The sequence below is a fragment of the Ascaphus truei genome, chromosome 4, assembly GCF_040206685.1.
Source record: "Ascaphus truei isolate aAscTru1 chromosome 4, aAscTru1.hap1, whole genome shotgun sequence".
NCBI classification, from domain to species: Eukaryota; Metazoa; Chordata; class Amphibia; order Anura; family Ascaphidae; genus Ascaphus; species Ascaphus truei.
Window position 1 is genome coordinate 128496427 of NC_134486.1, and position 72089 is coordinate 128568515.

Sequence of the window (72089 nt, forward strand, 5' to 3'; positions counted from 1 at the left end):
TAACTGCCCCATATGTATCAAAGAAAAAAGTCCCATTGGAATAAATAGGATTTTTTTCTATTTGATACAACTTCTGCTGTTTCTTTGCCCCAAAAGCGCTCCACTTTTGCCTTGATACATACGGCCCTTGGTTAGCTCTCCATGTCCTCTGGGGACGAACAGGCCCCAAAATAATGTTGTCACTGTTTATTGAGAGGAGCAAAGATTTATTTGCACATATAAACAATGTTGGTGAAAGAGGACAACCCCTTAGTGTATTTTCAGCCCTTCACTGGTGTGACCTTCAATCAAAATTCTACTCAGACAAGTCTTGCAGAATGTGGTGACTTGTTGCCTGAAAACAGAAGCAAACTTCCTCCTGGCCCAGTCCGACTGTGCTCTGACTATAGTCTGCTGAACCCAATGTAAGGCCAGGTCCCCGCTGGCTACTGCAGCGCCTGCTGTGGCGGGCGCTGCAGGGACAAGAGCCGCCCCACCATGGGGCCGGGGCCGCTGCGAGGGGGGGCCGCCGCGCTGCGCCGACAGAAACTACTGCTCTCAAGAGAATTGAGATCAGGACTCGCGACAGAGCGCTAGGCCACGCCCCCGGCGGTCCAGCCAATGAGGGCGAACCTGCCGAGTGATGTCTCGACCGTGCCCCCGTCACGCCCCCCGTCTTTCCCCCTGCAGCTCTCTGCAGACCCGGGAACTCGGCTGCACACGCCGCCAGCCTCGCAGGCACGCGTGCAGCACAGGCACTGGGTCCGTAGCCTAATAGTTGCTGTAATGATTATAAGCTCTTTTAAAATCCCATGTTGGCACGGAAATGCTTGGCCAGAGATCTCACCTTCCCCATGTGTCGGAATAGGAGAGACTCAAAGATCCCATAAAAATACTCAAGAACCCTTTTCTCTCTCTCATCACGTCAAGTGAGATTCCTGTGCTAATCTGAACGACCTTTAGTACATATGCAATAATAACCATACATTATTCAAGGAGTAGCACTAGGTTATTTGCTTTAGTACATAGGCATTAGGATTAACCCAACGTTAATTTAGGCTAACGGAGTTTAGTGCATCTGGCCCATTGGGAGTTTTCAGGCATAATTCGCCAGATTGGCACTATTGCAGTTTAATTAATGTTCTCCATTGTGTGAAGAGAATATTTTCTCTGAAGTTGGTATGTTACAGACAGACCTCATGCAATGCATTTCCTGTATTTTATATTTTAATTATAAGGCACCAACATATACCACAGCGCTGTACAATGGGTAAATAGGATAACAACACAACATACAAAAATATTAGATTGTCACAGTGGCTTTTCTGGTCATTTCAAGCCGCCAGAAAACACAATCATGTTGCCTGGCACAGAGATTTCCAGTAGCAGCATTATTGGGAAACAAATGATAATTATTTTGGTTTAAACATCTTATTTTGGGACCAACATGGAAATGTAACATGCAGGTATTATTATAATACATCATATTGGTCAACATCTGAAAACTCTTTAAGGGAGATTTGGTCAAAAAATGTCGCACATTGTCATTTACAGTACTTGCATTAGGCAGAGGGGATGTTTTTCAGGAAGAAAATAAAATACATCAGTTTTTTAGTAAATTATGAGGGAGTCTCCCTCATAAGTTTGTGTATATATATCTATATCTACAGTATAACTAATGTGTGGTGGATACCTAACCAAGCTTCAAATTGCAAAGCCAGTATAACCAGCCTCACACTGATGAGACCCAAAAAGTCTAAACAGCTGTCTGTGGGTAGGTTTACTGGCTATGCATCTTAACCCAGTCTGTGTAATGCAGCAAGCATAAGCTTATAGGGGTCCATGTCAAAATGGATTTGAAGCAAAAGGTGGCACTGTGTGCTCATTTGCATATCATTTCCCAGAATCCCTTGCTGCAGTGGAAGAACTGTATGCTGGGCGATAATGGTGAAAGGCAGGGTTGTAGACCTGTCTAGCACACAGTAATATTTCCATTATATTATATGTAGGTCAAATCTGCAGAAGTGTCCTATGTAATTTTGAATGATCAAGTAGAATGTATATTTTTAAAGCTCCTGTTGCCCCAATACACAAGATATCAAAACCCTATGGAGAGTCCATTTCTTTGAAGTGACATATATACAGTACTTCTAATAAGTCCTGGCTCCTAGTAAGTGACCTGCACCTGCTTACAACAAGCAGCCTTGTGCCACTGACTCAGGATACGAGTCCTGCCTCGTGGGAGTTTCCATCCACAACATAAGTTTCCCATTTCTACTGAAGCTGTGCTGTCAAAGCAGCAGCACGTGGGAGGGGGGCGGGACAGACCGTAAATGAATCACTTGTCAGGGGTTCGGCTGCTACTTGTTCTGCAGAAGTCTCACATAGCTGAGGCGGTGGAAGAATGAAAAGTTACCCGGTGCTTTCAGTAGACCACAATGCCAACACAGGTCATTTACTTTAAAACCATGGGGAATATCCAAAAGAGCAAAGCGGGCATTTTATCTCACCAGAGCAGCCGTCTTTGCTGCTGAATAATTATGCAGATTTTTTCAAACCAAAAAATAACTGCAAATACTGCTTTTTATTTTTGTCCCATTTTCTGTTGCTGGGATACCAAGCTTTGGCAATCAGGATTGACTGGATAGAAAAACAGCAGTGACATTTATTACTGCTGATATACGTGAAGCCAAATGTAAAAATTACTTCATCTTAAATTAACTTGTGAAAAAAACGTGGTATTATTTTCTAGGGCAGCGTTTCCCAAATGGTGGGTCGCAGCGAGGCTGGCTGCGCGGTGTCTCCCGTCACCCCCCCCCCCCCCCCCCACGCTCAAGTTAAAAAAATGGCGGCGATTCCCCCCGCGGTCCCGCGCGCATGCGCAGGGCCCGCTCCCTTCCTCCCCCCCGCTCCCACCGTGGGACGGAGGAGGAAGTACAGGCTCCTCTGCGGCCCGCACGTTATGTGGGACGGAGGGGGAAGTATAAGCTCCTACTGCGGCCTGCTTCCCCCCGCGGCCAGCTTCCCGAGCTCACCTCCCATGGCACCCCCTCCGAGCCCATCTCCCGTGCCCCCAAGCCCACCTTCCGTCCCGGGCAGCAGGGGATATCGGGGGCAGCAGGGGAAAGCGTCAGGCGGCAAGGTAAGTCACCCCACCCAGTCACTGTCACCCAGTGACTCTCTCCCACCCAGTCACTGTCTCCCACCCACCCAGTCACTGTCAACCACCCAGTCACTGCCTCCCACCCAAGTGTCCCTGGCCCCCTCCTTCCACCCACCCACCCAAGTGTCCCTGGCCCCCTCCTCCCACCCACCCACATCCGTCATTGCCTGTAATTCACTGTTTGTGTCTGTGTGCGTATAGGGGAGAGCGAGTGTGTGTGTATCTGTGTGTGTGTGTGTGTGTGTGTGTGTGTGTGTGTGTGTGTATCAGTATCAGTGTGTGTGTATCAGTATCAGTGTGTGTGTATCAGTATCAGTGTGTGTGTGTATCAGTATCAGTGTGTGTATCAGTGGCTGTGTGTGTGTGTGTATCAGTGGCTGTGTGTGTGTGTGTGTGTATCAGTGGCTGTGTGTGTGTGTGTGTGTGTATCAGTGTGTGTGTGTGTATCAGTGTGTGTGTGTGTGTGTGTGTGTGTGTGTGTGTGTGTGTGTGTGTGTGTGTGTGTGTGTGTGTGTGTAGCAGTGTCTGTGTGTAGCAGTGTCTGTGTGTAGCAGTGTCTGTGTGTAGCAGTGTGTGTGTGTGTGTGTAGCAGTGTCTCTGTGTGGCTGCGTGTGTGTCACTGGCTGAGTGTATCAGTGCGTGTCTGTCAGTGGCTGTGTGTCTGTCAGTGGCTGCGTGCGTGTGTGTGTGTATCAGTGGCTGTGTGTGTGTCTGTGCAGGCCCTATAGGCCAGTATAGGCGATAACATTTTTAGTGGGTCACGAAGGAGAAGTTAAAAAATAACCGGGTCACGGAAAAAAAAGTTTGGGAAACCCTGTTCTAGGGGAACAAAAGCTGCATCTTAACATGAATTTTATTCTAAAATAAATTCAGTGATGTTGCTGCCTTTCCCTGACACACTGAATTATCTTCCATTGAATGCCAAGTGCTAAATTCTTATCACCTAATCATAACTTGTTTGAATTATTTCCTTTTTATTTCTACCCTATTTTTATGTTTAGAAATAAGTCCTCAAAGACTTAGAGGAGGCTTATGATGCACAAAGTCTTTTTTTTTGTTTGTTTGCTGATTCATTAGATATTTCCTTAATTCTCAGACCTGTCAGATAAATGTTACCCTGGATGCAGAATCTGATACATACATAGTGTGTCTGCACAATTCCTTCCCATCTCGGCAAATTGCTCCATATGATCATTGTACTGTAGGCGTAGCTCATGTACAGGCATAACATGTGCACATTGTACATAATAATGAATACATTGTAAACCTATAATCATAGATATCTCTAAACCCTTCACAGCCAGAGGAGACTGCAATGCTTTGCAGAATAATACATTACAGGCCTGTCTCGTAGCATAGAGGTAAATCTACCTTCTGTTACATTAATTTCAGAACATATACAGTATAACAGTGTCTGAGAATACAATGCAGAATAGAAACTAACTACTTTTTTTGCAGGTATTCATTATTTTATTTGCGTGTCGCCAACAATGCCCTCGGCGCTTTACAAAATGAAAATTCATGGAGAATAAACTACAAAACAGTGGAGAGCAACAAGAGACAACATAAGAAGGAGATAATGTCCCAAGGAGTTTACAATCTGAGTGATATAATGGGAGAGACAGGATTTGCACCTCTAGAGAGGCACTAAATGTTGAACTGAGTATAGGGTCAAATCAATGAAACCTCTGATGTCATAAAAGTCCCACGCAGCCCTAGATAGAAGCACCTCCTGCTTTCTCACATGCATTTCAACTCATGCGGCTGCTTCCTCCTCTGACACTATATCACCTCCCACCTGGCTGGGGGAACAAGAGCCTTCCTATCTTTCACTGTGTTCGAAAAGGGGAAGCGAAACATTTCTTATGCTATTTGTGTCTTATGCTATTTGTGGAAGATGTGCGGTGTCCAGAAGATGGGTAGGAGTTTGACCCTATGAGCTGATTGTGCTGTCACCTCCTGAGAAGGGGGAAGAGACTGTCAGTTCTGTTTGGTATTTCTTCACAGGATTAATTAAGCGCACAGATGCAGAGCAAGAGATCACAGAGACTAACCACCCCGCTTGCAAAGTAAGTGCGTGCTCTTGTTTACTGTTTAACTCTCTTGCTGCCGGGGGAACTGCAACACATTGCAGTGTGTCAGCGAAGGGGTTACGCCACATTATGAATATGTTTATTATTTGGTGGACGTTTTGCTATTTACAAGTGATAAGTGGTCAACTCAATCTGGACTACCAGAGACGAGCTCAGGCAAAACTATTGTTGTAGCTTTTATTACTTATATGAGCCATTAGTGCCTCCTAGATAAATACTAGGAGGTCGGTAATATAAATCAGACGGGCAAAGGGGACGGGAGGTTCCTAAAACGTTACAGCTCTCTGTTTATGTCTCTGCTACAATAAGTTGATACCTAAATTCAAATGCATGTTCAAGAAGTCTCAACGACGTGTGTACGACACACTTGGCTGCGTCTCCGCTGGTGCTGAGTGTGCTGTGCGCTCGGCGCTTGACGCTTTTTCTACTTGTAATGTAGACATCCCCGCTCACGCGGTGCGCAGGCACACACGCTCTCCCAAGTTGGGTGCTTGAGGAGACAAAAAAAAGAGACTTTCAAGCGCACTCAACATACCCCCTCCACCCCCCCCCCCCCCCCTCCCGCTTGAGAAATTGACAGGACACCCGGCGCTGATGCATAGAGTTGATGAGGTCACCGCTCTCAAGCATGAGCGCGGTCAGCGCCAGCGGGGACGCCGCCTTATTTGTCTCGTGAAATATATGACCTTGGTGCAATATAGCAGCCTTAAGTGTACATTGGATATACCAAGTACCCCACTGAGTTGATTTGGAAGCTAGAGTTGAGGCAATAAGGTGTACAGTGAGTGTACTGCATTCCTATTCCATCCCAAGTCTTGAGGAATGCTAGGTTTTCGGAGTAACACTGGAATGCACATACCTAGTATAGGTGTCGGGTATGACTAGTTCTCTAAAAACACCAGAAACTCTTGGGGATTCTGCAAATGTGACAAATTGTAACATGTCGTCACCTGATTCTCATTCCCAGGGCTTAGATTTCCCTTACGCAAACCTCAAATGAGTTGGTCCCTGTAAATCTTGAACTGACGTGCAGAAGCGTATAAGTAATGTTAAATGGTTATGCGCTGTTTCAGTCTTTTGCTGTGTATTTTCATGAACAAGGCAGAAATTTAAAAAATCTGTCTGTACGCCCTATTGCGAAACTGGCGTCTACTAAATAAATTACCTTCCTGGATTATGTTCATTTTGTAGATTTAAAGCGGCAGTCCATGTGGATTTAGTTTCTAAGAGATATCTTCTTGCCTTTTCCAAAACTGTTTTTTATTTAATTTTTTTTAATCTGATGCTCCGTTCAGGATATAAGTGTTTAGGGGGTTAAAATGGAGCTCTCCCCAGAGCCCACTGCAGTCTAAAGGTTACCATGGTAACCTCAGAAGCTATAGGTGAAAGGGATTTCTAATAGGCCATGCTTGGGGCAAAACACTAATATTATACAAGTTAAACTCATACAGACATGGGGGAGGGATTGCTGATTTTAAAGACCAGAATAGCTACTTTTAAATATTGTGACTTTACTTTTCCGGGAAAGTACTTTGTTAAAGTGCTTATTTCACACTGTGTGGTAGATGTGTCATCTCGGTTAAAAGGGCTGTCCCATGTAGCAAGCAACACAAGTAGGTATGTAACAACTTTTAAATGGAATTTGCTTGCATAGAAATATTTAATTGTGCTTAAAAACATGTTAGCGGTAAACAATGAATGCATTTTTATATTCTCATTAAGTCCTCCAGAATGTGTGGGAGATCTTGTGTCTAGTGTCAAATTGATCATGAAAGAATTTAGCTAAAGATTTGAAAACCCCTTAAAAAAAAAAAAAAAAAAAAACTGGTTACCACGGAGATGAGGACATTTAAAAAAATGTAAATAAAGTTGTTTTTTTTAAAATACAGCAATCACCTTCGTTTAATCCACTAAACCAGGGGTTCTCAACTTCAGTCCTCAAGACTGACCCGCCCGCTGGTTTTCAGGATATCCCTGCTTCAGCACAGCTGGCTTAGGGCTATTATATAGTGTGTGTGTGTGTGTGTGTGTGTGTGTGTGTGTGTGTGTGTGCGTGCGTGCGTGCGTGCGTGCGTGCGTGTGTGTGTGTATTTAAAAAAAACATTAGTAAAAAGAAAAAATGTATTAACTTGTGCAGACACACAAATACATACACACACACACACACACACATATATACATACACATGCATAATATATACACACACACACATACTGTATACATACATCGAACACAGGCAGCGGCGCGAAAAGATGAATTTCCTCATCTTCGCCGCTGTCTGTCGGCTCCCCTTTCCCTGCCGTGCGCACGCGCAGCCCTAAAATTCCGCGCGCACGGCGTAGCACGCGCACGGCACTATAGAACGTGCCTAAGGCTGCGGCTCCGCTACCGCTGACCGCGCTCATGCTTAAGAGCGGTGACGTAACCAGCTCTCCGTGTATGAGCGCCGGGTGTCCTTGCTATTTCGGAGCCTGCTTCAGCACAGGTGGTGCAGTCGAAGGCTGTGCCACTGATTGAGCCACCTGTGCAGAAGCAGGGATATCCTGTGCAAACCTGACCTGTTGGGGGGGGAGCTTGAGGACTGGATTTGGGAATTAAACAAATCACTGTAATTAGTTTGTTTTACTGCTTTGTGCGACTGAACCCGTGAATGTTTGTAAGGGTGTTTCAGCAAAAAACTGAAGATAATATCTATTTATTTACTTAAGACCGCCCTATTCTTCTGTATGTTGCAGGCTACTCAATTCTTATTTAAGACCAATAAAAGTGACCTACCACTTGTAAAGGTTACACATGCAGTGTTAAAAAAAAGATATATATTTTTTTTTAGCAGGTTTGATTTTAAATGGTTGAGACTAAACGCAGGTAAAGTGACAATAGTGCATATTTTGCTCAAGAGATCTACTTCCCTCTTTAACCCCATTGCGTAGTGCAGGTGCACCTTGCCTTTCTGAAATAAAAATGTTTTCTTTTTCTTTTGGAAACAATAGCCACTGACTAGTTTGAGCTCACCAGGAATACGCCCATTCTGTCCTCATTGTGTATACCATTCTTTATAGAGAATAGTCTTAAGGAAAGTATAATGGGATTTATGATCTAATCTTGTAACTGGCTGTTTTTGCCCATTTATGGCATTTTTTTTTTAAATTTATTTTATTTTTTTAATACCTTTTATTGGTTTTAGAACAGATTCTGTAATCATATAACAATGAGTTCACACAAAGAAGAGAGGGGGAGGGAGCTACAGAAAGGAGAAAATAAAAGGGAGGGAGGGATCCAGGAGTTCTCAACTCAGATCATTGGTACGTTGTACACTGGTTTGACATGACAAAGATATATATATATATATATATATATATATATATATATATATATATATATATATATATATATATATATATATATATATATATATATGCGCATTACGACTACGAGATAGCAATATCAGGACTGGCTGATTTTTCCCTTCCGTGGAGCCATCGGGCCTATTCACCACAGCAAATTAATCAAAAAGCAAACGAGTAGGTAGCAAAGGTGAAAGCAGATTAGTTTTGCCGTTATAAATCTGTCTTCTTTCCAAACTCGGGGTACTTCACCAGATTAACAAGAACACCTTCAGATTTAGCAAAGGCCCTGGTTTGTTCTTTTACATTTTCCAATGAGCCCTAACCATATTAACAATAACAGTATTTTATCAAGATGGCTTAGGAGAGACTTGGGCTTGGTTGGTACCTTTGTCATCATTGTGAATGTTCCTGGAAGTATTAGCGATACCAGGAATTACCAAGTCACAAGTTGAAGACAAATAAGGGTATTACACCCTGATCCGACATTAACCCAGACATAAACACACCTGCTCTCACCCACGCCTCCCTGCCATCTCCTCCTATGCAAATGGTGTAAACCTTCTGATTTAATCCTGACCAACCTTAAAACTTGCTCCACAAATTAAGCATCCCAATACCCTACACTCATGGTTATTGTCCCACAGCCACAGTCACTCCTACCACCCTTTGTGGCTAAGCACTGCCATCTACAGCACTTATTCCCTCACCTGCTGTCTCTGTAAATCTCCCATCATACCACTTAGATTGTAAGCTCTTCGGGTCATGGATTTCCTTTCCTATTGTCTGATCTTGCTGCACTCCATCTATTATTATAATTTCCTGTACTGTATTCTTTGTGAAGCGCTGAGTACACTTTTGGCGCTACCTCTGATGCGGGAGGCGAACGCGGAGGTCGGGGGGCCCACCCCCTTGACTCCGGTGGGGGTGGCGAGATTGCGGGCAGGAGGAGAGGCGACCGGGTCGCCGGAGGTCCGTGGCGGCTCCCTACACAGGGCGCCGCCATCTTGAATGTGTGCAGTGATGTCAGAGTGCGGCAGCCATTAGAGAGCCTTGCGCATGCCCACTAGTGAGGGTGCCTGGCGGCCATTACATGAGGACCGACGTGGGGGAACTACAGCCCCCAGAAGGCTATGGGATAAGGCCCCACATGATGCCACACAGCCAATAGGGCTGCAGCAATCCCCTGCGCCCTGATATTTATACATTTGGCGTGCTGAGGAAGAGAAGTCAGTCGGTGCTGGGACAAGGACAGGGTAGGAGGTAGGTGCAGGGGTCTGTGACCCTCTGCACTAGGCCAGATTCCCCCCTAGGCCCCAGCTAGGCCCGGACTCATGCACTACGATTGTGGCTGCTACAGGGACAGGCCCTTAGGTAGGGACCCTGCCCCATTAGCTATTTGATAAGCCAGGGACACAGCTGCAAGCTGCGCGGCCCTGACTAGGGTGGTCTGGGACCAGATCACCAGGACGAGAGAGAGAGACTATCTGCGTGTGGGATCACTCTGCAGGACACCACCCCATGCGGAGGTTGGCTTGTCGCAGAGCACATCGCTGGCTCGGCGGATCCTTCCCGTTATCTATTTGGCGCGCCCGTGTGCTGGAGCACCCGGCAGGTACCTTTTATCCTACAAGTGCACCAACAGTATACACACATCATAGTGGCAGCGCTGACCACATATAAGGGTGGGGCAGTTATCCTTGTGGACACCAGGGTGGTTGGGTACCCGAGGGCCCCTTAGGTACGGTGGACACGGTGTGGGTTACACGGTGGTGGGATAAGGCCCTGCATGGTGAAGGTATAGCTGTAACCAGTAGTGCTACTATTTTTATTGTCTGCCGTTTATCTGTTTATCTACATATTCCTAGTAAAAGGTTATCATTATATGCCTTGTGTTATTATTTTATGTTCCTGTGCGGGGTTATTCCATCTAGTTAGGATCCTGCGCAGGTGGAGGCGCTGTTACCTATCGAATCAGGTACACACCAGGCTCCCAGCGGCGGAGGTTCAGGTCTCCGGTGAGCCACATGTAAAGCACCACATACACCGTAGACGCCTTATCTCTCAAAGGGTGAGGGAAAGTGCGCTACATATAAATAAAGATATACAGGCATACCCCGCATTAACGTACGCAATGGGACCGGAGCATGTATGTAAAGCGAAAATGTACTTAAAGTGAAGCACTCCCTTTTTCCCACTTATCGATGCATGTACGGTACTGCAATCGTCATATACGTGCATAACTGATGTAAATAACGCATTTGTAACAGGCTCGATAGTCTCCCCGCTTGCGCACAGCTTCGGTACAGGTAGGGAGCCGGTATTGATGTTCAGGACGTGCTGACAGGCGCATGCGCGAGCTGCCGTTTGCCTATTGAGCAATATGTCCTTACTCGCGAGTGTACTTAAAGTGAGTGTCCTTAAACCGGGGTATGCCTGTACAATACAATGAACTGCCTTTGACTTGAATGGGGTGTGATACTCTGCATCAAGGCTTGTTAAATTCCAAGAATTGAATTAAAGAGGCATGTTGAAATGTGTGGCTTGTTCAACATTGCACCCACAAACATGTTTTCAAATGTTGTTGTGCTTGTACAAATATTACTGTCTTTTAACACTCACTTAATATCACGTACGGGCTAATTTTAGATTAGCCGAAGTGGCAAGATCGGCAATTTTTGTCCTAAACTCCACATTGAAGGCCTGACCGACTACTTCAGCTTATCTACAATTAGCCTCTTTGGCCTATATTACTAAATTGTGCTATTGTATATGAAGCTTACTGTCACCGGAAGTGGCCCATTTAATGGAATAAGCTATAAAATGTTTTCTGGCAACAGAATGGTGTTTTCCAGAATAGCACCACCTAGTAAGTGTGCAGACATATCCACTTTTACTGATTTATTTTATTTATAAAATGTGTTACTATGAAATAATGCATTGAGAGTGACCTCTCGTTTTTCAGTATGTCCTGAGTCCAGAGTTATGATGACAATATATACTATCCTAAACTCAGTGAGACAGGAGAGACATAATTATATGTTGTTATGGGAAAGAGACGTGGGTTACAAAATCTCGGTGGAAGACTGGAAAGATATCTGGGTGGTGGCTGCTCACTCATCGATATGCACGACAATTAAGGAAAACAGATACAAAATCCTTATGAACAATAACAGCCACTCGTAGCTCAAGGAACCACACAAAGGTACTTGAATTATCAAAAGTCATGTAATATGTTAAATTTGTTATATGTTCTGTGAGTGCTATCAGTAGCAATGAAGATGCAGGTATGTACAAATGATAAGGATATCCCCAGCGGTTGATATTAGGAGATAAAGACTTGGACTGTAGAAAGGAATGAGCCTAAGGGCTCGTTGGAACAACTGGTAGGGCTATGCACTACAGAGGAAAAGTGAATTACCTCTGAAGCCCCGGTCCACGTGGAAGTTTGTCCTCCGTCTCAGAAGTCACGGTGAGGAGTATGGCGGCTCCGTGTGTAGCACCGTCTCTGTGCAACCTGGCTGTATGAATATGGTATTGCGAAGCCTGCAAAGCTACTGCGCGTCGCTCCAATCAAAAGGCAGGAAACAATGAAACAGTGGAGGATTGGTGCCGAAGCCATTGCCATTGGCGAAACGCATAGGAGGAGGAGTTTCCAGTGGGTCATGTTTGATTTGGGAGAGTGTGCACTAATCCCGTGTGCCCCCTGAAACTTAGCAGCTAGACGACCAGCTTGAACTACTTGGACGTAAGCCGCACTTCAGTTCCAGTATCAATGTGCGGTATAGAGCTTGAGCGTCATACCGGTTGAGACGCTAGAGACTGGTAGCCTGACGTCATATCCTGTGAGCAATGAGAGGAGTCAGCCAGCATCAGCCAGCCGCATGAGTAAGAAGCATGGAAGCAAGGGAGCAAGCCGACTGAGGAAAACTCCTGAGGAGACGCACCCCAGCTGAGCAGCAGAAAAAACGCAGTATTCATTCAGCAAGCTGAGATCCACTTAATATCCTTTTAAGATCACAGGCTCACTTGGAAGAGACGCTACAGACTACATCACTATACCTGGCACATCGGCAACAGTCACAAGCAGGCAAAACTTTCGACTTTCATTTTAATTGTGTGAATTCTATTGTCGTTGTTTTTGCAGTACTTTATAAACAAAATTTCCATTGCCAAATTTTTGCGCTTTTTTTTCCTTATTGAAATACCCACTAATCCTCCGCTGTTTCATAAAATTCTTATGAGTTGGTATTTGACCCCGGGTACTCTAGCCCAGGTTTATAGGGAACAAGCGCTCAGTGCTGGAGAGGATGTGGCCATAAAGAAACCCTTTCCCATATATTCTGGTCATGTCCACTGATTGTATCCTTTTGGGATAAAATAAGACATCTGATTAAACAAGCAGTTGAAATTGATATCCCAAGAGATCCACTGAATAATACTTGGTAAGCCTATCCCAGATGTACCTTGTAGGATCAATAAGCTGATTGATCATTTGCTGACCGCAGCACGCTGTACTATTGCCCGGCAATGGAAGCAAATTCCGCCTCCCCCACTCCACGTTTTTAAAGACTTAAGTGAGGCATGTAATGAAAATGGAAAAGTTGGCAGCAATCTTAGACAATTCCTTGCACAGATGTTTAAAAATATGGCTCCCCTGGAAATCAATAATCCCAGATGAATAGTCCTCAGAGCAGCAGTTGGGTATCTATAAGAGGGGAGGAATAAAAAGGCTTCTCAATTTAATAAGGAGCCTAATGGTGGATGTTGCCTTGATATTTACAAATCCATATCAGACTAATTTAGACTTTTATTTTTCAGAAATAATTGTAAGATTACTTATTCCACTGTTTACCCTCCCCCCCTCCCCACCTCGCCTTCTTTTTATATTTTTGTACCCTTACCCATACCCCTCTTTCAAAAAATAAAAACAGTTTTGAGGGGGAAAAAATGTAATTCAGAGTTGTAGCATACAGAACTGATTTTTTTTTTTTTTAAAGCACACGTAGGATGTTGCTTGGTCTGCAGCTTTAAGCAACTGGTATGGAATTACCATCTTGGCATATTGTAGGTGCTGTGGGTTTAAATTAATTTTTTTTAGATGGGGTTTTTTTTGGAGGGGGGGTGTCAACTTTTTTTTTTGTCCAGTTGGATTGGGATACTTAACATCCTGAATTTGCTGAATCAATCCTGTCAACCTCTTAAGATATTTCAGGAGAAGCCTCAGCAGTACAGCTTTTAACAGTGGTTAAAGCTGTACTTTTTATGTGGCGCCCAGTGGAACCTTCTCTTATCTGCAACTTGAAATGTTTGTTCTCAGTGGGCGAATGGCCCTCCCTACATATTGGAGTCCACATATTGTGGTCACCAAAAAACTGACACATTTATTTCTAACATTACCGGAAATTCGTTTGAAATTATTACTTTTCATCAATTGCAGAAGTACGAATGTCGTCCACGTTCTCATGTGCCCATGTGGGCTCCAATATGTAGGAAGGACCATTCACCCACTGAGAATAAGAATTCTGGAGCATATCAGAAACATTTCTTTGAGCATTGAAAACCATAGTGTGCCCCTCCATTTCAAGAAGTACCACAATTCAGATCCAAAGGGCCTAACCTATTTAGGTATCGAGCAAGTTTTGCCCTATTGGAGGGGCGGTAACAGACTTCTCCTATTATCCCAAAGAGAATCATACTGGATCTACAAACTAAGAACACTACAACCTAGAGGATTGAATGTGGATTTTGATATTAATGCTTTTTAACATAAATTGTCTTTACTGTTGGGTCATCATTGTTATATTGTTCTTACACTATTCTAAATGCATCCCTATGACAGATATTGCCATACAATATCCCTTTGCTACTAGAACAAAGAGTATCCATTATATTGGATTTAGTACTATAAACATTTCTTGTAGACCCTTTCATCCATCGATCTATTGAATGTACTACAGCTCAAACCCCTTATAACGCTGTGCTTGGGGTCCAAAGAATCACATCGCATTATAAGCGGATCGCGTTAGAAATAATGTACAATTGTATGCATTGTACAAGAAAGTATTTAAGATACCAATAACCGTGTTGTACAGTATTCATAAATCCGAAAATTGGGAGCCAAGCTTGCATCGCGTTATAAGCGGATTCGCGTTGTAACTGATCGCATTATAACGGGGTTGAGCTGCACTACTATTATTATTACTACCATTATTATCAACATGTGCAATTAAGTCATTGATGTGATTAGGGATTCTATTACATATTTATGCTTTTTAAGTGATTTCTTACTGGTTTCGATTTGAATGGGTTATTATATATTATATAATTATTTATTTACCATGAGTTTCGTAGGCAGTATATTTTGCTGCCTTTATCTGTTTCTTTGTTAATGTGTGCTATTGGTTTTTTTGTGACGAGTTCTGGCATTCAGATAAGAATTTTATAGCCACATGCCCGTTCGGAGTCTGGTACCTATTCTCTACACACCTGTTACAAAGTAGTAGGTAGGAGACACTGCTCTCTCTATTCATGCCCATGCCTTGCGCTCGTGTTTAACGAGGCAAGCTGTCGATATTAGGACATTCTATCTGATGCTGATTGGCTGGACCCGGGTTGAAGGACGTGATGACGTCATGCGTTCCTAAAATGCAGACGCCAGCGAAGCTATCAGTTGAAAATGCATAACACAGTGACATCACTTTGCGCCCAAAAAACGGCTCGAATTTGGACTATTTTAAAGAGAGGACATTAGGGTTCAGGACTACTATGCCTCTTGAGGAAGTCCTATGTTGGACAAAACACGTAGGGCAACTCTAAAGGCAATAACAAGTTGAACAAGCAGAGGTGCTGTGGACGGCCACTGAGGACTTTTGAACCCCCAAATCCAGTGAATTTTTGTGGACGCCCACCACGGGGGTCTGCTGTAAGAAGGGTTTCTCCTGGACTTTAATCCGCCACTCCTTGACCCAAGGGGTCCCACTGCCTGCACTTGTTTATATACCTATAAGTGTTCATTGTTTTTACTATAATTTGTTATCAAGTTATCTGTGTTATCCCTGTGTCCTCTCCTTTGTCTCCATGGGAGAATCCTGCCCCACCAGTTGATGATCCACAACCTGAGTTGGTTACTCTGAACAACCGAAAGGCTTATGTTGCTCGCATAAAATGTGAGTAATATAATTTTTTACTGCTGCTGCTTCTTTCATGTGCTACTGTGCTACACTAATTTTTTTGGTATTATGTTTTCTTCTTTTTGCATACATACCTGGATGAGAGTGCTCTTCTGACTATAAGCATATGTAAAAACAAAAATGGGAAATTGAGCATAATGGACATGTAAATTGTGTTGTGCTGTTTTATTGTTCTGCTTAATTATGGATAAATATTTTCAAAGTGCCAATGTGAACAAACCAGCCAAGTTTCCAGCCAAAGCAGGAAAAAGCCAATTGCACAAATTAGTTCACCCTCATGTAACCCACCTGAAGACTTGCTACAGCAAGAAGAAACGGATATGGCCAGAAAAATTGCAGACAAAGTCTTGGGCTCGCTATTTTCTAAACTAGATTGCAGATTCTCAGATTTTAAAAGATGATCTTATAGAAATCAAACAGTACCAACTCCAGCAACAATCCAACATTACCGAGATTCAGCAAAAAGTCTCAAACACAAAAGATTCTCTGGACATTCAGATTCACAGACTTAAGAGCCTAACTGAAGAGAACATTGATCTCAAATCCAAACTGGATGATTTGGAAAATACGTGGATCGAGAAGAAGAAAAAATATTAGGATTTTAGGAATCCCTGAATCAACACAAGTCACAGATTTTGATCACGTTTGTCTCAACTGATTCCCCAAATCTGCTGGAAAATCGACATCCCTCATACACCTTTTCAGATCGAAATAGCCCATCATTTGGGGCCATAATGAACAGATGGAGATCCTCAAAGGACGAGACCGGTAATAGTGGCGTTTTTGGCTTTCAAAGATAAAATGTTCCACAGATCTGGCACACAAATTAAGAGAAGGATTCCAACAAGTCTGCTCAGAGTTAGACTAAAGCAATTTTTATTTGCTTCTACGCTACCTAGCACAACTTAAGCTATTCAGCAGACGGCCTAAAACTTCTTCTTTTTTTTTTTTATACCCAAAACAGCACACGAATACTTCACAGAACTCGCTAAAGACTACACTGCTCTACAAGATTATCTGGACCTAGATAAATGCACATGTAGCAGTGTTTCCCCCACCCTCTGGCTTACAGGATACTGAGGGGTCCGCCGATCGTAGTGGGGATATCAGGACAGGCTTCTGGGGCATTAGCTGGTTCAGACATGCGTAGTAGACGTCTCCAGCACCACAATTCAAATGCATCGATCTTTCGCCTATCTGCCTTTCCCAGAGTCCAGGTTTCGCAGCCGTACATTGCTATTGGGAAAACGATCGCACTGACCAATCTGCATTTAGTTGCCAAGCTGATGTCTTTACTCTTCCAGATGTTCTTCAGAATGAGCATTTCTTCGAAGTGCCAACCGTCTCTTAATCTCAGGGGTGCAGTCGCCATCGCGATCAATTTTGGAGCCAAGGAAGAGGAAATCTTTAACCACTTCAATTTCCCTATTACTGATCTTGATATTAACATTCACATTGTTTGCTGTTGTCATGATCTTTGTCTTCTTAATGTTCAGGTGCAATCCAACCTTCTCACTTTCTTCTTTGACTTTCATGATCAGATGTTCGAGATCCTTCTTGTTTTCAGCCAGCAGGGTGGTATCGTCAGCATATCGAAGGTTGTTGATGTTTCTGCCGCCTATTTTCACGCCAATCTGGGACTCGTCCAGGCTTCTGCGTACATGTTGAAAGCTGGTGGTGTCAAAATGCATCCTTGGCATGTGCCATTTCCGTCCAAAAATTACAGGAGACAAAATTGGAAAACATTTGTTAATTTAACCATGCCCATATCTGGTTCACTCTCCTTTGGCATCCCTGCCCACTAGTATAAAAAAAATATTTTATTTAAGAATTCCCTAAAAGCCTGGAAGATAATTAGAAGTTAAAATTGCACTCTAAGTACTTGTTGTGTGTGCATTCAGAAGGAACCGTTATTTTCTGGCAGGAAACATGCATGAGGCATACAAGGTTTGAGATAATGCTGGCCTAGTTTATATCTATAACATAGATAAATGTCAGGATATTTAAATTAAGTTCATCACCCTCAGAGTGCTTTCGGTCTTTTTCTAACAAAGGTGTGTGCATGTATTTGAAATATAAAACACTTCATTATTAACATATATCTGCTAGTTTTAAATTAATGTAATCTAAATTGGGTAGAATACTGAGGGGGGTGGTTCAGAATGGATTTTCTTTACCTCTTGTTACCAAACTATTCAAGGAGGCCAGAGAGGATGTTATTTGGAAAGATCTGCTAAATATGTAGATGGGGCATAGATTTTCCTGACCTGATAATGAGTCCCTGTATGGAGGTTATAATATTGTTGGAAGAAATGCACCCTCAGCGAATCTTTGAGAAGTGCAATTTAAATTCTTACAAAGGACTCTTGTCTCATTGTATATTTTCAGTAAAGTCAACCCAGATTCAAGTAGTACTTTTCCAAAATATAGGCACTTAAGGCTGCATTCATAGATGGGGAAGACGCGCTCCTCTGCGCTGATGCTGAGGCTCGTCTGCACAATCAGGAGCGATTGCATGAACTAGCAGACGAGCCAGCGTGCGCGATCGGGAGGCGGAGGGAGGCGGGGCACTGACTTCACTGTGCCAATAGCCCGACGTCATGTTGACGCTGCTTCGCTCTGAATGGAGGTTTTCAGCCGACAGCGCGCTCAGAAACAGGTTCTGCTGTCGGCTAAAAATCCCTGTGCCACAGCACGCCTGCGGACGCTCGCGGGAGCCCCCTCTCAAAACATCCTCATTGATGATGACGGGGCTCATCGCGTCTGCACGGCTCAGCGCTGACTGTCCTTCTATGGACTCAGCCTAAAGCAGACTTTCTGCATTGTACATAGCACTGTAGAAAAAAATTGGAGGGTAAAACAAAAAGCTATATCAATAGACTTTTGGGGAACAGTCCTAATTTGCCACATATGTCGATCCAATTGGGCAACACTTCTGTATGGTCAAATAACTCTCAAACTTCTAATAGATATCATTCTCTTTGTGGCAAGGAAAGTTTTGCTGACAAATTGGCTAACACCTAAACCACCCACTTGGTCAAGGTAATCAAATTATGTTTTGGACTATGTCTGTAGAAAGAATTAATGCTTCCTTGCAGAAATGGGAGCCTCTCATTCTGAAATTAACAGAAACTAGAGATTTGTTTTGTTTTTAAACCCTTTTGAATATACAAAGGAATTTTTAAAGGCATGGCTGAGACATGAATGGTAACATTCTTTCTCTTCTACTCTATATTATATTATGTATCTCAAAATTGGCCTCTCCTTCACTTTCAGTTGCTTTTTCATGACATGAGAGGTTGTAATAGGTTAATTTAAAAAAGTGTGTGTGTGCCGAGCACGCACGTTGTAAGTGTAACTTCTTAGCGTTTTGTCACTGAAATTGTCATTTGTTTTTTATGACTTTTTAGACTTTTGAGATTTTTTTTTCCAGCAGAAATGTCAAAATCTTTCATTTAATGAAAATCATATAAATCATATTACAATTTCAGTGACAAAATGCAAATAAGTTTGCGTTACAACGTGTCATTTATTAAATTTTTGCTATTTTGCACTTCTATGTTTGTATTCCGGGGGGCCGGGGGGCAGTGTGTGTGTGTCTGTGTCTGTGTTCACCCCCCACCACCTTTGCCTGTGCGTATGCGCTGATGGGACTAGCCTTATCTGCGCATGATCTGGGTGTGCTGGCCTTGACTGGCGATTCTGTGCATGCGCTTTGTGCCTCTGTACATGTGCTGGAGGGCCCTGTTGCATCTGCGCATGAGCTGGAGATGATGGCTGCCGACGGCTGCTTTTACTCCTGATATCCACAGCAATGCGCATGCGCAGACATTAATGATCACTTGTGCGCATGCGCTGGCATCGCTTGTCACTTCTGTAAGCCGATTCTGCACTTCCATTACAATTTGCGTCCCCATGTAGACTTTTTTTCCCTATGAGATTTTTGTAGGTGCCAGTGCCAGCTCGGAAGTTTCACTTCAAAAAGAATTTGAAAAACACTCAGTGCTACATGTTGTACTACATGTTGTACTGCTTTGTCATGTTTTCTCTTGTAAAGAACTTAGCGTAACAATAACAACTATTAGTAATAATTATATGAAAATGACGCATTACCATAACATCACATATCTACTAAAGTCTGTTGAGATTAAGAGGGGGACTTCACGTTGTGTTAAGTCATACCTAAATTTGAGGTTAATCATATCAGACCTGGAAATAGGGCTTTCCCAGGGTTTCTGAGGTCAGTTAGGTATATTTTAACCTAACACTGTTACTTCCCTCTCCTCTCTCTTTCAACTTGGACTAAAACCCTATTTCGAAGTCTGGATTGGAGTAACGATAAGACGTTCTTAATGTCACGTTAGAAGACAATGCATTTTTATGCTACAAAAACGTGACGTTAAGTCTATACTAATCTAACCCTCCCTTCCGGCTTCTAAGGGGATTATAATGGTGTGTTTTATGTATGGCTACTCCACATGGGTTACCTTGATTCGTGCTGATTCAGGCGGCTGGTCGATGAGGTAGCAAAGTTGTAGAATAATGGGCGCCAGGAACTTTTATTATATAACAGTCTTTTATTCAGGTCCCCAGGCATACCACACTTTATACAATATTGTACTATCTCTTTATTTCTTAATGGTTATCGACGCTTTATGTACTTCCATGAATTCCCACTCTTAACACTCTGAGGGAGGTATATCTCTTAGTTGCTTAACTGTTCTGAGACCCGTGCCCCCCTTTTTCTCCTGTTCAGAGTATTCCCTCTGTATCATCCCTGAAATGGTAGTCCCATTAGGGTACAAATGACCCTAATATCTTTTTGCAGTGTAACTGCAACTTCCCTGCAGCCGGAGAGGACTGTTAATGCAGATCCACTGCTAGAGAGGTTACGCCGACAGCCAGGAGTCTTCGTTACTGAGGCCCTCTGTGGCATGCCGTTTGGATACTTCAAAGCTTATATTGGACTCCCTTAATCTTCTTATGGGATCCTGACTTAAAGAGTACTGTCCCCAACTACAACATAATAAACAGGGGGGCCTGGTCTGTGCTTCTACTTTATAAACATTACTTTCCCCGCCTCTTATATACTCTCCGTGATTTCATGGTCCCATGACAACACAGGGTGGGGCCCATTACATGCTAATCATACTAGTAACCCTTTTGAAGGGGGTTATGCTAATGAGCTGTAGTACGGTTGATGTTTTTGCATCTAATTAGCTTTGAGGATACCATGTTAACAGGGAACATAACGTCTGTTGGCAGCGGTGGATTTGAAAAACCCCTACATTTTTACGCCCTAGGCCCGGGCCTAATGGTAAATCCACCACTGTCCCTGTTTTAGGTAGTGTTGTGTTATCATCCTTGATTTAATATCGCTTTGTTGATGTGGAACTTGTGTCTTATAGAGGTGTCGGGTAAAAAGATAACTACCTTGATGCAAAAGGAGCTGCAGAGGTAATAATTGTCAGTGAGGGGGGCCGGGGGGGGGGGGGTGAGAGCAGCGTGTCTGGGTGCCAAATACAAAAGGGATAGAGAGAAGACATCCTTGAGCAGAATGCAAGAGTCAGGGTGGTGCATAGCGAGAAATTAGGGCTGGGATGCAATGAGGAGACGAAGAGTTCATCGTTGTTTTGTATTTGTGCATTCCTGCATGAGCAACACCAACGGTGGGTTATTCATTAAGCGGCGATAGTGAAGATCAGTGCACTATCGCACGGAATCTCCCATTAAAACCAAAGTGCATTTCCGATCGGCTCTGTGGCAGTTTAATTAATAATCCTCAATGTGTCTTGGGCCACTGGAGCACTTCCGCCCACAGTGTGTCAAGGGAACTTTTTAACAATATCAAGCCAAGTTTCACATGTTTTAAAGCAGCAGTGGCATGTTTTGGTCTGTGGGTGAAGCTGCATCCCCTTGTTAACACTTTTCTGGCTTTCTTTCTTTCATTGCTTCATTTGCTGCCGTTACAAGTCTTCTGACAGCTTCCTCTAACATTTCACTGCCTCTGTGCAGCCACTGAAAAAACAGCTTTCTCTCTCTCTCTCTCTCTCTCTCTCTCTCTGTATGATAGGTCAAAAAGGGGTAGGGCGCCACCAATCTCCTTATTTTGTTTTTTCAGTGTATACAACAGATGATGGATAAGTGTCCTGAAAACGCTACTGAAGACTTCTAGGTCAAGTTCTGTTGAGTGGGAGTGTTGGCGAGGTACTAACGAGGACTGCAGTCATTTCCTAAAGGATTACCACCCTGCATCATACAAAGTAAGTTCAGACACTTGCTGCTTTAGTTTTGGCACATGTGGCTTTCTAAAAAAGGAAGTGAAGCTGAGAATAATCTTGGTTTGTTTTAATTACGATAGAGTGAACTGCATGAACAATAGTGACATTTGAAATGCTGCTAGTAGCCTAGTTTGTAGTAGTCCGAATAAAAAAAAATGCATTATTTGTAGCTCGCGAATTTATTTTTAATTGGAAATTCGGATCGTATTGTGTATATATAATGTAGGGTTTGAGCTTTAAAATACACAAATGCAGCATTCTGTCTGGATAGGACAGTTATTTGATCTTGAAAGCTCATGATTAATGATATCAAGGTTACATGTATGGTTTATGTTGGTGCAGTAAATGGTGTTACCAGCAGTACCACTGCTTTAGAAGAAGTGATGTTTCTGTACCTAATTTTAAGAAATTAGGAATGTAATAAACATTTCGGCCAAGCTCTTTGCACCTTAATTTGGAACGTTTTACTTATGTTCATAAATTAAAATGGAGAAAGTGTTACTTAAATTAATCTATTTGACTTTATAAAGGAAGTGTGACTATACGTTTTTAAGTAAAGATGAAGTGATACTGTGGAATTGTGAATAAAAACGTAGCGGTTCTTCATATCTCTTAGTACGACCACAATTTAACCACTGGGCATTTAGTCTAAATAATGAAGACTGCAGCTATAGTTCATGTTCGTGTTATAATTTCCCTAAGGCCCCTATAGTGGAGCTGCTCACTGATGCTAAGTAGTGAGCAGCTTGTCCGCTTACTCAAAATACATGTATATACAGAAATATAAAGGAAGTACTGTATATGGTAGATGTTGATCAATTATAGGTATGATATAATAAGTCATAGGATTAAGTATGTTTTCTTCCTCCGTAGTAAAGAAATATGTTCTCTAGAATATAAAAGTGAAATTAATATAGATAATAATTTAAAAAATTATATTAAAAGTTAATTATTCGACTGCACTCTTATTCAACCCTTTTGGGAACAAGTCTTAAAACTATTGAATTGATCTGTCAAATCAAAATTCCCAGGATCCCTGCATTGTTCTGCTAAACAGAGACCTTATTTCTGGATACAAATTAAAGAAATTCTTGGTGTTACACTGTCTCAGTGCTGCTAGAAGCACAATACTGTTACTATGGAAAATTAAAATTAAATCCCCAACACCAGGCTCACAAAGATGTGGGAAATATACTGCATGGAAAGACTAACAAACATCATACAACATCAAATGGACAGATTGGAAGGCACCGTGGCTTCCTTGGCAGAATTATACCTCCAATAACACAAAACCGTGACCCAATAGGAAAATGACATAAAGGGATAGCGTACTCGGTAATATGTAAGAATATTGAGACTAAGGCTTGTTATATAGTGCGCGCTGGTGCTCGTGTCGGCGCACGCCTGGCACGGCATGTGTGTTTAGTTAATATAGCGCGCTTGGCTAGGGGCGTGGCTCTGATGTCACAGAGTCAGGCCACTCTGTGATTGGCTTGCAGCGCGAAAACACTAATTTCTTGTAGTTTCCCAGATCTGCCACGCCAACGCTCATGGCCGTGCACGCGCGTCTGAAGTATAGCAACTGCAGGGTCATACCCTGCAATTATCAGTGCGTGCACTATATTACGGCCATAACACATATGCCAATGCCTCAAGCGCAACACTTACAATGCTCGAACATGCTGAAATAAAAATAGAATACCCAGGTATATTCCTCTATACGAGGACCACAAGGAGCCCCGCTCTCGTGTACTCACCTATTTTATTTCTTTTTTTCCTCTTGTTTTATTCTATGTTATATGGTTATAAATTACAGTACGGTTAACCTGCAGAGTTAGGACTGTAGTTTCCATTAAAAAATAATGTTGGGATAATGTTACACGATGTCTATACCTTTTTAACGAACGATTCCATCCACTAACATGGAATAACTGCCCCGACTGTATGAAATGTATACATATGTGCTGTTCCGCTTGCGGACTCGAGCGGCTCAATAAATACAGAATTGAAGAAGGGGAAAAAAGTTCATTGTTCACTGTTATCTGAAGAGGCTATCCTTCTTAAACTCAGACTCTTACTAATATGACAATTGGTGTTCTATGCAGTCTTTGGCACCTGCCTTATGAAGGTAGATGTACAAATTTTTAACAAAGTGAGTTATTGCCCTTTAGTAGAAAGGTGGGATAAATCCCAAAAAGCGGCGCTCCAGCGAATGAGATACAGCAATGTTGTTATATGTAGATATTCAAGGTATGGAGATAACTATTGCAATGATTGTAGTATTGGACCCAGTGCATTAGCAGTAGTATATAGTCAATAGTTGTCTTATAGTGAGGGACTGTTTAATGCCTATTGGCACCTCACAAGACAAAAAAACCTCTTACCTGCTGCACTGTAGTGGTCTACAAGTCCCTCTTAAATCCATGTATAGGGAATTACAATACTCACTGGTTGTTCACTCCATGGTGCGTGCGTCACGCAGAGTAGATACAGGAGAGCTTAAAATCCAAAGATTTGTAGCGGAGCACAGCTAAGGAATGGGGCCAGCACCAGCAGTAGAGAGGTTAAAAATATATTTATTTAAAGCATGGTTTTAACACAGAGGGGAGACAAAACAAACTCTGACGCGTTTCAGGCTATGCAGCCCTTTGTCAAAGAGTACAATCGCGTCTCACGCTCCCGCAGCTATGAAGGGGATTCCCCGCCTACATTACCCAGTGGTACCGCGCGGCACCACTGGGTAATGTAGGCGGGGAATCCCCTTCATAGCTGCGGGAGCGTGAGACGCGATTGTACTCTTTGACAAAGGGCTGCATAGCCTGAAACGCGTCAGAGTTTGTTTTGTCTCCCCTCTGTGTTAAAACCATGCTTTAAATAAATATATTTTTAACCTCTCTACTGCTGGTGCTGGCCCCATTCCTTAGCTGTGCTCCGCTACAAATCTTTGGATTTTAAGCTCTCCTTTATTGCCCTTTAGTGCTCTGTTTTTACTGGTACATACTGTAGGCAATATACTGGCAATTTCCTTATTTTATTATGGAGAGCGTGTTTTCTCAACATTTCAACTGCAATGTATGGATTTTGTTTTGGAGACTGCTTAGTGGAACTGCTAATTTAACTGTGACCTTATTGCTTTAGAAGACATGGGGCGTATGTATAAAGCCAAGGATGGGCTATCACGTTTTCTTTCTTTTTTTTGCCAGTGCGTTACATTTTCCAATAGAAATTTGATGGGGGATTTTTTAGTCCGATAAGAATATAATAGCTTAGGCTTTTTAATAAATGGGAGAGAAAGGAGAAGAGAGGTAGAAATTGATATGTATAATAATTTTGTCAAGTTGCTCTTACTATAGGTCTACACACTTGCTCATCACAATGCTGTGTACGGCAGATTATTCTATACAGACAAAATCGACGCACTTTGTTCTTTAAACATGCAGTGACACCAGTTTAGCAAATTGGTGCTTTCAATACCCACATAGTTCCACGCTTGAATCAAGATACCAAAGGGTTTTTTCATTAAACTGTGATAGTGGCAGGTGTAACAATGGGAGTATCTGTGCCATAGTGCTCCGATTGGTGCAATTGAAGTTTAACCCTTTGGATGCCCCTTAACTTAGCTACTACATCCCTGTCCATGTGGTGGTGATTTATCGCCCACCTACCTATACTCATCCCCCTTCTGCCTTTCTTTCTCACTTTGAATCCTGGCTCTCTTTCTTTCTGTCCCCAGACTCCCCTGTTCTTCTCCTTGTGGACTTCAATTTTCACATTGATGACCGCTTTCTCTCTCTAACCTCTTCTTTTGGCCTTCAACAGTGGACTGCAGCCAGCACCCACAAGGATGGCCACTACTTAGACCTGGTTTTCACTAAAAACTTCTCTCTCTCCGATTTCTCCATTTCCCCTTTTCCTCTCTCTGACCATCACCTCATCTCATTCTCTCTATCTCGCTTCTCCCCTTCTCCACCTCCATCTACCCCCCGGTTCTGCAGAAACCTGCACTCTACTCACTTACCTGACTTTAAGTCCACTTTAAGCTCCTCCCTCTCCTCTCTCAGCACTGCTACAGACCTTGACAACCTGGTCAGGAACTACAACTCTGCCTTGTCCTCCTCTCTTGATCTACATGCCCCGCTTTCTCTCTGCCGCATGCTGCATTCCTCCACTCATTCCTCTGAACGGCTCTGGAGGAAATCTCATACTCTCGCAGACTTCCTTCACTACAAATTTATGCTATCCTGTTTCTCGCAAGCTAAACAAGCCTACTTTTCTTCACTAATCAACATGCACAAGTCTAACCCACGCTGACTGTTCTCTGTCTTTGATGCTCTACTCAAACCACCCTCCGCTGCCTCTCCTTCATCCATCTCCGCTTAGGACTTTGCTGACTATTTTAAGGAAAAGGTGGAATCCATACGTCAGAACACCCCCTATGTTTCTTCCTCCCATCCTACACCTCTTCCTAACTCTCCTCCTGCCTTCCTTGACTCTTTTTCCACTGTCTCAGAGGAGGATGTGTCACTGTTGATATCCTCTTCTCCCTCTAACACTTGCTCTCTTGACCCCATTCCCTCCTATCTCCTAAAACCTCTTGGTCCTACTATAATCCCTACGCTCCCACACATTTTTAACTTCTCCCTCTGCTCTGGAATCTTTCCATCCTCCTTCAAACATGCAACAGTTATACCATTACTCAAAAACAGCACTCATATTACTCGACTTCTCTGCAGCATTTGATACTGTGGACCACCCTCTTCTCCTTCACATTCTCCATACTCTTGGTATTCGGAACAAAGCTCGATCCTGGATCTCATCCTACCTCTCCCATCGTACTTTCAGTGTCTCTTCTGCTAACACCTCCTCCTCCTCTATTGATCTCTCTGTGGGGGTACCCCAGGGCTCTGTCCTGGGACCCCTTCTATTTTCTCTGTACACACTCTCTCTTTGTGACCTAATAACATCTTTTGGGTTTAAATATCACCTCTATGCTGATGACACACAAATGTACCTTTCAACACCCGACCTTACACCTACTGTACAAACCAAAGTTTCTGAATGTCTCTCTGCTATATCATCCTGGATGGCCCTCCGCCGCGTTAAACTCAACATGGCAAAAACAGAGCCCCTCATACTTCCTCCCAAACCTGGCCCTACTACCTCCTTCAACATTACTGTTGGAACTACAATCATTCACCCAGTAGCCCAAGCACGCTGCCTAGGGGTCACACTCGACTCCTCTCTCACATTCGTCTCTCACATTCAAAACATATCTAAAACTTGTCGCTTTTTCCTCCGCAATATAACAAAGATACGCCCTTTCTTCTGTTGCTCGACTGCTAAAACTCTGACTCAGGCCCTCATTCTCTCCCGTCTTGATTACTGTAACCTCCTGCTGTCCGGCCTTCCTGCCTCTCACCTGTCTCGCCTACAATCTATCCTAAACGCTGCTGCCAGAATCACTCTACTCTTTCCTAGATCTGTCTCAGCATCTCCCCTCATGAAATCCCTCTCCTGGCTTCCGATCAAATCCCGCATCTCGCACTCCATTCTCCTCCTCACTTTTAAAGCTTTGCACTCTTCTGCCCCTCCTTACATCTCAGCCCTAATTTCTCGTTATGCAACATCCAGACTCTTGCGTTCTTCTCAACGATGTCTTCTTTCTACCCCCTTTGTATCTAAAGCCCTCTCCTGCCATAAACCTTTTTCACTGACTGCCCCACACCTCTGGAATGCCCTTCCCCTCAATACCCTACTAGCACCCTCTCTAACCACCTTTAAGACCCATCTTAAGGTACACTAGCTTAAAGAAGCATATGAATAGCACTGTGGATAATCCTGGACACATGATATATAAAGCTTGGCCCCCTGCAGACGCACTTAACAGAATTCCCTCCTACTGTCTCTGTACGTTCTCCCTACCTACCAATTAGACTGTCAGATTGTAAGCTCCTCAGAGCAGGGACTCCTCTTCCTTAATGTTACTTTTATGCCTGTAGCACTTATTCCCATGACCTGTTATTTATATTATCTGTTATTTATTTGATTACCCCATGTATTACTACTGTGAAGCGCTATGTACATATATGGCGCTATATAAATAAAGACATACAATACAATACAATTTGGTCTGGCACACCAGGGGCCCCATGATCTAGTAGCTATGTCATATATTGTACTTGCTCGTTTTTCTAGGTGAGCACGTTCTGCAGAGGAAGGGAAGAGGATTCCATCCCCTTTCATTCGCGTCTTCATTGACACTGCGACCGCGTGTTCGCGCCAAGGAGCGGTCATGTGATTGCAAAGTGCTGGAGGGACTGTGGCACACACAGGGTCCATGCCACTGGCCTCTTATGGCATCAACGTATGAAGGGGCACGTGGGGCAATTCTGGAGCAAATTAAAAAAAAATGCCAGTGCAATCTATTTTTTATTTCCTACACTACATCCTGTGCGTTTGTTTTTGCCACGGAATTGCAAAACATTGGCCTATTTATTAGCCCCTGCCTATATTTTATCCGTTTGGGCGGTATTGACCTGATGCACGTTGACTCCTTCATGAAACTTCGAAGGATTTCAAAGACAACAACCCTGTATCTCCTGCCCACCACCACTGTGTTACCGCATAGATCTCTCACACGCCTTCTATTAACGATGCAACCCAAAAGTCATGGGAAAGGATTTTGCTGTGCATAGCATTAATGTACCAGATTAATGGAAGGAGCGCACCTCCCTTAGTGGCCTTGTCGATTGGAACCTTTGCTGGCTAGTCTGCCATTAAATCTGTGAAAGCAAATACAAAAAGCCCTGCACTAATCCCAAATTGGCTTGCAGTTTATTTGTGAAATTCTACATTTTGATCCTCGGTCTTATAACAAATGAGTCTTTTGTTGCATATTTTGATCAAAAAAATATGACCCCACTTTAGCAGGTACCTAAAGCAAATGCATAATATTTTTTTTATTGTCTTGTGGACCAATCATTGCAAAATATATGAAAGTGCTCAAAGGCTTAAATAAATGAATGAATGAGGCATGTATGCTGTCTGTCCTTGGCATAATGAAGGGTCAATTGTGAATGCACAAGTTCCTTGGGAAAAGTAAGAAGAAGTATGTATTTGAAAAAAAATGAAAGATCACCAAACTCTCCAGGTTTATTGTATCCAATAACACAAACCTGAGTGTTTCGAACCGGCTATTCTTTTATTTTGTTGGATGCAGGAAACTGGTTTTAACTTTATTTCTGACGAGTCATACTGTATACATATTTTTTAACTGCGTGGGTTCCCTGGTTCGGCTGCCAGCACCCCAGGAAGATAACCAGAGACTGCTTTGTTCTATAGTAGCTTTGTCTATACAAGCTCTCTTTTACTTTTTGAAGGGGTTGTGCCACACACTTAAATAGTATAGACCAGACTGATGGAGAGGGTGCTGTTATCAGAGTACTTATATGGTACAGTACAAAAATAACAAAGGGATAAGCTCACCATAGATGTGCAAAAAAAGGTATTTTATTGGCCCAACTTCTCAGCTATCCTCTGCGTAGCTGAAACATTGGCCTAATAGAAGACATTTTTTTTTGCATGTGTGTGTGTGTATCTTTTAAATGTATGTATACAGAGCCGCAGACAGATTTCACTGGACCCAGGACTACAGTTCTGACTGGGTCCCTGTACCCCCCAAGCCCCATTTACACCTCGCGAGCCCCCTCTATTTCCCTTCCTCTTCCCATGAATTCCTCTCTCCTCCGTCTTACCTCTCACTCTCTCCATTAATTACCCGCCTCACATGTATTTCTCTCCCCTGCGTCTCACTCTTACTCCCTCTTTTCCTCACTCACCTCGTCTCTCCTCTCCCTCCCCTTCCATCAATTACCCCACTCAATCCCCCTCCTCAGACTCATTCCCTCCCCCTCACACAATTCCCCACACAAAATATACCACAAAAAAACACCTCCAATGCAAAAAACTCACCACCCCCAAATACATACAAAAAAATCCCCACCCCCCCAAATATATATAGCCTCCCCCCACCCCCCAAATATATACAAACCCCCCCAATACATACAACCCCTCCCCCCATACATATATAAAAAAACAAATACGTGTAAAAAAGCCCCCTAATGCGCATCTTAAAAAAAAAAGCCAGTAAATATTAAAAAAAAAGAACCCCAGTACATACCCCGGTAGTAAAAAAACAAAAAAAAAAACAGTATATATTTTAAAAAAAATAGACTTACCTTGGTGATGGTCAGGCCAGGCCGGTGACTTCCGGGTGGGGAGGGGGGGTTGGTGACTGCCAAGGAGGGTGACTGCTGAGGGAACAGGTGACTGCCAAGGAGGGGGCTGCCGGAGGAGAGGGCGACTGTCGGGGGAGGGGGTGGAAGTGACTGCCAGGTGGGGGGAGGGTCAGTGACTGCAGGGGGGCCTGATGGCCGGACAAAGCAGTTGCCGCCGGGCCCTGGCTCTCCCCAGCAGGCCACTTCCTCTCTCTCGGTCCCACGCTAGGCTAAAGTTACTTACGGCGCGCCGACGTCAGAGAAGCCTGTCGCGCACTGACGTCAGAGGGACCGGCGTGGGACAGAGAGTGAGGAAGAGGCCTACTGGTGGGATGAGCCAGGGCCCGGCGGCAACTGCTTTATCCGGCCACCGGGCCCGGACAATTGTACCGCTGTCCCCCCCTCTTGGCTTGGCCATCACCCTCCTCGGCAGTCACCCCCCCTCCCCTGGCAGTCACCCTCCCCCCCCCCAGCAGTCGCGCCCCCACTTCCAGGTAGTCACCTGGCCTGACCATCACCAAGGTAAGTTTTTTGTTTTTTTAAGATGCACATTGGGGGGGCTTTTGTTTTATATGTATTTGTTTTTTTATATATGTATTGGGGAGGTATTTTTGTATGTATTTGGGGGTGTTTGTATATATTTGGGGGGTGGGGATTTTTTTTGTAAGTATTGTGGGTGGAGCTTTTTGGTATATTTTGTGTGGGGAATTGTGTGTGGGGGAGAGAGAATGAGTCTGAGGGGGGGGGGATTTTGTGGGGTAATTGACGGAAGAGGGAGAGTGAGAGGAGAGAGGGTGTGAGTGAGGAAAAGAGGGAGTAAGAATGAGACGCAGGGGAGAGAAATACATGTGAGGCGAGGGGATTGAATGAGCGGGGTAATTCATGGGGAGAGGTGAGACAGAGGAGAGAGGAATTCATGGGAAGAGGGAGGGAAATAGAGGGGACTCGCCAGGTGTGAAATTGGGTTTGGGGGGCCCAGCCAGAACTTTAGTCCTGGGCCCTGGGAAATCTGTATGCGGCCCTGTGTACTTAAACTATTAGCTGTTGCACATGAAGTTTATCTGATTTCGGTTAACATGTGATGCATTTCTTTGACCGGAAAAGTAAAGTGATAACATTGGTTCTAAGCAAAACAAGAAGTAAAATGAAGATGGCCTTTTTTTTGTTTTGTCCCGGTTCATTATTGTAGCCTGTGATGTTGGCAACCGAGGATTGGAGCGATTTAACTCTTTAGGTGCCCCAGAACGTAGCCACTACTTTATGGTGCGGACACTCCAGGGGCCTTGTGATGTGGCTACATCCTGCCCTTTTCCTGCTTGTTTTCCAGGGGAGAGTGAGTTCTGCGCTCCATATGGGATGCCGGGAAATGGAAGAGGAGGACCACTGTTCCGTTTCCAGATCATGAGACACCACAATCACATCATCGCTCTGAGGAGCGATCACGTGATTTGTGATTGGCCGTGGCTCTCTGGTAACCAAAAGGTTAATGGTAATATGAAACGTTGGTTCAAGTTAAGTTTGTCCAGCACCTAATACCAGCACTTTTCAGCTTGGGGCAAGTCATTGCTATGTGTATCAGACGTAATAATTAGATTGTAAGATGTTTGAGCAAGCATTTATTTAAATGTGTTATTTACACACAGAATGCAGCATACAGTATTGTCTGTCAGTAATGAAGATTTGTAAAGTTAAAAGGAAACATTACAATTATAGAATGAGTTTGGGGTTGGACCCATACCCTAGTTTGGCTGTCCTTCTTTCAAGTAAAGGGGAGTAAACTGACAATCAACCACCTTGACTTGTTAAAACCCATTTCAAACAAAATAACATACTTTTTTTTTTTAATTGAGATTTATATTGTTTCTGTTAAATGGAAAAGCTATTTAGACACTTAGGTAAAGTTTTTAGCTACATCTATTCAATAGCTATAAAGAAAGATACCTTTTTAAATCCCCTTTCTTTAAAAAGATGTAAAACTGTATGTTAGTAGATTAGAAGTATTTGTACTCTATATTTAACTCCTGAAACATATTATTTTGCCATTTGAATTAGTACAACTAGTGGAGGGATTTTTATGGTATTCTACCTTAGCTTGCATTTAATTAATTGTAGTAAAATGTATGGTTATAGATATCAAATCTTAAAAACAAGTGCTTCTGCTGATTAACATTTATATCTATTCATACTATTATAGCGCATGTTCCCCCACCCCCTGGGAGATATGGCGGCTACTGTGTGTGTGCTGTGTTACATGTGGCACACAGGAGGGCCGAGCCTCCGCTGCTGGGAGCCTGGGGTGTGCCTGATCCGTCAGGTGCAAGCGCCACCACCTGTAGCGGGATCAGACTGTGGGATGACCCCATTACAGGACTCAAATAATAGTATACACGTAGTGATAGACAACAGTTTTACTATAGGCAAGCGAACAGAATAACAGTACCACGCCAATGTGGGCCACGCACGGCCGTTGCCCCACAGGACCCATCAACCCAACTCCCACACCCCGATAGAATGTCCCCTCAAAGTACTACGGTGCTCCTGGGCACCTAACCTCCCGGTGTCCACAAGAGCTAGCCCACCCAAATGTGTGACAGCGCTGCCCCACTAGAACTGAAGGTGTACAGTTGGTACACTTGGTGAGGTGAGGTACCTGCCAGGTGCTCCAACACCCAGTAGCGCTGATACGATATGGTGGAATCCACTGATCCAGTGATGTCATCCGCGAAGCCTCCGCCTCTACATTGGATGGTGTCCCTTGTGGACGGTTCCACCATTGGGAATGTCTCTTTACGTATGGTTATGATCCGGTCCCAGATCACCAAAGGCCCGGGTCGCACCCGCGCCCTGGGTTTTCCTCCCCCTAGTGCTACAGGAGAGGTTCCTATCTATGGGTGTCCCTGCAGCAGCCACAAGATATTACAGTGAGTCGGGGCCTAGGGGGTCTCTGGCCTAGTGCAGGGGTCACAGACACCCTGCACCTAAACAACCTACCCTAACCTTCTCCCATCTCCGACTGGCCTGCTTCTCTGCGTGCGAATAGTAACAATCTCCCAGAGCAGTGGAATCTTGGAGCCCTATTGGCTCTGCTGCGACATGTGATACCTTGCCCCTGGGCATTTTAGGGGCTTTAGTCCCCACGGAATCCTCTCTGTAATGGCCGCCGCTCACGCTGTTGTACTGCGCATGTGCGAGTCTGTAATGGCCGCCGGACTATATAGAGACACTGCGCAGGGGTGGACCAAGATGGCCGCTGCAACTATCGGGCCATTGCGCATGGTGGAACGTACTGCACGTGCGTGCGCATTTCAAGATGGCGGCACCCTATATGGTTGGGCCGCCGTGGACCTCCAGCGACCTGGTCGCCTGCCCTAACCGCCCACAGGCTCTTCCAACTCCCCCCCAGCATATGCTGCCTGTCGCAGCTGCAGCAGGAGGTAGGGGACAACCGAGGGCCAGGGGGAACCAAGGCTAGACTATTTTTATAATATGTATGCTCAGCTGCTTTTGGGGGGGGGGGCTGAGCCAGTTTTTCAATTGTGGTTCTACGGGCATCCCTAAAAGGTTCCCTGCAATTTGCAGATCATTTGAAAATTGTGCCAAATACAGAAGAATGTACAATACATCTGATCTCAGACACGCTATTAGAGAGGGTTGGGGCTTCTTACAATGCATCTGATCTCAGACGCGCTATTAGAGAGGGTTGGGGTTCGCAGAATTTCACAATATAATTATGGGGTCCTTTTAAAAGGTTCAAAACCACTGGCCTAAACAGTAAATAACTGGTATCTTACTGTAATATATGTTTACTTACTCTCTTCCTTTTCTTAGTAAAAACAGTTAAGTTTGAGTAAAGGACCTCATTTCCAAGAAGAAGTCATATTTTTAATATTAAGCAAAGCTACCCTTTCAATAGATTATTTTTGCATTTCAAATTATAGATACTTTTTCTGAAGAAGGTGGTTATATTATTATACCATGGAGTGCTACATTATTATATGCATCCATAATGTTGACTGAATGTGCTTCTAGTGTTGTAACACATTAATTGACATGGTTGATGCATATTAACGCTGCGGTGTATCCCTCTCCCCCTCTCTTACTTTTTTTTTTACATATTTATAATCTTATCCAAGGTCACCTGAACCTGACACCAAGATTCGTACCAGATTAACCCACTTCTCTTAAAGCTATACAATTCCTTCTACAATGTTATTTGATGGACTGCCACTTGTTTGATTACTAATTGGAGATAGAGATATTTTACTCATATCCTCTCCATTTCTACTCTTTTTAATATACATAAAGCATATTTATTTTGGGGGAAATATTACATTGTACAAAAATATAAAGTGAAACAGATAATATTGCGCTCATAAGTGACCTGTGATAAATATATATATGTGATAATAATAAAGGTATTCAATACAACCTGATATAGTGTGGTTTTATGCTGCTGGTCTGATGGGATTGGCTCAAACACCAGGCTAAATGGATACAAAGAAAAGACAGCGCAAAAAAACCATAGTGTAGTAAATTCAATTAATATTTATAAAGTGAAGGTGAGTATTGCACGTACATCAAAATAAAGGGTTAATAGCATGACATGTTTAGGGACATGTTACCACTCAGCAGGAACAGCCAGACACCAATGCAGAGATCTTTACACGTTCACCCTCTTTGCTGCCAGCATCCAGGGAGACTCTGTGTTGCTCTGTGGTGGCGAGTCGTGTTGAAGGAGCTCCAGGCAGTGGATCGGCAGAGATGATCTCAGCTCACTTCCGTATTACTCCACGCTGGCGTGTGACGTCATCCGGCGGCGTCTCTCAGCCTCTCGCGTCTCACACGTGTGGATCAGGAGAGATGGTCTCAACTTGCTTCCTTGTTACTCCACGCTGGCGTGTGACGTCATCCGGCGGCGTCTTACAGCCTGTCGCGTCTCGAACATGTTAATTCTTTAGCGATATTCTTTCTAATGGTGGCAAATTGTCCCAAACAAGTCCCGCAGAGAACTAATGTTCAAAATAGTAGCCACAATGGGAATAGTAGGAACGCGCCCTCTCCTACGCGTTTCGTACTTTCGTACTTCGTCAGGGAATATAGGAGGAGGTTCCAGGGCGGTTCATATACTCGTGGCTGAGCTCTGATTGGCCCCAACTGGATGAGCTCAACTCCCCCCACCTGGAGAGAGTGACACTCCTCCCGTGGAGAACCTAATCAGCACAATACATACGAACTGACAATCTAACATAAGTACAACATGGGTTAAAAAACACTTTTAAAATTATAATTTTAATGGCATACCATAATGCATATAAGAGACTCTAAAAAACAAAGAGACAAGAATTAATCATAATAAAATTACATATTAAAAGATGTAAAGTGCTTTAACTGATTCCCACAATTTTATAAATAAAATGTCCTAAATGTAGATAATGTATTGATCGAGTATACATATTGGATAATGGTCGAGGAACAGATCTTGATATGTGGACATCAATAAAATTAGTCCAGAGAGAAGAGATTATAAAACAGAAAAAATGAAAAAATAAATGAGATCACTGGTACTATAAAATATTTGATTTAAAAAAGGGACCATACATCGATCTCCTCATTTAGACCTTTGGGAGACAGGGTCTGGAGTTTATAAATCCAGAGACTTTCTTGTTTAGATAGTTTTTTATCCCTGTCTCCACCCCGTCTTCCTGTGGGTACAGTCTGGATCCCTATGTATGTCAGAAAAGAAGGATCACAATTATGTTTGATTTTAAAATGTCTGGACACGCTATGTTGTTCTAATCCTATTCTGATGTTTCTAGCGTGTTCTAAAATTCTGACTCTTAGAAATCTTTTCGTTCTCCCAACATACTGGTACCCACAGGGACATTGTAATAAGTACACCACATAGGTGGATTTGCAGGATATGCAATCTTTCACAGTAAACTGTTCTTTTGTTATATTAGATGTAAAAGTCTTGCGATTAGTGTTTAACATCTTGCAGGCTTTGCACTTCCCACAGCAATAATTGCCGTTTGGTTTGCATGGCATCCATGATGGCTCCAGAGATATATTTTTTGAGGGGCCAATGTCACTCGGTGCTAGGAAGTGTTGCAGGGTTTTGGCCCGACGATAAATGAAACTTGGATTTTGATGGAGGGAAGGGCCCAAAATCGGATCATTACAGAGAATATTCCAATTCTTTTGAACTATTTTTTGCACACTAGTGCTGACTGAACTAAACTCTGTAATGAAGGGAATTTTAATTTTATCATCTTTCACTTCATTCACTATTCTTTTTTTCTGAATCAGCAGGGAATCTCTTTCCATTTTCTCTACTTTTTCAAGTGAACTGCGCAAGAGGGCCTTGTCATAACCACGTTCTACAAATCTCTCAAAGAGAGATGCTGATTGAGCTTCAAAGTCAGCTTGAAGGCTGCAATTACGTTTAATGCGCATGAACTGACTCTGGGGTATGTTGTTGATCCAAGATCTTTTATGATTGCTAGACGATAGGAGGAAGCTGTTAGTGTCCACTTTTTTAAAAAAGGTTTTGGTATTAACCTTTTCACCCACTCTTGATACTAGACTCAAGTCTAAAAAGTCTATTTGACTAACACTGGATTCTGAAGTAAATTTTAAATTAAAATCGTTTGTGTTCAGATAGGTCTTAAAGAGTTCCAGAGTGTCCTCATCACCCTCCCAGATACACAGGACATCATCGATATATCTCTGCCATACAACAACACTTTTAGCAAAAGGGTTGTTGTGCCATATAAAGTTATCTTCCCATACCCCCATGTATATGTTCGCATAACTGGGGGCAAAACGCGTCCCCATGGCTGTGCCACACAACTGTATATAAAACTGATTTAGAAATAGAAAGTAGTTATGTGACAATATGTAAGTAATGGCATCGATGATAAATTCACAATTTAGGGGGTGAAGATCTACATCCTTTGTCAGGGTCTCCTTAATTGCCCCAATCCCTTTATCATGGGGAATACATGTATAAAGGGACTGAACGTCAAATGTTGCCCATCTGTAACCTTCCTGCCATTGAATTGTCTTTACTAAATTTAAGACGGCAGTGGTATCTTTAATATACGATGGCAGTACTTTCACATATTTTTGTAGGAAAAAATCCACATACTGTGACAAATTTGACGTTAGTGATCCAATTCCGGAGATTATAGGTCTACCCGGTGGATCGATAGATGTCTTATGTATCTTGGGAAGGTGATAGTACACCGGAATAGTGGGGAATAAAACATTCAGAAATTGATGTTCTGATTTGGATATAACTGTGGACAAAACAGCCTCATCAAGAAGACCCTGTAATTCTGAAACAAAGTTTTTTGTAGGATCATGATTAAGCTTGTCATAATTGGCTGGGTCATTCAAAATACGCATGGCCTCCTTCTCATAGCTCTCACGGTTTTGGATGACAACTCCTCCACCTTTATCAGCCTGTCTGATGATTAAATCTTTCCTGTCTTGGAGTTCTTTCAACGCTAAATGTTCTTGATAGCTAAGATTATGATGTATATCGGACGATTTAAAATTTTTAACCAGTGATGTAAATTCATTGTTAACTATATTAAAAAACGAATCAATAAAACTCCCTTTACTTTGGGCCGGATAAAACCTGGATTGTGGTTTAAAATCACTATGTTGACATACAGATAGGTTCGAATTAGAATCAATAGGATCTATATTAACGGTCTCAGTAATTGGATCAATACCTGACTCTTTTTTGAGAAAATGTCTCTTAAGAGTCAGGTTTCTCGTAAACCTATGTAGGTCCGAGAATAACTGAAAACCATTAGGACCACTTGATTGTGAAAATTTAAGTCCTTTACTCAGAACCAATTTTTGACACAGAGTAAGGTCAACATTTGATAAATTAAAAATACCCTTAAAAGATTCGTTACTATTTAGTTTGATTCCCTTCTTTGTTTTGGTCTTACACCCTCCTCTTGTTCCTCTCCTGGTGAGTGGTGTCGTTTTTGTGACTTGGGAGTCTCTAAATTGTTCTTCTCTTTCTCTCTGACTGTATTCCCCTTTTCTTTCGGACCCAAATATCTTTGTTTGAGTTCCTCCAGAAAAAGGGATTTCTTAGGGGATCGTTGCTCACAATCTTTCCTAGGGGATTTATGTGCCCTCTGATGTTCATACTGTTTTTCTTTTTGTTGTGTATCCTTTCTTTGAGGTTCTTTATACACATACTCAGATCTGTTATTGGAGCTATTTCTCCTTTTATTATAGCTATTATGTCGTCTATCATGTGGCTTCTTTTGATAGCTTCTATAAGGTCTATAATTCTCTTTGGGTTGTTCCTTATGTGCCCGTTCACCCTCAAAATGGAGACTATTCTCCCTTTTCTTATTTTGGTTACTAGTACCATAATATTTAGTAGGGGGATTCGTACCACTGTGAACAACACCCTTATCCTTCTCAGATCTGTTCCAATCCTTTTGTCGACCATTATCATAATCGTGCTTGTCACGATAAAAAATTTTCTGCTTATTAAGCATAATTTCCTCCGTTGTTGACTCTAAAGTCATTTTGAGGTCGCATTCCAGTTTGGAACAGTCAGTATGTAAAACTAAAGGTTCCAAAACTTGAATTTTCTTACATATTTCTTTTTCTAAAGCTACAATAGATCTACTGCGTTCAAAGATGATCAGTCTCATTAGTTCTCTTGAACATTCCTCCTGAATCCTATCCCATTCCTTCATAAACTGAATATTATCCCTTCCAAAAGTGGGGTTTTTTTGGAAGCGCAATCCGCGGGGTACCCTTCCGCAGTCCAGATATCTCTGGATTGTATTGCGTTCTAACCATTGTTTGGTCTCGGTTAGTAGCAAATTCTCTAATTGCTTGAAATGGGTTTCAGCAGGAATGTCAACAGAAAAATCATCCTCAAAGACATGTGTCTCATCCTTGAACATTGAGTCAAATAAGGCTGCCCTTTTTTCCCTACAGCTTGATAGAGACCAAGCCATAGTGATGTTATGCAACAACTAAACCACTAAGTAATTACAGTGAAAATTAGTGATACTTAAATATATATAAATACTGTGAATATTAAACAGTTTTGTGATTATAACACAGACAAATCAATATGTGCAGCAATTGTGAGCAAGGAAAACATAAAGTGAAACAGATAATATTGCGCTCATAAGTGACCTGTGATAAATAAATACTCTTTAAGACCTATCTGAACACAAACGATTTTAATTTAAAATTTACTTCAGAATCCAGTGTTAGTCAAATAGACTTTTTAGACTTGAGTCTAGTATCAAGAGTGGGTGAAAAGGTTAATACCAAAACCTTTTTTAAAAAAGTGGACACTAACAGCTTCCTCCTATCGTCTAGCAATCATAAAAGATCTTGGATCAACAACATACCCCAGAGTCAGTTCATGCGCATTAAACGTAATTGCAGCCTTCAAGCTGACTTTGAAGCTCAATCAGCATCTCTCTTTGAGAGATTTGTAGAACGTGGTTATGACAAGGCCCTCTTGCGCAGTTCACTTGAAAAAGTAGAGAAAATGGAAAGAGATTCCCTGCTGATTCAGAAAAAAAGAATAGTGAATGAAGTGAAAGATGATAAAATTAAAATTCCCTTCATTACAGAGTTTAGTTCAGTCAGCACTAGTGTGCAAAAAATAGTTCAAAAGAATTGGAATATTCTCTGTAATGATCCGATTTTGGGCCCTTCCCTCCATCAAAATCCAAGTTTCATTTATCGTCGGGCCAAAACCCTGCAACACTTCCTAGCACCGAGTGACATTGGCCCCTCAAAAAATATATCTCTGGAGCCATCATGGATGCCATGCAAACCAAACGGCAATTATTGCTGTGGGAAGTGCAAAGCCTGCAAGATGTTAAACACTAATCGCAAGACTTTTACATCTAATATAACAAAAGAACAGTTTACTGTGAAAGATTGCATATCCTGCAAATCCACCTATGTGGTGTACTTATTACAATGTCCCTGTGGGTACCAGTATGTTGGGAGAACGAAAAGATTTCTAAGAGTCAGAATTTTAGAACACGCTAGAAACATCAGAATAGGATTAGAACAACATAGCGTGTCCAGACATTTTAAAATCAAACATAATTGTGATCCTTCTTTTCTGACATACATAGGGATCCAGACTGTACCCACAGGAAGACGGGGTGGAGACAGGGATAAAAAACTATCTAAACAAGAAAGTCTCTGGATTTATAAACTCCAGACCCTGTCTCCCAAAGGTCTAAATGAGGAGATCGATGTATGGTCCCTTTTTTAAATCAAATATTTTATAGTACCAGTGATCTCATTTATTTTTTCATTTTTTCTGTTTTATAATCTCTTCTCTCTGGACTAATTTTATTGATGTCCACATATCAAGATCTGTTCCTCGACCATTATCCAATATGTATACTCGATCAATACATTATCTACATTTAGGACATTTTATTTATAAAATTGTGGGAATCAGTTAAAGCACTTTACATCTTTTAATATGTAATTTTATTATGATTAATTCTTGTCTCTTTGTTTTTTAGAGTCTCTTATATGCATTATGGTATGCCATTAAAATTATAATTTTAAAAGTGTTTTTTAACCCATGTTGTACTTATGTTAGATTGTCAGTTCGTATGTATTGTGCTGATTAGGTTCTCCACGGGAGGAGTGTCACTCTCTCCAGGTGGGGGGAGTTGAGCTCATCCAGTTGGGGCCAATCAGAGCTCAGCCACGAGTATATGAACCGCCCTGGAACCTCCTCCTATATTCCCTGACGAAGTACGAAAGTACGAAACGCGTAGGAGAGGGCGCGTTCCTACTATTCCCATTGTGGCTACTATTTTGAACATTAGTTCTCTGCGGGACTTGTTTGGGACAATTTGCCACCATTAGAAAGAATATCGCTAAAGAATTAACACGTTCGAGACGCGACAGGCTGTAAGACGCCGCCGGATGACGTCACACGCCAGCGTGGAGTAACAAGGAAGCAAGTTGAGACCATCTCTCCTGATCCACACGTGTGAGACGCGAGAGGCTGAGAGACGCCGCCGGATGACGTCACACGCCAGCGTGGAGTAATACGGAAGTGAGCTGAGATCATCTCTGCCGATCCACTGCCTGGAGCTCCTTCAACACGACTCGCCACCACAGAGCAACACAGAGTCTCCCTGGATGCTGGCAGCAAAGAGGGTGAACGTGTAAAGATCTCTGCATTGGTGTCTGGCTGTTCCTGCTGAGTGGTAACATGTCCCTAAACATGTCATGCTATTAACCCTTTATTTTGATGTACGTGCAATACTCACCTTCACTTTATAAATATTAATTGAATTTACTACACTATGGTTTTTTTGCGCTGTCTTTTCTTTGTATCCATTGTACAAAAATGTATTATACAGCTGTGGTTCGGGTCTTTTAAGAAATGTACTACCAAGATCTATTAGCCACTCTGGTCCTAGAGTAGCGTAGGTTTGTTGCTGGCTGTGATGCATTTTAATGGATTAACAGTATAATTCTTCACATCTGAAGAAAAGACTTGCAAGGTCTCCGAAATATACTTAACTAGTTGAGTGACCTTTTAGCATATGCCGAATGTCACGAGAGCTGGCACTCTGGAGGCCCTTGTGAACATCATGCCTGGTTCTCCTATTCTATGGGGAGATCGGAAGATGCTCCTCTTCCATTCGGGTCACTGAGGTAATCAAATGATTGCTATTTTCCCGGACTGAAAGGGTAAATAAGAACGGTCATGTCCACTGAAACCTAATACTGCCCGCTGCAAACCTAGGCTATAATAATAATGACTATTATTTTATTACTTCTTCCATAAAACTGTTGGGATGAAATAAGTGCAATGGCATATACGGTATGGTACTTTTTAGGCATTTCTAGCAGAGACAGAATTATATGGTGGCCAGAATTAAACTCATAATCATACTTGTCAACGTGTAAAAACTCCTACAAGGGAATACAGAGGAAAAAGATCTTGCATTTTGTCTAGGACCTCTTTCGGTGAAAAGGTGGTACATTTTTAAGATTTCACCAAGTTATTAAGGGGAATTGACAAATGTTTCACATTGCGTTCATATTGCTTTTGACACTTTTTTCTTAAACAAGTTGTTCATGGTCATTGTGTTTCCTAGTGTTTTATTTACCAATAGTTTTATTGCTTTGTTTTTTTCCCCCTGCAACCAGGATCGCCTACATCTCAAACAGTACAGATAAAAGAGGATTAAGACCTCACCCCAAAACTATCAAAACAGAAATAGGACGTTTTTATTTATCTATATATTTTTTGCTTTGAGTAAATTTGAGCTTGATCTGAATATTCATGTGGACATAGTTGAGAGGCAACAATGTATTTTTCATTTGGCTACAAGTATTTCTTCATAATTGCAGCATGATATGACAATATATTGCACTTGTTTTATCAGTCTAAAAGCAAATGTACTTACATTAATCACGGGATAGTGGGTGAGGCCTTTTCAAGCCTAAACTTGAACTGGATGTTTAAAAAAAATATATATATATATATATATATATTATATATTGCAACACACTATGACATCGCATTAAATCAGTTTGCTGTTTTATCAGAGCTTTTTTATTATTTTGTACATGGCACTTGGGTATGACTGGGCTTTACACATTTATTAAACAATTCACTTAGTGTCGAAACAAGGTTTTGCATAGAAGTAAGAGATCAGGAGCCATATGTACTAAACTATTCTACTCCATAACCAGCTTGGTAAATCTGGTCCTGTACAGTCCAGGCCATAAGGTGTTGTGCCACCAACTTTCGGACAAACATTTCCATTTCCTCGCAAACCCGTTAAAGTTTTTTTAAAAGTTTGTCGAAGTAAACTTTTTTTTTTTTTCATCGAATTTCATCGAATTTTCACTTTCACAATCAAATTTCACATAATTTGTAACATTTTTTTTTTTTTTTTTAAAGAAATATAGTGAAAACGTTTTTCAAACTCTGACAAATTCATGAAAATTCGAACTTCCCAAGAAATGCAATTGGTGCAGCGGATTCTTAGTTTGGTCAATATGCCCACTCACTTGAATGGGACAGTGTGTTCATGGAGTAATACTTCTTTTTAAAACCGGCCCAGATTTTCATCAGCAATTCTCATAATAAGGGTTTTTGTTCTGCATGGTACGGCAGTCCGTAGGCAAAAGGAGGACTTTACACTTCAATATGCTGTGACGTAGTCTTTCCTTTGCTTTGGAAGAATTCCTGTGAATGTGGCTGAATTCTTCCCAAGCAAAGAAAAGATGGCTGCACTGAAATCTTGAGATGCCTAAATGGAATTGCATAAACATTTTAGAATCATGAAATTCACACAATAAAGTGTATTTAGATTTGAAGGAGGAAATTGGGAAAGCAATATGTTTGTTAGACTTGCTAAGGTCCCGTCCATAGTGATCGCGTGGCGAACAAAATGCAGGGGATCTATGGGGCCGGCCATAGCGCACACACGAGGAAGCGCAACAGAGTGGCAGATTTTTCAACCGGCAAATTTTTTTTATTTGGTCGTGCGACCGCCGGGTCATGTGCACAGTTCAGCAATGGGGGCGAACCGCTCACATGATGTCAAGGCCACGCCTCCCCATCATGTCAAATCGTGTATTCAAATCTTACAGGCCACGGATCGCTCCAGCTACAGGCGCGCGTGACGCCATGCGCTCCGTCTATATCCAAGGCCTAACACCAATTGGGCAACCCAGAATGTTCTGAGCTATGGGCAACACAAACGTTTCAAACCATGCTGGTATCAGCTGCAGTTTTCTTGTTTGCCTAAATGCAAGGAAACGTGTGTCTGTGGTTTGTTTTGTACTTTAATTCTTATGATCGCACAATAACAGCTAGAAAGCAGGAAAGCAGATCCGAAATGTATCACACGGAAATGCACTGGGACAAATGATTACATGTTGAACATCTGCCATTATGATAGGCATGTAATGTTGTATGCAGTAAGGTGATCAACAGTCGTTTATTTTACAATCCGGTGTACTTCTATGATTATGTTAAAGTCTGTTACCTAAAATGAACTAATAGAAAACATACAGCAGACTGCTTCGTTCTAGTGGCAGAATGAGGAAGGAACTGGGGTAGATTAAGTGAGCGAGTTGAAGCACTGCATGGTGCACAAGTAATTGTGAAATGCAGATTTTAGTATTTAGCCTCACTTGTGCATAAACTGATACAGGTGTAGCAGGCATTATTGAACCCTCTGGAGTGTGGCAGCGGGAGCATTAGCGTTACCCCCTTTTTGAGCGTGGCTAATACATTTTAAAATGGCGACTGCTCTCACTGGAAGTGTGTTGTGTGTTCCGCTGTAACACGCCAGTGAGAGCAATAACTGCTGCTACATCTGTAGGTCCTGGGGGATTATAGTAATGTAACCCTCCCTGCCTGGCTCCTTAGGGGCGTTGCATTGGTGTAGTGGTGTATTATGCATCTGCATTGATTTATCTTGTCTCAGGGGCTGTCAGTGGCCTGCTGGGCGATGGAAAAGATGCACACCAGGAGTTTTGTAGTTACAAACAGGACAGGCTTTATTGATAAGTTAATAGTTACAACTTCTCCTTCAGGTGCATTACTGCATTCCTGGAGAGGCGCGTCTCTTGAACAGGTTACATGTACATACATTTCTGATGGCTCTTCTTATAGTACTGTATAGAAAATTATTTCAGGATCCCTGCTTGGGCTGCAATGTGTATCCTGTCTGAGTATTTCTGACAAAAATCACTGACATTTTACAATTTACCTTTCAATAGCATATCCCCAACATCTCTAACATTTTGTGTCTTCCATAGATCAAAAGTACCAGTAAACCAACCCGGACCAAAATCAAGGTTGTCAAAAATAGGGGTACATCTCGAGGGAGCTGAAAATAGTTGATAATAAATTTTGACCCAATGCCAAATTTTAAGAGAAAATGTTATTACCACCGAATCAAAAAAGTCTGGTCTAGAACATTTGGTTGGCTTATTATTCCACAGAAGGGCTAGGAGTGCCGCAGAGCTATTAAATATATTTCTAAATCTATCCACCTATATTGATTTTCCTGAGAGTGCCAAAATATTATCTGTTTCAAATGGGAGGTTAAATAATATTTCCTAATATCAGGGACTGCCAGACCCCCACTTTCTCTGGGTGCGAGCATAACTGATCTCGCCACTCTTGGTCTTTTGTTACCCCAAATAAACTGCATAATTTTATTCTGTAAGTCCCTTATATATTTTATCGGGATAGTCACCGGTAGTGTCTGAAAACGGTAAAGCAGTTTTGGGAGGACTTTCATCTTGACTGATATAATACGGCCCACCCAGGAGATTTGGTGACCATTCCATAATAAAAGATCCAGTTTAGTACTTGTGACAAGCTCTAGATAATTATATTTATAAAGAGATTGGCAGTTTTTTGGGGAGAAAGATCCCTAAATATTTCAATCTTACAGTATTCCAGTGATAATTTAAGTTTAATTTGATTAATTTTACCTCCATATCTGATAAAGTTAAATTTAATGCCTCTGACGGAATTAATTTTATAGCCTGAAAACGAACCAAACCTAGAAAGCTTTTCTTGTAAATTGGGAAGAGAAGTCAAGGGATTAAAGATTGTTAAAATAATATCATCGGCAAACAGAGATAATTTAAAATTTTCCTGGCTGATATTGATACCCTGTATATTAGGATTTTTCCTAATTTTAATTGCAAGCGGCTTAATTGTTAACGCAAAAAGCAGGGGATATAATGCCTAGTGCCATTGCTGATTTTAATTTGGTTTAACTCCCCCCCTTGGCATTTTTAGAAAAGCTGTTGGAGCGTCATATAGGGCTCAGACCCCCTTTAGAAGCCGGAAAAAATAGACTCTTACATAATCGATTCAGAAAATCCCATTTAATTCTATCGAACGCTTTTTCGGCGTCTAAACTCAATAACATCGCTTTGGGTTTAGAAGACTGTATATAATCTATTATATTAATAATCGTGCGTGTATTGTCCGAAGCTTGATGCATGCTTATAAAACCTACCTGATCATTATGAATTAGGCGGGACAGGATTGGGTTTAATCTATTCACCAATATTTTACTGTAAATTTAAAAATCTGTACTAAGACGTGAAATTGGCCTGTAATTTGCACAACTCATTGGGTCTTTTCCTTCCTTAGGTATCACTACTAAATTTGGTTTTGACATTTGCATGGGAATCTGGGAACCCGATAAAAAAAACTATTGATCTTATCTAAAAGCTATGGTGCTAAAATTCCCCAATATTTTTTATAGTATAGATTTGAAAATCCATCTGGACCTGGGGCTTTTTAGGGTTTCAGACCTTTAATAACCTCTTCTAACTCTGAAATATGTATTTTAGCTTTGAGACCCTCAGATTCTTCCGCAGAAAACTTTGGTAGTTTGCAAGCCTGCAGTTAGCTATCTATTTGTTCACTGGATGTTTTATTTAAATTGAGGTCTGATGAGTCCAGATTATACAAATTATAGTATTTAGAAAATTCCTCGGCAATTTGGAAAGGGTTATATGTGATTTCCCTGTTACCCCGTCTTATCGCTGTGATTTAGATTTAACACTTCTTAATTTACTAGCGAGCATCTTATCGGCTTTATTACCCTTATCATAATAGGTCTGATGAGTCCATCTTAATGCTTTCTCTGTATCTTCCAATCTTAATTTATGTAATTCCTCTCTGGTCTGGCAAAGAAGCTTATAGATCTTCCTGCATGGGCGTGATTTATGTTCCTGTTCTAGTTCAATTATTTTTGCCGTAAGTTTTCCCTGATTAAAATTTTAGCTCTTTTCCTATATGCAGCTATTAAGATAAATTAACCTCTAATGAAAGCTTTATGGGCCTCCTAGGGGGGGGGGGGGGATCAGGCTTTCAACTAAGCCTTTATTTACCTTAAAATAATCTTCCAATATATTCCCTGTCTGTTCTTCTATCCCTGTCTGAATCAAAAGCGACTCGTTTAGGCGCACTGGAAAACCATGGACCTAATAAAAAGGGGTTTTGGGACCATTTCCACTGGAACGTGATCTGACCATGTTATAGGGCCTATACTTTGTCTGGACAACCCGATCCAAAAGATCCGCAGAGACAAATATATAATCAATTCTTGTATAAATATAGTGAGGGGGAGAATAAAATGTATAATCTTTGTTTTTTATTCTTCATGCGTCCTCGAGTGTAAATTCTTTTATAATTTTCTTGAAATGTTTAGCTTTGTTGAATACCTTGTTCGCTGTCTTATGTCGTGGTGATGAGGATCTGTCCAGATCAGGGTTCAGGGTCATATTAAAATCTCCTCCAAATATTATATCTCCCGAGGGAGACTCCCCAATTTCTTCTAAAATTGATTTCAGAAATTCAATTTGTTCATTCGGAGCGTATATATTAACCAAGATTAGGCTAACCCCTGACGGAAGACCCCTCACCATTCTAAATCTGCCCTCCTTATCCCTTTTAATTTCTTCCATTTTAAATGGGAAGTCATGTTTTAACAAAATAGCTACTCCTCTTTTCTTCTTGGAAAAAGAATAATAAAAAGCTAATGGGTAAGTACCCCGAAAAGTGTTAGGAGGGTCAGCGGAATAGGACCTTTCAGCACCGCTGGCACCCAGCAGGAGGGTCCTGGTTGCTAAAATGAGTTTCCAGAAGAAATAAAATATCTGCCTGCATCTTCTTAAATTCTCTCAGAGCTAGTCTCCTTTTATTATTCGAGTTTGGTCCCTTTACATTTAAAGAGACAACTTTTATGGGTAGTTGATTAGTCATAGGTTGCAAGTTAAGGCTCGATCTCTACTTATCGTGAAATGTGGAATGGTGTGGGTGTGAAAATGACGTTACCTGGTAATGGGAGGGGGGGGGACAACTAGGGGAGGGGAGTTAGAAGATACATGGCAGAAACAAAAAGCAACAACAAAAATGGTTTTGGGATGGACAGTAGGTCCATTCCTTCTAACTAATGGTCCTACAGTGAGCCAAAATAATGGGCTAGAAAAACCCAGATGGGGGGAGGGCACAAGCCTCGAGGACTTCGGGAACCCCGAACACCGCGGATCGCCTCCATTATACTCATACCTCCAAACTTTTTATCTTCTAAGTTCCTATCCCTTTTATATAAAGACTAATATTAGCCTTTAGTACTAAAATAAAAAAAAACCAGCCCAAAACCTCCCAAATTAGATAGTTTCACATTTCCTGGAGAATATAATTCTTATCGTTTATAATAATGGGGATGTGGGTTAGGGCCGTATAAAAATGTGTAAAATCAATAGTCAATATACTCCCAAAAGAATTGAACCAGATAACATTCTTTGAGTTTATTCTCAGGCTGCGTTGTCTGTTCTGCCAGAGTAGATAGATCTGACCTGAATTCTGCAACAGCTTTGTCTAGGGCCACTTGGAAGACCCCCTGCATCTCTTTAAACAGTTCTGAATTGGGTGTTCTCCTTTGTATCTTGTTCCTGGTCCAGCTGATTAAAGTTTTCTTCTTGTTGTTGAAGCTGCTGTGGATGCACGTGGATGTGCGGGTTCCATCTTGGATTTCGGCTGCTGGGGATCCCGTTTTTGTGAAAAAACGGGGCACCAGGGGAGGCATTGCTGAGGGTTCTGCTGACAGGGGAGGGTATTTGAAATACTTATCGCGCGGTTTGGAGGGCTAAAACGGCTGCGATTGAATTGGAGCCCACGGAGCAGGATCAGAAAGCTCCCACCCTCCTAGACACTGCGTGCGCACCCCGTGTCCAATTTTTTTCAAAAGCCACCTGGCAACCCTACGATAACTAATCACCTGTAGTCTGTCTTCAAGGGTGAAGGTTATACAGACGGCTATTTTTAGAAGGCTTCTATCTGCTATTCAATACAACTACTTAATATCCTTCAGCTCAGTGATTTAGCACCATTAATCATCATATTTATTTGTGTTCTTTATGTAGAGCTTAAAAATTCTATACTAGAATTTACAGGCACAATCTCGACTTGAGCATAAGACAAACGAGTTCATAAGGATGCTCTCGGTCTTCAGCATGTTATCCCATTTTCTGACTCGTATTCCTTACTTTGAAATATATGGTTGTTCATGTGAGCCTTTTTGTACATGATATGTTGTGGCTGTATTAGTGCTCTGGAACGCTCTACACTTTCACCAACTCTGCTTTCTTTTCATGATACCAACTTCATTACTCTACAGGAGTGTTCTATGGTGATTGTTGCTATAGTGGTGATTTTGGTGCCTTTTGCTTCCAGTTTTGATTTTAAACTAATTTAATTTTTAAATAGCTGTAAAAATGGCTCTTCCATGAGCTGCTAATTGTTTTTCTAACTTTTTTTTAATGTAAGATTGCTTTATAATTCTGTACTAATTTTCATTTCTTCTCTCATTAGTAACAATGAAAGACCGGCTAAGTGAACTGCTGGATTATGCCAGGATTCACAGTCAATCCATCCAGAATGCTGAGGAGGATAACTCTCAGGGGATTGTTATGTTTGAGACAGACCATGCTTTGGAAGTTCTGTACCAAGATATACAGCTTATCCGGACAGAAAACCACTTGATGAAGGTGGATGTTAAGCGTCTGGGAAAGCAAACCACCCGCTTCCTCACTTCAATGCGTCGCCTTAGCAGCATCAAAAGGGACTCCAACAGCATTGCCAAAGACATTAAATTAAGGGGAGAGGGCATCCACAGGAAACTTCAGAGCCTGAAAGCCTTTAGTGAGGATGCAGAGAGCAAATATGGAGAGACCGCCGCTATTGCACGTGTGTCCAAAGCTCAGTACATGAGTCTCACACGTGCCTTCCAGAAAGCCATGGTTGAATACAATGAAGCTGAGATGATTCAACGAGATAACTGCAAGATCCGGATAGAGCGTCAGCTGGAGATTATGGGACAGGACATATCTGGTAACCAGGTAGAAGAAATGATCGAGCAAGGCAAGTGGGATGTCTTCTCTGAGAACCTGCTTGCCGAAGTCAAAGGTGCCCGCTCGGCACTGAATGAAATCGAAACACGGCACAAAGAGCTGCTGAAGCTGGAGACGCGTATCAGGGAGGTTCATGACCTCTTTCTACAGATGGCCTTGTTAGTAGAAGAGCAGGCCGAGACCTTGAATGTTGTTGAACTAAATTTGGAAAATGTCAAAGATTATGTGGGGTCAGCCAAAGCCCAGGTGAGGCAAGCCGTAGAATACAAGAGGAATAATCCCTGTCGGAAATTTTTCTGCTGTTGTTTTCCTTGCTGCAAATGAGTTTTTTTTTTGTTTTTTTGGTAAAGACATAAAATTATCAAGCGAACAAGTTAAGAGAAATGTTGTTTTGTGAAAAAAGTGTGTCTTCCATACATAATGGGCCATATTAACTAAGCAGTGCTATTCCATAGAACACCCTGTTGCCCATTCCATTGAATCGGCCGTAAAGTGTCTTCTGCCGACAGAAGGTGTTTTATAGAATAACGTAACTTAGTAAAATATGGACCAATGTCCATTAAAGCAGCAATTCCATAGTTTTTTGTACCTACTTCTCCAATTTTAAATAGAATGGGTAGATGCCTATCTAGGAGACACAGTTGTGACACTGGTTTCTTAGAGAGACAGCAGTCTTACCTGTACAGCCACTGCAGAACATGATTGTATCTCCATGTAACACAATCCGCCTACTCATTGACAGACTGAATGATCTTCTTGGGCAATAATCCCCGGGGGCCCAATGTGTCGTGATTTGTCATAGTCTTCCAATTTGTTACTTAGTTGAATTACAGGTACTATAGGTAGAACCACCACTTTAAAATAATACTCTTGAAGTCCCGCAAATCATTCTTATACATGTTTCCATTGAATCATAAATCCTATGAAGATCTATTTTATACAGTATTTATTTTAATCTGGGCCTAACCTGGGAACTCCAGAAACTCTCCTACAAGTCAGACCTCCTTAGGAATTGGTTATACGGACATCGCTCTACATTTTACAATAGTCTTGTTCTCAATTGCTGTGACATTGGAAAAAAAACATGCAGAACAGGGACAGACGTTTATTGGGCTTCTGTAAGTCCTCCTGGTAAAGATAGGAACTCTGCTATTTTACCCTTCTATACTTAAAAATGAGACCAGATCAAAGCAAACAAGGTCCCACCCTCAATTTGCCACTGGTAAAAGTGTGAAAGTAAATGACATTATTGCTTTTATAATCTCCTTTAGTTCTGTGATGGTTATGCACTGTATAATAAACTATGGAATTCAGATCATTTTTACAAAGATTGATCAGAGCACTGAAAATCATTCACGGAGATGTCACTGACTCCCCAGAATCTCCCAAACCATTTGACACTCCATTAACACGGGAATTTTGAGTCCTTTTTACTTTTTAGAGGTGCAGTTAAATTCAACATACTGTTGGAGTGTACCTAATATTTGTACGGGTTTAGTTAAATGCAATCCACTTTGTCTTTCTAGGTTTGTAAAAACAATAGGTCATTTATCCCTACATTTGTATATTTTTATCAGACTTAAATTATAAATAGGTATAGGATACATGTTCTACTTTCTCACCATTACGTCTACTTTTTGATTTATTTTGCAACATTTGAAAGCCTGAGATATGTTTTGGGGGTTTCTTTTCTGACCGAATAGTTGCTTTGTCTACAGGAGGGTTATCAATCCTTTTCTCAGGTAACTTCCATTCCCAACCATGTACAGGTAGTCCTCGCTATCCAACGTATCACTTTACAACGAATGGCATATCCAAAGCTTTACAATGCAACCCTATGGGCCGTTTTTTTTACGCCAGAATGCGTTATCCGACGCCTGAATGCGTTATCCAACACTCACCGTGATTAACATGGGACTCAATTTACAACGGGTTCACTATCCAGCGCTACTTCCAGAACGGATTCCGTTGGATAACCGAGGACTGTCTGTATTGGGGATGACAAACCAGAATTCCAATCATATGCTTACGAAGTGTTTGACATTTGATTGGTTGTCGACTTTTCCAAAATGTAGAATGACTGGGTGACCCGCAGAGAGGGTCGAGAACCACTGTGTTACAGGTTAAATTAACCACCGTCCGTGATCAAATCACTACTGTTGTGGATTGCTCTAATTCTGTCCCATGCTTTTATACCCCCCCAAAAAGTTATATTCTGCTGCCAGTACTACTGAAACAAAATCTGCATTTATTTTCATTGTACACATATGGTCATTGCTTTTTGTAACATTGAAGCTTGAGAGAACAAAATATGTACTTTTAACATATCTGCTTTGTGTTGTTTTTTCCCCCCCTTCGACTAGCCAATATTTTAAACCCTTCCCTGTTGGCCCCTATTCAACCTGCCATGTAGCCAGTTTTATGTGTTCCATTTAATTGAACGGAGCCCAGCAACTTCACTCCATATTGAATAGGGCCTAGGGTCTTTCAATGCTTGCTGCCTACGTATCACTGTGAATGTATTTCATCTATTTATAGACTGTTTTTTATATTGTGTATGGCTAAAAAATAAAATTCAGTTACACTTTCGTGTTCTTTCCTTGCTTTCTTTGTTAATGTCATTTTCTAAATCAACCTTTTTTTGCCTAATCACAAACGTGAGTTTTGCTTTCATACTGCTCATACTTTTGTGCCTTTTCATTCTCCCAATTATTGCTCAGACTGTTATTATTTCTAGTTCACATCTGCTTTCCCACATCCATTCTCTATATTCCAAGCAGCTGCCTAAATTCATCTTACTTATAAACTCCAAGCAACACAACTTGTGCTTGAGGTGTTGCATCAACCATTTTTGTTACTTTTTGACAGGATCAAAACGGAACCGTTTGATGCATGAAGAATTGATGAAGCCTGGTTTAATATAACGAAATCACCTTGTGCCGAGGGGAAAGATGAGTCAGCGGGCACCACGATGCAGAAAAAATCGATGAGGCTGGACTGTGCTGCAACAAATCCTTTATTTAAACATGGATAAAAATTGAGAGGAGGGAAGAGTGCCCCTGCCCCTGCACCTCTAACGCGTTTCACCCGCGGTCGGGTTGAAAAAGCCCGACCGCGGGTGAAACGCGTTAGAGGTGCAGGGGCACTCTTCCCTCCTCTCAATTTTTATCCATGTTTAAATAAAGGATTTGTTGCAGCACAGTCCAGCCTCATCGATTTTTTCTGCATCGTGGTGCCCGCTGACTCATCTTTCCCCTCGGCACAAGGTGATTTCGTTCTGCTTCTATTCAGCTGGAGCACACAGACCCGGAAACACACATGGATATATGTGAGTACTATCATGCTTTAAAGTGAGCTGCCCCACTACCATTGGTTTATTTTGGTCTTGGTGTATATCAGAGGTCTGAGGGGGTCCTAGGACATCCCCCATACAACTCTCTTTACCCTTGCTTAACCGTGGTTCATCTAGGGGTTAATGCCTAAGCTCCAAGCATGCATCAAGGACATTATGTGTTCCGGTTTGCAGTGAACCATTACAACATAACTTTTTTGTACCAATGGGTATATGCTCTGCAGCACTAGTTATTCTTGGGGTCTTAACCTCAATATCTCCTGGTTTAATATAGATTTGAATCTAATAGTCGACTGCATGTCTCCATCCAACCTCTCTGTTTTGAGCCCAATTCCCCTCCTTTAACTGTGGATGAGAATCTGCCATACAAATACAAGAAGAAAAAGGGAGTTCCTTGGGGAAGAAATTGCATTGTTGTAAATGTACAGAAAAATATATTCCTAAATTTTATACTATAGAAAAATCAAAAACAAAAGTTATAATTTTCCATAATGTTTTGTTGACAAAACTGGGTCTCCAGACCTTATTTTCCAAAGAAAAACAAATTATACAGAAACCGGGGCCTTTAAACTAAGGCTGAGTCCCTGGTGGCGCTGAGCGCACTCATGCTTGGAGAGCGTTCCAAGCATGAGCGCCGGGTGTCCTTGCATTTATGCGCGCGTGGGGGGAGGCATTACGGGTAGTTGAGCGCGCTAGAAAGTAAGATTTTTTTTGTTTTGTTTATCTAAGCACCGAGCGTGTGTGCCCACGCACCGCATGAGCGGGGACTTACATATATCTATATATGTAAGTAACCGCGGCAAGCGCCGCCCGCTCAGCGCTAGCGGGGACGCAGCCTTGGTGTTGAAAAATGTATGCATGCAAGGCGCAAATTATAGTGTGCTTATCTGCCTCTATTTACTAACCCTTTAATTATCTGTGTGTGGAAAAAAAATGCAGTCACGTTTATGGGTACACAAGACTCACAAATGTAAATGGTATGTCTGTGCGACAACAATGTTTTAGGAACTTATGTGAAAATTTAAGTTCAATATTTTTAGGCGCAGAAAAATGGCAGATCTGATATTGGAGTACACATCCTCATAAAACAAGAAGGAACTGGCACTCCAGAGGCCTTCATACAAAAAAAAAGAATTTTAATCCACACAGATTTATCATATCAGATATGATATTAGCACATCGTCATTGTGATGTTCGTATATTTTTCCATTGTTCTTTAGCTCTAGGATTCTCAACTGAGATACACAATATAGATTCCTTCACACAATAGTTACCGCACATTTGAAAGCATTTCCTTCTCAAATAACATAATGTATTTGCAGTATAAGGAGTTATTTACTAACTCTAGTGCGGGGTGGTCGAGTCCAGTCCTCAACAGCGACCAACGGGTCAGGTTTTAAGGATATCCCTGCTTTAGCAAAAGTGGCTCAATCATTGACTGAGCCACCTGTGCGGAAGCAGGGATATCAATTAAACCTGACCTGTTGGGGGGGGTAGGGGTCTTGAGGACTGAAGTTGACCACTCCTGCTCTAGTGGCTTCAAAGCTAGTGCAAAACCAGTGCAAAACCAGTGCAAAACAATAGCACAAAATTTATCTTTTAAAAAAAAAAAAAATAACATTTCTTTCAATGGGATTAATTTTCTTTGAAAAGTAAGGTACTGGTTTTGCTCCAATTCTGCAGCTGTGAGACTTTTGGTAATATACGCCATTGGCTGAGGTTAGTCAGCCTTTCTATAATGGCTCACGGCAGTGTACGTGGAACCGGCCGACAGGGGAGAGGATGAAGAAAATAAAGAATTTGCGCCGCTACTGCCGCTGAAGTGTTTGTGTTTTTGTGTGTATGTGTGTGTGTACAATGTTAATAAACAATTTATTAAAGTATTTATTTCAAAACTTATATTTAAATACATACACATACAGATGCATACAGTACCTCACTCGCGCACAGCATACACACAAAAAGCGTGCGGCACGTGCACGCGCATTTACACAGGCGCGCGCACGCACGGCCGCACACAGTATAGAACGGTCCTTAGTATCTGGATAGAACCACAGGTGACTGACTGGGTGATTGGGGGGGGGGGTACTTCTGGTGTCCTGCACACATTCTCTCTCCCATACACACACACACAGTACCTCACTCGCACACAGCATACACACACAAAGCATGCGGCATGTGCATGCGCGTTCGCACAGGCGCGCGCGCGCATGGCCGCACACAGTATAGAACGGCCCTTAGTATCTGGATAGAACCACAGGTTGCACTGTCTTCCTCCTTAGAAAAAGCACATTCATTTTTGTTTCTACCTGCACTTATGTCCCTGATGTGTGGGGAATGGTCTCTCTTGTCTGTCTCTACCAGTCAGAGAGCCATCAGGCTCCGAGAATGACGAGATGTCATTCTCCATTCAGTTACTGGCTTCCTGTGTTAACTTGTTGCCTGCTAGATGGGCTGCCAATAACAAAGATGTTAACCAAACCAGTCAGGCAAGAAGTCAGTAACAGGTTTTTTTTGTTATTGTTTCATACTTTTATTCTCAACAGACTCTCATGATTGTAACCCGTAGCTGCATTATATAACTAAGAATATAAACACATATGTACAGCTCTTTACAAAATAACATTACAAGGTAAATAAAGTGCAAATACTGCGTACAAATAAGTGTCAATATAAAGCAAAGGTTGTCCCTGATCCCAAGAGTTTACAATCTAAGTGACAGATCACTTACTATTGTAAGGTCTTAGAGACAGGGATCTGTGTACTAGAAAATAAAATATTAATAAAAAAAATAATCATGCACTTTTACTAAGCAGTGCTTCATCAAAGGACAGACACCTTGAAGCTTTAGCAACTCTTAATAAATATGCCTCTCTGGGGGGCATTCAATTAACTCCAACAGTGCAGAGACGGGGCACTATATGACACGGAAACTCCCGATCAGGGAGAGAGAGAGAATGGGGGGGAGAGAGAGAGAATAGAGAGAGAATGGGTGGGGGGGGGGAGAGAGAGAATGGGGGGGAGAGAATGGGGGGGAGAGAGAATTGGGGTGAGAGGGAGAGAGAGAATGAGGGGAAGAGAGAATGGGAGGGAAAGAGAGAATGGGGGGAGGGAGAGAATGGGGGAGAGAGGAGAGAGAGTGGGGGGAGGGAGAGAGAGTGGGGGAGAGAGAGAATGGGGGGAGATAGAGAGAGAATGGGGGGAGAGAGAGAATGGATAGAGAGAGTGAATGCGTAGAGAGAGTGAATGGGGGGGAGAGAGAGAATGGGGGGAGAGAGAATTAGGTGGGAGAGAGAGAGAATGGGGAGAGAATGAGAGAGAATGAGGGGAGAGAGAGAGAGAGAATGGAGGGAGGGAGGGAGAGAGAGAGAGAATGGGGGAGAGAGTGAGAGAGAATGAGGGGAGAGAGAGAATGGAGGGAGAGAGAGAGAATGGGGGGAGAGAGAAAGAGAATGGGGGGAGTGAGAGAAACAGTGAATGGGGGGGGAGAGAGACACAGGGAATGGGGTGGAGACAGAATGGGAAGAGTGGAATGAGGATGTAGGGGTGGGGTGGAGAAAGAGAATGGAGGGATATGGGGGGAGGGAGAGAGAATGGAGGGATATGGGGGGGAGGGAGAGTGGGGTGTATGTGAGAGACATAAAGGAGAAGGGGCACAGTTTGTGATATCATTTGTTTTCAAAAAAAATGTTTTAATGTGTCCCAGTTTTTACTTTTGTAAATCTGGTCACCGTAAACATAAGGCAAAAGTTGTCCCTGATCCCAAGAGTTTACAATCTAAGTGACAGATCATTTACTATTGTAAGGTCTTAGAGACAGGGATTTGTGTACTAGGAAATAAAATAATATTAATAAAAAATAATCATGTACTATTACTAAGCAGTGCTTCATCAAAGGACACCTTGCAGCTTTAGCAACTCTTAATAAATATGCCCCTCTGGGGGGCATTCAATTGACTCCAACAGTGCAGAGACGGGGCACTATATGACACGGAAACTCCCATTTGAAGTCAATGGGAGTTTCCGTGTCAGTGCCCCGATCTGCACTATCGCAATTTAAGGCGTATCCCCCTTTAATCTTACCACGTTGCAACACCTTTTACAGGAACAAATGTTTCCAAATCGACAGCACTCGCATTTCTCCTTTTCTCATAGTAGTCCGTTGGTACAGAGGGCTTCCTCTTAAATCTACTTGTACATTTCTAATGAAAAAAGTATGACACCCGGCTTAAAATTGCAGTGTTCGCTAAATTTCCTCATGATATCTGTGGTTTTCCATTATATTAGTAACTAGCTAAAAGTACCCGGATAATAAAAAAAAATTAGTTTCTCAATGAAAAATAAATTATGTATTTTTATTCTAATGCTTTTGGGTAAACCTATATTTTTAGTTTTCCCATCAGGCGCAAAAACATACAAATTTTTTCCAATTCCCACTCTGGAGTATCCAACATAAAGATGACCATGTGCAAAACATGGATTTTCTCAATTCGGTCCTTGAAATGTATTAATTGACATTGCAAAGGCAAGCTTCACTGGAAACTGAAGTCTGTTGAATTGGAGAGGAATGTCGGTAGGGATGAGTGGGATTCTTGGTATGTCGTCAGTTATGTCATTGCTAATGTCATTTGTGATGGTATGTATGATGACATCAGCAAAGCATGGGGGTTGACCTTACCTTTGAAATTTCTAGACTTTTGAAGGGTTTGCTTACAAATCTAAACTACACTTTAACAAAGTTTTTTCAATAGAATATATGTATGTGTGTATGGTGTCTTTGTATAAGTGCATAAGTGTGTGTGTATATATATATATATATATATGTGTGTGTATATATATATATATATATATATATATATATATATATATATATATATATAGCCGTGTGTCTGTCTGTCTGTCTGTCAAAGCCATCGCTCCAAGACCATGAAAACTATATAATATATATAATATATAATACAATCCTGCCGAAGTTGGTTAAAATCAGTGCATTTTTTAAAGGTTCAGTCCGTTATCTTGATTCTAAATGGTGTCCAAATGTATCCAAAAACCTGCTCCTTGATCTCTGGAACCATCGTGCAAAATGTGGTTACAATATCTTAAGAGGTGTCCAAATGCATAGCAAACAGACAAACAACTTTGCAAAACATATAGTAGATGAAAATAAGACAAGCGGTTATGCATTAAATGGCAATCATACCGGTGGGGATTACTATCACACACGAACTCCTTTTGACTTCTATGGTACTTACTTTCTGTGTGATAGTCCCCCATCAGAGTTATCGTAGTGTAGCCATTGTACCCCCACCCTAAGTGAAATTGGGGGGTGGGGGGGTATGCTTCTTCTAGCTACTTCTATCAGGATGTGGTGCTATGTACCTGGGGTGGCTGAGTGCTCCGCGATGGTGTGGGGAGAGCCAGAACAGGGGTGCAGGTTACCTTTATTCTTCATTGGTGCAGCGCCTCCAGTCAGCATAGATTCTGCAGGGTCAGGGGATGTTCCATACTGACACCTTGTCTTCCTTCACAGCAGCAGACAGTAATCACACTGGTTCTAATACAACTAGCTTTATTGCAGGCAGATGGTAATAATACAGCAAGCACAGAGGTATCCCTTTTCTCTCTTATCTCCCATGCTGGTCAGAGCCCTGACTCAGACATTTGGCCCCTTTCAGGCCTGTTACTCGTTCCTCTCATCTCCTGGTAGGATGGAGGAAGAGGCTCCTCGCTCCACAGGTGGAGGAAGATCAACCAGGAACAACAGAACTCAGAACTCCACTCAATTTAGGAGAGTGCCAGAATTTATAACCTGAGATTGGGGGTTGAAACCCTGCCCCATAACCGAACAGGTTGAATACTGATTGGTTCATCCAAAAGTAGTGATCACAAATCAGTATCCTTCTCTCAGGCTGACACTCTCTGGTGGTTGCTAGGCCTGTCCTTGGATACCTGAAATGTATCCAAGTCTGCAATACACACACAGAGCCTAAAGAAGGAATTAACCCCTCCATTGCTTGCTCCTAATAGGACTGACACTGGAAGGGCCCAGGAAAAAGTAGCGGCCGGGAGGCTATGCTATAGTAGTTTCATAAATTACCTGTAGAGAACAAGGGTTGGACTATAATACCATGACAATACTGGAAATATTGTCTGCTAACATGCCCATGGTACAGTTGCAGTTTTTTCACTTTGCAGAAAATATAGAGAACACGAGTGTATTTGCCTGTCATCTACAGCTATCCAAAACTCATTCCATGCACAAAGAGGGTAAAGCTGATCCTTCTATGCCTAAATTTAGAGTGTTATTTTCATCAGCTCTAGTGGCATGTTCCTTTAGAGCAGGGGTGCGCAAACTGCAGGGTGCAAGATTTTCACGGCAGTTATAGTGGTCCCGCGCTCTCCCCCAAGGATGTCAGGGGGCCGCGCGAGGCCTCTATAACACACTAATACATGCCTTACCATACTATCCAACGACTATCCTCGCGCGTCAATTGACGCCTGTGCTGGGCGGGGGGGTGTCCAGCCGCAGGGGAGAGCAGGCAGGGGTGAGCACGGGGAAAAGTTTGAGCACCCCTGCCTTAGAGCAAAATCACTGTTTCCTATGCATGGAACACCTCCTTTTCAGATTAAATTAATTTGGGAAGCTCTGGTTTAAAAAGTGGATGTCCGCCGGCCACGGCAAACAATTGGAGGTGAGGGCAAGCCACTCCTCGTGATGATCTTTCCTTCCCCGACTGGCTCTTCAGCGATGATGTAGCTGGCAATCATTTTAATTTCCCTTTGCACTGGGAGATGACCAGAAACTTCTAGCAAGATATGCTATCATCATTATTGGCAGTGACGGATTTCCCATTAGGCCCGGGCTTAAAGCGGCAAAATTTGGAGGTGGCATAAGCGACCGGTGCTTGTCGGACACTCTTGCGCGGCCGGCAAGTGCTGCTCGCGCATGCGTATGAGTAGCTGGCAAGAGCAAATCGCGTTTGCACGGCTGGCGCTGGAAGAGGAGGGCGGCACCAGGTAAGTGCTTAAGTGCAGAATTTTTTTAAATCCGACACATTATGGGGCTCTGCCCTAAGGATCTTACAATCTATAAGGAAGGGTAAGTGGAAGCATAAAGTACAGCGGGATAAAAAATATTTTACCAAATAACAAAGCAGCTATAACATCAGCAAATGGCTAACACCCATTGGCACGACTGGTGTTATGTCCAAGAGAGTTTAAGGAACAATCATGCCTAAATGCTGTGAAGTTATATAGCTTCCATTAGTAACCTCAAATTGCATTGTGAGGTTTTGGGCTGGGCTCCAGTAAGTGGCGTAGCTAGACATGGACGGGCCCCCGGGCAAAGAAAATTCAGCGCCCCATTAATATTAATACTGACTGCAATTGTTTTCTTCCTCCCCCATCCTCTCCCTGATCCTCCCTCTCATCATCCCTCCCCCTCCCCCTCATAATCATCATCTCTCCCTCTCCACATCATCTCTCCCCCTCATCCTCTCAACCATCATCTCTCCCCCTCCTCCCCAACTCTCACCCACCCCATCATCTCCCTCTCATCCTCCTAATCATCTCTCATCCTCTCTCCCCCACCATCATCACATCTCCCCCATCATCACCTCTCTCCCCTCTTCACCATCTCTCTCACCCCCCCATAACCTCTCCCCACCCACCATCACCTCTCCCTCTCCCCCAACCATCATCACCTCTCTGTCCGCCCTACCATCATCACCTCTCCCCCTCCCACCACCATCATCACCTCTCCCCCTCCCACCACCATCATCACCTCTCCCCCTCCCACCACCATCATCACCTCTCCCCCCTCCCACCACCATCATCACCTCTCTCCCCCCTTCTCTCCCATGCCTACCTGTGGGTGGTCCGGCGTTAAACAGAGGAGCCGGCAGAGCTCTAGTGGTCTGACCCAGAAGTCTTTCAAAGGCAGCGTCCATGCTGCCGAAGACCACGTGGAGGCATGATCACACTCCCTTAAGGCATTAATCGTGCCCATAGACCGCACGTGCGACAGCAGGAAGGGGCACGGGGTGCGCGAGGAATCAGTTCAAACTGATTCCTCAGTCCGATGGACAGGCCACGTGAGCGGTTCACCCAATGAGGGCGAACCAGCTCCGTGATGTCACAGACCTGCCCCTAGACACGCCCCCACGGCGTGTCTACCTCGTCCACAAAACGCTCCTGCTTCACGCAGGTGATGTCATGCACGCGCGCACGCCTCCACGCGGTCGAAGGCTGTATGGACGCAGCCTTACTTCCGATGTCTGCTGCCAGAGCGTGCTCTCCTGCTCTCTTGCTCTGACTGTGTCACAGTGGCTGATTTCGCTGCCGGCTTCTGTTTAATGGAGTGGGGGGAGAGCGGGCCCCACCAAGAGCGCAGGCCCCCGGGCTTCATCTACGCCCCTGGCTCCAGTGCATTTTCTGTTGAATCACTACAACTCTTTATATAAAATTCTGAAAAAGATTACATTTTGATGTTCTGAAAATCCTACATTTTATTATGCGGCTGGAGCCATAAATATCTGGAAACTCTTGCAGCAGATACATTTGAGGCATGTGCACTTCCAAGGCATTTACTTTCAAGAGGAAAACTAATGAATATGCCAATTTTAACATATGTTCTGTGGAATGTTAGGCAATGGCAAAAAGGCATAGTTATCAAGTAAAAATGTGTATGCGTGTGTGTATGTGTACTGTATGTGTGTATATGTGTACTGTATACATATATATCCATATATATACATATACATTGTACTCTTTGATAAAGTTCCTAACGGAACGAAACGCGTCAGAGGATGTGAATCTTTTGTGATGTCCAGCACCACGTTTGAATAAATTTGATTTTAATTTTTATCCATGGCCGAGTTCCTTTTTGCACAGTGACCGCCGACATCTCTTCTATTTTTGCTACTCTACGTCTTCGGCTGGGGCACGCCAAGGATCCCCTGCACTGCGGGACACACGTCACCATATCTCCTCCCCTTGCACGCGGGGTTAGCTGGGATGCGTGACGCATCGTTGGAAATCCTCCCGGAGTAACCAGGTTGGCGAGGGTGATGACGTCATTCCGAAGCGCCGCACATGTGGAGCAAACACCGGGAGTTCTACTGAGGGAGCAGTGAAGACACCAGGCGGGCAAAGGGCAGCAGGCATCGGTTGGTTTATCCGTGAGTACAGGAGGGGAGTTTCCAAAGGCTTCTCATCCAGTTTCCTTACCAGCCCCTGCACAACGGGCCCCCCCCCTAGGTATTTCAAGTCTGCATTATCGTTGCCTCACTCATACGCATGAAAGCCTCATATGTTTATTGCAGTGGGATCGCTTGTTCATTTCTATTCATTTTAGCATCCGAAGATACTATTTGACCCATATTCAGTCACACTTCTCAGAGCACCGAATATTATGGGGTTTACTCCCCCCACTCTATAGGCGATAATGGTTGCATACCTGTCTAAGACATGTGAATGTGCTCACAAGTGATATTCTTTATGTAGCTCACTTTCCCCCACTCCCTGAGAGATAAGGCGTCAATGGCGTGTGTATGCGTTACCTGTGGATCGCAGGAGACCTGAACCTCCGCCGCGGGGAGCCTGGGGTGTACCTGATTCGATATGTGACAGCGTCTCCACCTGCGCGGGATCCCAACTATGCGGGATAACCCAGTGCAGGATCATCTATTTACAACAGACACTGATGCAATAAAACAATAGCACTTTACTGTTGGGCATATATGCAATGACAAACAATGATAACTATAATACCACTGATTACAGCTAACCATATAGCCTCGCACAGCGTTTCCCACCAACGTGTTACCCCACACCGTGCCCACAGTACCTGATGGAGCCCTCGGGCACCCAACCACCCTGGTGTCCACAAGAGTCTAACCCCACCCCTATATGTGGTCAGAGCTGCCACTATGGTGTGTGTTACTTTATTGGTGCACTTAGTGATGTGGGTACCTGCCGGGTGCTCCAGCACCTGGGCGCGCCGACTGGAAGAACGATGGGATCCGCCGATCCAACGATGTCACCCATGATGAGTCCGCCTCCGCATGGGTGGTATCCAGCTGGAGTGTCCCACATACAGATAGTCTAGGCTTTGCAGTGTGATCTGGTCCCAGATCACAATCCTCAGGGTTGCGCAGAGTTGCAGCTGTGTCCCTGAACTCAAACAGCTAATGGGGCAGTGTCCCTATCTAAGGGCCTGTCTCTGTAGCTGCCACAAACTTGCAGGGGAGTCGGGGCCTAGCTGGGGCCTATCAGGGGGTCTCTGGCCTAGTGCAGGGGCCACAGACACCCTGCACCTACACCCTCACCACTCTGTGTCCCAGCTGCGACTAACGTGGTTCCTGGTGCGCCAAATGTATCCTTTCCCTGGTGCAGGGAATACTGCAGCCGATTGGCTCTGCTTGGGTACCTGACTGCCTGCCCCTGTGCCTGCTGGGGGCTGTAGTCCCCGCAGAGCCTATCCTGCTAATGGCTGCCACTGCAGCTCTCTCTCTGTGCATGCGCAACTCACTGCGCAAGCGCCGCCAATCATAAGATGGCGGTGCCCTGCAAAGGGAGCCACCGGAGCCTTTGCTGAGCCCGTTGCCCGCCGCCAGCACCTGCACGCCCTGCAACACCGCCGGAACCCACCGCCCACTCCGCCCACTGCAGCGGAGATTCTTATTGGTCCCTCCCCTTTCACACATAATATATATATGTATATGTGTCAAAAGGAGTGCTAGTGGGCGTGGCTATATGTATATAAAAAAAAAACAGACAAAGATGCCCAAAGCTACTTCCAATATGACAAAAATACACAGTGCAATACCTACAGTATATATTCTCTTGAAAAAGGGGTAATTTAGTTTAACCCTTTGGCCAAATCGTCTTAAGCCTGCTGCCACTTACAAGGCATGACCGTAGCAGGTCCTAACATTCCCTGGGTTAAAATTCTTATTAACCTGTATAATTACAGGAAGAATGATCACATTGGATCTGTCATAACCTGGCAACATGAAACTGACCTGCCAACTTGGAAAATTGGGAGAGGCAAGCTTAAACCTTGGGGGGGGGGGGAGCCACTACCCTCCCAAAAGCAGCCGAGACCAGCTGCACACAATTAATAAACACACAGATACCCAACAAGCTCTGAGAAACCCCTACCATTACCACATAATATATATATGTATATAAGTGTCAAAAGGAGTGCTAGTGGGCGTGGCTAAATGTATACAACAAAAAATAGACAAAGATGCCCAAAGCTACTTCCAATATGACAAAAATACACAATGCAATACCTATATATTCTCTTGAAAAAAGGGTCATTTAGTTTAACCCTTTGGCCAAAGCGTATTAAGCCTGCTGCCACTTTCAAGGCATGACCGTAGCAGGAACGCTATTGATTAGAATGATTTCAGCCTGACAACTGGAGAGTACTTCAGACTCTTGTGCCTGACGTTGCTCACAGCCTCTGAAGAAGTCGCAGTATGCGACGAAACGCACAAGGAGACCCTGCAATTGGACACTACGTCATTAACCGGTGACACGCTCGTGGCCAGAGCGTGTTGTTCATTTTACTCAGACTGTAAGTAGTATCTGCCCTGTTACATCGGGGCGTCGGGACGTTTCCTACCGCCTGGCGAGAAAGCTGCACCAGGAGAGCAGTGGATGTAGTCGGTTGGCGGTTCCATATCTTCGTGGTGGTGATGTTTATATTCACAAACGCTTGTTTTTCATTTTCAAATTGTAAGTGTGCCTTTTTCCCTTGTCCACCCCCTTCCCTTATATTAAATTACTTAATACGCTATGGGATTGCGCTCTCTCTTTATTTCTTTTTAGGTTTTGTCTTTAGGATCTGGTTTATCCTTGAGAGAGCTGCAATATATCCCCACAGCAGTTACTGGGCCCCAATATCCTGTAATTGTTGGAAGGACTGTCTGGGACTGGTTATTTTATGTTACATGTTATTTGTGTCTTGTATGTCTTCCTCCTACTATTGTATTGGTATATCTGTGTTATAGCCCCTTGTTATCTATAATTAGAGTGCTAAGAAGGCATCAGTATATATATTTATTTTCCACAATATTTAGTTTATGTAATATTTTGATTTTGACAATTAGCGCTACTATATTTGTTTGTTGTGTGTGTGTATATATATATACACACACACACAGTGGAATTATCTACAGGATACAATGTTGGTTTCACATGTGACAGTACTGGTTGATAGTGATCTTTCTCATCCACTTGCTAGATTTTATCTGCCATGTGATTAGTGTGGTCGTCATTATCTTAAACGGTCATAGTTCTAGATCAACAGTATTGATGAACACCAGTTAAATACCTCTCGCAAATTTAATATGAATCATTCTATAAGATTATGAAAATGACTTTGCAAGTACATGTCATATGATTCTGTGCAAGTGAATATAGGAGTGTTCTTCAGAGAATTACAGGAAATAATCGATGATCTAAATAATTGAATCCTAATACCTCACACTCATTTTGGTTTAGAACATGATGATAGTTGCATCTACCTTGTATGCCGTGAAAGATTTAAAGCAGTGTAAACGTGAAACTTTGAATATGTTAAACGAATGAAGGATTTCCACCCTTAACAGTTGTGTTTTGCAGGAAGTGACATTTCATGCTGGCCCCCGTAAGTAGGCCAGTGGTTCTAAACACCTCTCTTCGATGATTGCGAAAAACATCACCATTGGCTGTACAAATCCACCATGGATTATCAGGCAAGAGCACCAACTTTAATGCCTTGGGTAAGAGCGCCGGGCCTCTGCAACCGCCGCTCTCCCCAGTTTGCGCACTCCTGCTTTCAAGTGTAGGCGGGGGAAACTGATGTGATAACTTAATTATTGCGTTTTATTTTATTTTTTAATTGCTTTAATAAGTAAAACCATTCAATAAAAGCAGCACATTTTGATAAAAAATATAACATTCTAATATTGGAGCATCAAAATAGCAGGTGGGAGACAACAGTAAAGTTGCCTGACATGACTTTTTGGCCATTTAAAAATACAATTTGTCACCTGAATGTAACACAGTATAATTATGTTGCAATAACTATGAGGGGACAGAAAGGTAAACAGCATATGGACTCAGAAGAGCCATTACTGGGTTTGTGTTCAGTCTGTACTGTTTCACACACAGGCCTAGACTATGCAAGGCCATTTTAAATAGCGTTAACATAATGTAATGCTAAAGCTGTACTCGCTAAAGAAAGTAATGTAATGCATTATAAAGAATATATGTTAGGGAGAATTATATACAAATGAGCTGCTAGCATAAGAATACCCTACTTGCAAAGCTCCATTAATATTAATGGAGGTTTAGGTATGACTTAAATAACATAGTGTATTTCCCTCTTCTCGTCTTCCTATTTTAAGATAACCTACCATTAATCTGAAATTACAATGTTACATTTATGCTAATAAACTGTAGTACGGGTGTTATTTTTTTGCATACAATGTGTTTTGTGAGTACACTGTTCATTCCTGATATAGGTAACGTGACTTTATTTGCCCTGATTGTACACAGCCTAGTGAGTCTGGGCCTAAGAGCCTTATTCGGGGAGCTCAGAAGCGGCCAAACACACTGCTGACAGGCTGAGGGAGCTCAAATCTGCTATTCAAGTCAATTGCGACGTTGGAAACTTTGTTAATAAGGCAGGGGCAGGGGAAGTCTCACTTGCCCCTGAGGGCAGGGGAAGTCTCACTTCTCCAAACGTGCTGCAAAATGTGTTGAAAATAATGCTGTTGTGTTGCTTCTTTTTTGTCCCAATGTTATATTATAATTTTAAATACATTTAAAAACAGAAAAAATATAATATTTCAACATTTTGCAAGCATGTGTGGAATCTGTACCATATATATTTACAGGACAATTTACAAGTGCATTTTAGAGTGCACATTTGCACTTTGCTTCTGCTAACTTCATACTAGTTGCTTAAAGCAGCAGTTCAAGCAATATCCTATATGTGTGGGGTTTTTTTTAATACATCGGTTCTGTACTATGAGAAAATACTTGTAGCATTTAAAAAAAAATGTTTAAAAGACATTTTTAATGTAGGAAGCATTTCCAAAGTGACAGCCCCCTTCCCCTTTTGCCCTCTCTCTAGCAGCGCACCAATTGTATCGAGTAACTGCCCAGTCAATCATATTCCAGGAACTACATTGGCCACAATGCTGTGCAAGAACTGAATTAAATAACCCGGAGCAAGCGATCGATTACAGGAGAACAGATTGTTCTGCAGCTTAGCTAATCACTTGTCAGTGTGCAGATTGTATTGATACATATAGATGTAGCCGGGACCCCCTTTTTCCATCCTTTTGATGTATGGTTGGGAATGTTGCAGTTAGGGAACACTCCGATAACGGAGGTCCCGCGCAAGGGAGCCGCCATGTTGTAGTTGGCGCCAGCACAGACTTAGCCTAGCAGAGGTTGCGCATGCGCAGAGCAAGGGTGATAGAAAGCCCGCGAAGGAGGTAGTGCACGACGAGAGCACAACCCAGCAGCCCCCGCGGGTCCTCGTGATGCGCCTGGGCCAATGAGGTGCGAGACCAAGAGGAAAAGGAAGTGGTTGCGCGCACGAGTGTTCAGAGTTGGTTGGAGAGGAGAGGAGAAGGAGCTTCGGTGTGGGGAGGCAGACTGCCGCCTACGTAGGCCGCATGCCCCAGGCCCAGTTAGGCCCTGACTCACCGTAGAGACAAGCCGAGCTAGGGACTGGCCATAGTCAGGTTCCGGTTCCCTTATTGCCACATTATTACCGCTGGGACAGTTCTAAGTTGGCGGGAGGTCTGGGCGCAGGCCCCGCTATCGTGCCGCAGCGTGTCTGGGTGGGATCGCCCTAGACACCGACGGGTGACGTCATCTTCACCTCGTTGAGCCTTTGTGAAGATTGTAGCCGCACCGGGTACTGGAGTGCCCGGCAGGTAATTCTAAAGTGCACCAACGGTACCATTCTTCATTCAGGACACAGTGGCTGTGCAGTCACACTCACACATATAGAGATCGGACTCACTTGAGGGTGGGAGGACTCATCCCAAGGGGATTGGACACGGGGTGGGATCACCCGGTGGAGGGAGACGGGAGGGTAGGCGGTCGTATGACGCTGATGAGAGTGTCTCCTCTAGGGAGGGCCGTTGATATATGTATGTGAAGGTATTGCTTGCAAGTAAAGTCAATTGGTTAAGGTATCCTGTTGCGTGGTTGTGTATACATTGTATAAGTCCTGCGAAGACCCACTTCCCCTCTGGCGGAAGCTGTCGCAGGTGGAGGCGCTGCACCCAGTATAACGATTGTGCGAGTACCCCAGGCTCTCCGTGGCAGAGACTTAGGCCCTGTGAGCCTACAGGTAATACAGCATGTGGTAGCGGCCTGCGTTCTATAGGAAGCAGGGCTACATATTGAATGGGAAAAAAATATATATTTAAAAAACGGCAGCTTGAACTGCAGCTTTAAGCAGCTGAGAGTCCAAGGTCCTTTGCGGGTCGCCAATTAATGAGCCCTGGTGTAAAGTGTATTCACGATCACTAAAATGGACTGTTTTAGCAGTGTCATGATTGTGACAGTAGGGGTAATGCGGCTATGATAATAAAGGTTAATCCCTGCCATTGCCCCTACCTGTCTAGATGGATACCAAGGGGTTAACTTAGTATCCATCTGTGAATGTGGTTTGAAGCATGTATTCAACTGTTGGACATGTGATGCTGGTATTTTCTGTCTTCTCTGTGTGCAGGGCTGGTAATTCACTTAGCAAGCCTGCAAACACACAGACCTGGGCCTGCTACTCAAATTTGGGAGGTGAAGTAGTTCAGACATTGTGGAGTGGGGAGGGGTGCTGACTTTGGTCTGGGGAGTAATGGTTCAAAAAAGTGGGGCCTTTGTCCGACCTAGACTCCAAGGCACCTATCTTTGCGGGAGATATCAGGGCTGGCTCTGAAATCCGTTACTGGGTATTGTCTCCGTCAGCACAATTCTCATTGGCCAGTTCAAATTCCCCACCCCACCTCCCATGGGATGTCATTGAAACAGTGTCACCACCCCTGGCCCAGATTGGCCCATCAGAAGCGAGCCCTCGCTCTGTGATTGGTCTACATGCAGCCTCTGTACCTTGATTGGTCGTCACCCCATCTTCCATGCTTTCCCATGGAGATGGGGAGCCTATATAAAGAGCTGCCGAATTCAGCTCCACAGATTATTCTGGTCCTAGCGTAGTAGGTGTCATCAGAGGTTAAGCTGGAGACACCAGAGCGAGGCTCGTAGTGGAGCCGAGAGGGTTATTTGAATGTGCTATGCCCAAATAGCATTCCTGGACTACTGAGGTACCCAAGACGGACCGAGTTGGAAGCTGCCCGGGTAAGCCATTGAAGTGGTGCCTGGCACCTAGTTGAGTTAGGATTCCCGATTACCCCCGTATTCCCTGTTTCGGGTGAGTTTGTGCCCCACTATGTGTTGTGCTATGTCTGTCGACGAAACTTGTTTGATTTAACCTCTTGCTGTCTGGTGTATGTGACTCCCGATGCAAAGTGTCCTGGTCTCCCGTGACAATGATCTTCTGCCTCAAAAATAAAACTCACCCGCCTCTCAAGATCTATTTTCTACAAAGAGCCTATTTTTTATGCAGATGGAAAAATCCTTCCATTGCAGGTAAGCAATACCCTGACAGTGATATTCACATATATGACCCATATGACCCATACATATGACATACTGTACACATGAATGCATTCTAACTACAACATGAATTTGCTGAAAATATAAAAATAGCTTTCTTTCTAGCTAGGTTGAGTGACAGTAAACTGGCCCAAGTGTTGGTTTGAATGGTTTATTTTAGGATGCTGTTGAAGGAGCTGAAGAACACATTTGTTTCCTATTCAAACTGTATGTTAACTCTTTCTTCCCATGTTTGTTATAGAATGCTACCAGTGTATCAATTGCTGCAACTTAGATTGTAAGCTCTTCGGGACAGGGACTCCTTTTCTTATTGTTTTATATCTGAAGCGCTTTCCCCATTGTGTTATAATATTATATCACGTGTATTGTAAGGCTCTTTGTACCTGGCTGGCACTATATCAATAAAGATATACATACATACATACATACATACATACATACATACATACATGTGCTAATGGTGCAACGTCCAGTCTAATTTTTATTTTATTTTTCAAATTGCCTTTATTTTGCCTTTTTCATCCTTATCATAAACTTTTTGGGGAAATATTTCAGTAATCCAGAATTTTGGGATGATATGGGAAATCATTTTTGCAGGGCCTCTTGTGGCTCACGAATGAAGTGTTTTGCAACTCACTGCAATATTCATACCTGTTTTTACTGTCCCCAAATGAAATCATTCTTTTAAATGTTTTGGTGGGGGGGTTTTGGAATAGATTTCTTTCACTAGGTTTACTGGCAATGCACTTCTTCAATACAAGCTGTGTTGAAAAAGCAGAAGGATGGTTTATTGGCTATGCAATATGAAGCTATAACTGGTTACAACCAGACACAAAGTAACTTATGATGAGTAAAAAGTGACATAACCCCTCCACCGTACAGTGTACAGCAAATAAAAACACCACTTATGAGCATATCTGCACTTCTTTAATCCAGGCTATGCTAACAGCTGTGTAATGAGGCAGGCATAAGCTTATAGGGATACATGTTAAAATGGACAAGAATCAAAAAGTGACACACTGTGAGTGCCCATTTGGATGCCATTACCCAGAATCCCTGGCTGCAGTGGAAGTGTTGCCAGGCCCCCTCTGGCTCCCCGGTCATTCTGGTACCCCTTCCTTACCTCTGACAGGGTGGAGGCTGCTGCGGGGGTGAGTGTGTCACCGGGGGCTCCCGGCGATATCAGTGACAGGGCGCCGCCATCTTTGTGTCCGCGCATGTGCGGAGGCTTGCGCATGCGCAGAAGCGACATGACGGCCATCTTGAGGTTAGCGATAGGCATGCGCAGACGCTATGCGGTGGCCATTATAGGGAGTGAGAAGTGGCAAAAGAGGCTCTCCATAGTCAGGGATATCCCCCAGTTCGCACATGCGCAGTTGGCAGCGGCGGTGGCAGACATTACAGATCGCGCACGCGGCCCCAATGTTAAAGAGGGCCATGAAGGACTACAGCCCCCAGAGTACGTAGGGGCAGACAGGCCACTTGACACCAGGGAGCCAATAGGGCTTGTAGCTTCTCCAGCTGGAGAGGTACATTGTTGCACACAGACGATGCGAGTCAGTTGGTGCTGGGACACAGATAAGATAAAGGAGGTAGTGTGTAGGGAGCAAGTGGCTTCTTAAACTAGGCCAGGTTACCCCCTAGGTGCCAGCTAGACCCAACTCCCCTTCAGTTTGTGGCTGCTCTAGGGAAGGCCCTTGCAGTTAGGGATTTTGCCCTGTTAGCAGTCAGCATAGGCCAGGGCCATGGTCAAAAAGA

The 72089-nt window shown here is 42.9% G+C and overlaps 1 protein-coding gene across 4 annotated transcripts; it reads left to right on the top strand.

Annotated features, from left to right (window-relative positions):
- The first annotated feature begins 4888 nt into the window (after positions 1 to 4888).
- On the top strand, positions 4889 to 53218 carry STX11 (syntaxin 11). 4 transcript variants are annotated; one of them, XM_075596590.1, is made up of 4 exons: positions 4898 to 5211; positions 21894 to 22035; positions 49753 to 50537; positions 53160 to 53218. In XM_075596590.1, exons 3-4 carry the CDS (start codon positions 49758 to 49760, stop codon positions 53178 to 53180), a joined length of 801 nt encoding a protein of 266 aa, XP_075452705.1. In that variant the 5' UTR covers positions 4898 to 5211; positions 21894 to 22035; positions 49753 to 49757; the 3' UTR covers positions 53181 to 53218. The 4 variants fall into 4 exon arrangements, 3 of the variants coding, with proteins under 3 accessions (XP_075452704.1, XP_075452705.1, XP_075452703.1); XR_012800977.1 differs by lacking the exons at positions 49753 to 50537; positions 53160 to 53218 and adding an exon at positions 28249 to 30029 and having other exon boundaries at positions 4889 to 5211; XM_075596588.1 differs by lacking the exon at positions 53160 to 53218 and having other exon boundaries at positions 4899 to 5211; positions 49753 to 52879.
- The last annotated feature ends 18871 nt before the right edge of the window (positions 53219 to 72089 follow it).

Coding starts and splice junctions, on each gene's coding strand:
- STX11 (XM_075596589.1), top strand. CDS start 49,758: ATGAAAGACCGGCTAAGTGAACTGCTGGATTATGCCAGGATTCACAGT.